This window comes from Aptenodytes patagonicus, chromosome W (assembly GCF_965638725.1).
Source record: "Aptenodytes patagonicus chromosome W, bAptPat1.pri.cur, whole genome shotgun sequence".
Lineage (NCBI taxonomy): Eukaryota > Metazoa > Chordata > Aves > Sphenisciformes > Spheniscidae > Aptenodytes > Aptenodytes patagonicus.
Window position 1 is genome coordinate 37606939 of NC_134981.1, and position 72089 is coordinate 37679027.

A 72089-nucleotide genomic window follows, 5' to 3' on the forward strand; every position below is an offset into this window, starting at 1 on the left:
AGGATCTCCTGCAGCAGGTGGCTGAGCTGCAGGAGGCAGTGAGAAGGCTGCGTAACATCAGGGAGGCAAAGAAGGAGCTAGATAGCTGGTTCCAAGCGCAGTCTGCAGCAGACCCGCAGCCCACAGCCAAACAGCCAAAAACTCCCCCACCGGCACATGCAGAAGGGAGCAGGGGGGCCAATAATGCAGAAGAATGGGCGGTTGCAAAGGCAAGGACCAGCAGGAGGAAGAGACTTCCCCCAAAGCCTGAGGTGCCCTTGCAGAACTGCTTCACTGCTCTGCAGGCCAAAGAGGAAAGTCCTGTCACACCAGGAGAAGCACTGGAGCTGAGTAATGCAGCCCGATCTGCCCCCCGCATAACAACCAGCGCAACTAAGGAAAGGCAACGGGTGACAGTAGTAGGTGACTCTCTTCTGAGAGGTACGGGGGGCACCCATTTGCCGACCGGACGCACTCTCTAGAGAGGTGTGCTGCTTACCGGGGGCTTGCATCAGGGATGGCACCGAGAGGCTACCAAGCCTCGTACAGTCCACTGACTATTATCCGCTGCTGCTGTTTCACGTGGGCACCAGTGACACAGCCAGGAGCAGTCTGAGGACTATCAAGAAGGACTACAGAGCCCTGGGAGCGGTGGTAAGGGACTCGGGAGCGCAGGTAGTTTTCTCATCAATCCTGCCGCTCAAAGGGAAGGGGTTTGAAAGGGCCAGTCGAATCTGGCGAGTCAACAAATGGTTACGGGACTGGTGCCACAGCCAGGGGTTCGGCTACTTAGACCATGGGACTCGCTTTGAGAAACCTGGTCTACTGGGGGCTGACGGGGTCCATCTGTCAGAGGAGGGGAAGAGCATCTTCGGTCATAGGCTTGCCAAGCTGGTGAAGAGGGCTTTAAACTAGAGATGCTGGGGGAGGGGAACCTCAATCCATCCCACTCCTACCAGTTTGATGCCAGGGCCAGCAATAGATGCCCAGAGCCTGGAGAAGGAACACAGGCCAGCAGGAGAGCACCTGAAGAGCAGCACAAAGGAACTCCTGCCAGTAAGACAGCTTCATCGGGGGTTTCTCACTTTTACTCTTCCGATTCTCTCCCCCATCCCACCGGGGGAGAGTGAGCAAGCGGCTGTGTGGTGCTTAGTTGCTGGCTAGGGTTAAACCACGACAGTCAGGTAGCATATTTGCAGGCAAAGCCTAGTCTGGTATTCAGGACGGACCAGGATCCATTCCCAATATGCAGTTTGGATGAGCTACCCTACAAAGAGGGGATTTGGGGAGTTTAACTGCATGAAAGTGATATTTTCCTGTTGCAGTTGGGACTCAAGGAATGAAAACAGTCTCTGGACTTCTTTGTTTAGAAGTAAGCAATTTGTCTATTAGTTTTACTCCCCAGCAGGAGAGGGAGAGGAACAGAGGTTCCCCTTGTGTCTTGAATGGCAGTGTCTCCAGAGGGAAATCCTCCAAACTCCACCCTGACTCTCTCTCCATAACAGTTCAAGCCACGCTTTTCCTAGGCAAATGGAGGTTTTCTACCTTTGAATGGCAAATCATCTTCTTTGAGCCATGGTGCATGTTCTGGTGCTCTATGGGAAATGGGCAAGGGTGCCATCTGGGTGTGTAGCCAGGATCCTATTGATACAAGGGCGTGACGAGTCCCAGCCAAGGGCCAAGGACCCCTGTGAGCCAGCTAACTCCGACCCATCTCTCCAGTCTGAGTGATGGAAGAGTTCCTGTTCCTGGTGTCTGCATTCACCCAGAGCTAACCCAGCGCTCATGCTGTTCCTCTCCCCATCGCGCACGGGGGGCCCGCTGCCAGGGAAGGTGTTTTGGGAGCCCTCACCAGTGCTGCGGTGCGACGGGGACCATCGGCCTCAGGCCCAGCACTCTGCTGTAGGAATACATGGTGCTTTCTTCTTCTCTCCCTTCTCTTTCTCCAGACTGTATTTGTAGCAGACATTTTTTGGAACATGTAAAGTTTGTATTTCATGCCTGTTGGATTTCCTCCAACTTGTGACTTGTTGGTCACAAATTGAAATTAACGAACTGGTGCATTCCAAATAGGGGATGAACACATACCTACCCCAAGATAAACATCTCAGGAACAGCAGCATTGCAACACTGGGTGCAGCAGCAATCCCACTTTTACCAGTCATGCTGTTACACTCAAAATCTTGTTTATGGGCAAAGAGGAAGCACACCCTATATATATATATGCATATACAGTCAAGAATTTATTGTTAGTATAACTGAAATCTTAAGAGTCTAATCATTACTAGTCCATGCCTATTTGTTACAGAAAAAGAAAGAATAATAATAAAGTTACAATACTTCTATATAGAAAAAGTCTAAATAATATAGTTGAGATTGTTATACACACACTTCTTTCTTTCTACTCCTTCTTCTGGTGGTGTATTCACCCTTTCACTGCTCTTCTGATCCTAAGGTAGGTAGTTTCATCCCGGTAGTGGTGGTGGTGGTGGGTTGTTACAGTGAGTTATCAGCATCTGGAATCCTTTGCCAAATGGATTATGATGTTCATGTTGCTGGTTTCTTCTCCTCACTCCAGGATCCACTTGGGGTCATTTTTATGTGTTTTCTAACACACTTTTACACCTTATCTTTCTTCATTGGTCTGCAGCTCTGTATTACATCCAAGTATACTGTATATTGTGGCTTTTATGTATGTTAGATATTATTTCTTTGTTTTCTTTGTTACCCTTAAAACTAGTTTTGTCCAGCTCCAGGTCTGCATTTCTTTGACCATGGGTGAGTTGTTTGTAGCTGAGGGGTCTCCAATGCCAAGCCTGTGCCCCATCTTTTATCATCCCATGCCTGTACTCCTTTACGCTGCATCCTGTGTGTCTGCTTCTCAAGGCCTCTGCTATTGTATCGGGCTTGTATTTCTTTACGCTACATCATTTTGTTAGTCATAAACATCTCATTCTCCACAGAATAACTGTTTGTTACAGCTAGCTATATAAAACTGTGGTTGCACCACATAAAGATAGCAAGAGGAAAACAAATTAGCCATAGACACCTGGTCAATTAGAGAAATTACTGTCACAGCCAAACAAAGTAAAACAAAGCTGCAGGCAGATCAAGAAAAGTTCAGACTGAGCAAGCCTGACAAGCTTCAGTCCTGAGGCTTTACAAATTCAGTAGAAAGTTTATGGCCTGTTACTTGCAGTGGCAATACTGTATTACAGGGGTAGATGGGTATGATCCCGTGTTTGCTTTGTATGCAAGACTGTTGATAGCCTATATATCAAAGCACTTAAGGTGTACTAATCTTTTCTCTGACATATTCGGATGCCTGTATACATCAGTACAAATTGGGAATGTTATCTGAAGAATGGTATTTGCAATTGAAGTGTGATGACCTGCAAGATGGGCAGGAGTGGAAGCACATTTTGCTACCATGCCGGTGGAATGACACAGGTGATATCAGATTATAATGTAACTACTTTTTTTGGGGGGAAAGGGTAGAGGTGGCATTACTTGAACAGTTAAAATTAGGTTTCTTAATATTTTCTGAAATAGTTGTTGTTACTGATCTAATAGTCAAATAAATACTAGGAAAATATAACAAAATCTTAATCTGTCAAAAAAAAAAGTCTCCCTTGGAAGTCATGGCAAAAAGTGGTGTCTGGACAGTGCTTTCTCTTTGGTTTCTGTCTATCCATCTCTTTACAACTATGGATATCAACTGGAAGCTAAATAAGGGTCTCACACCCACGATTGCCTGACAGATTGTACATGATACAAGACAGAGAGATAGGAGCAGCCAGTATTTCTCAGCCTCAGGGGTTCTAGGGCCTTTAGGAAGGAAGAATATAGTAAAATATTCTTGTAATGCAATAGGAAACATTTTCTGAGCACTAAGACTGAGAAGGGATTTCTGTTCTATACAGTTCTATCCTTCCTCAACTGGAGGATGTATAGAAGAGCAAAGCTCTTCCTATGTGCATCAGACAGGAGGATCAGAACTATTTTTAGTTGGTTGTGATTTTTCCAACAGACAAAACAATTGGATTCATCTGAGTCAGTCTTGGTTTAAGTGAAAGTTGAATTCTGTATGTTTATCTGTCCATACTCTGAATATAAAGTGTTAGCCCTCCCATGTGGATGTCTCCACCCTCCAGGACTTTTCCACTGGTTGTAGTCCAGTATTGTAGGTCAGGACAAGAAGACTGATGGTGGTACCTAAGTAAGTTGAATTTAGAAATCCTGGTCTAAGAGAGAATGGTTGTGAATCCCATTATACAGCTAAAGCATTCATCCTGACAGGAAGGTCTAAAAAGCCTAAAGAGGCTACTGCCTTTCTTGCTTCATTTTCTGACCAGTGAAACATCTACGATGAATGGCTGACTCCCAAAGATGGTGAGGGCATCCCTGGAGACTGAAAACCAAATAACACCTGGGACAAATGTCCAGAGTCTGATCTCATCTTTATCTGTTGGACATGCAATTTGATTGCAAAATACAGTGCAATTTGAAGCTTCTGTTCAAGAGACAATTGGGATTGGAATAACAAAGGTGTGGTAGAATAGTAATTAGCTGCATTGTTTGAGTAATGTTGAGTAATTTGCACAGTATTGCACAGAGTGTGTCACTCAGCCAAGTCCTTGGTACAGCGTTTCTCCCATGATCTGCAACTTCATTTACTAAGAAACAGAATGCACGTAAATAAGAAAATGTCGCACCAGAACTATAGCAGTTTGGTTGCATTGGTATGACCTCAAAAATCAAAAGCCATCTGAAAAAGTTTCTAAACTGTTTTTTTGTGAATCTGAAAGTTACTAATTGCAAAAATAGCTGCATGAGAACAATTAGGTAGAAAATACAAAGCATGTCTCTTAGATGAATTCATTGTTCTATTTGTAAATATCCGTTGGGGTATCATATCCTGGAATAGCCACTCAGTTTCGCTTTATATGGAGGTTAAGGTTTGCTAGTTCCCATGCACTGGTAGGCCATAGTTGCTTTGCGCGCACATACAAGAAAAACACCTTCCTCTGTATTCAGGTATGTAAATAATAAACATACAGCCAGAGTCAGGAAATTATTTTTCTCATGTTATTAATTAGAGCCATTAACCATGAATTTTCTGCAACGTAATCAGAAATGAAAACAATTAGTAAGCAGATGACCATAATTTGCATTCAGGTAGGTATTCCAGAACTACTGAATTAAAAGTCTTGCTCCTCACACAATTATTTTCCTTTAAAATATTTGCACAAAAACAGCTTTAAGGGGAGAAAACATTTATATTATGTAGGTTTGTCCTTTCTTCTCCTGTTGTCTTCTCTACTCCTCAGCACCTCTCTTTCCCCAAGTCACCAATAGAGCAGTAAACATTCATTTAGAAAAATACAGACCTGTAAGTCTCCTATCTCCTACTTCTGTCCTATTATTCTGAAGAGGCTGACTCTGCCAAGAAGATAATAACATTCTCTATGCCCACCACAGGTGTTGGGATATTTAGATTCTTTAAAATAAATGCTCAGACCTAATACAGTTAAACCTTAATTCAGTCCATCCAGACAATTAGGCAGTTTTACAATTTCAGAGTCAAGAGAACCATGCTGGCAGGGCCTGGCAGATGACAAAGGAAAGAGAGAGAAAGGCTGTTATAAAAAAAAAAAAAAGTTTTTTAATTCTATACATATAGTCATATGTATGTATCTATATTATTTTTTTTATATATATAAATGTTTTATTACATATATATGCTGTGAAAGGCTGCTCTTAGAAAAGGAAGGTAATTGTGACATGCAATTCACAAACTAACAACAGTTGGAAATTCAGATGGAGAAACTTTCCTTGTCTCAGATATCCTGATGTTTACAGACAACAGATGTTTACAGACTTTGATTTTCCTGGCTTTGGTCAGCTTTTATTGTGTCAGAAGACTCATTCCTTTGTTTAAACATCCTCACAAACAATGATGTGAAATCTATAATGGGCATATATACCTCAGTTAAATATTTAATATTATCTGCATGTGTATTTGACTGACAGATGCAGTGGCTTGTACTCAGCACAGGGCCAAATTTTACCCAGAGCATTTCCACACACACTAAAACATACACTTTCAGTGCTTTAATTAATATTACTTTTGCAGATCAGAATAATTTTAATTCCTTAGGTAAGGATGCTTGAAAAACAATTTAAAAAATCCTTTCTCTGTTTTCTTAACAAGTAGTGCAAATTCAGAGAGAATCTGCACAGAATTAAGATAAAAATCCCTAAAAGCTGAGGAATGATCAGACTGTCTAAAATATCTCACTTAAGCCTTCATTTGATGCTTTAATCTAGAAAAACCCTATTGTTCTTTCTGTAGGGCCTTTTCTTAAATAATTACTGGTTAGCTTAAAAAACTCCAAGCCCTCCTTTTGAGCTACGACAACCAAGAAACACTTTCTCTCATTTGTTTGTCCTTTACATTCCTCCCATCTCTTACATACTTGCTACAATATCTTCAGACTACAACTTTGGATGACATTTTAATTGTAATTGCCAACTAAATTAAAGCACTCAAAAAGAAAATTCAAGGGGAATTTCATGCAAATAAGGTTAACAGTTTCATGGATCATCATCAGAACTGCTATAATAAACTATGCTGATCGACAGGAAAAAAAAATGTATTTTTTCATAAGCAGCATCTCCATTGTAGTGAGTTTTATACCCACTGATGCATATATAGAACCAAAAGCTGTTGAACGATGAACACCAAAAATTATCATTTGGCTTCTGAATTTGCAGCATACATAAGTCATTCACTGCGTCATGGTGCTAAGGCAATGGAGGTGTCTTTAAGGTCTCACAGCCTTGCAGCCTCCACTCCCTGACGAATATCAAGTTTACCTTGATGTTCCATTTGGACACCTTTACAGAATTTATCAGATCCTATAAGAAATAGTATTTTTAAAATTTGTCCTGGAATCCAGCAGTTTGTTTATAGCCCCAGTCTCACTGCAGTATTTCCTGATGGGATTGTCCACTGTGTGCTTTTAATGTTTGTTCATCATTTCTTAACCCTTTATACTCTGTTATGGAATAGACCATTTATAACAAATCTTAGTAGACTGATTTCAAAGTTACAATGACTTCAGTTGACATTAAAAAAGTCTGTGCCAGTTTAAGATCAATCAGTGACTCAGAAGAAAGTCCCTCTCTTTCCTTTTAATTGAAGACTAGGATGTGTTGGAGCCCTGTCACAGAAGCAAACTGAGGGATTTACCTAACAAATCACTGTCCCAATACACATTTCAGCATTTTCAAAATGGCTTAAGGTTTTGTTCACAGATTGCAGACAGAGCACACATTCATGCAGAAACCAAGCGAGAGCTATCTCACCAAGACATACCTTAATTTGGTCCCAGGCTCCTTTAAAATCATACACATGCCATTAATAAGAAGTAAAAGAAAATTGTGAGGCTTGTAATGCAAGTCTTAGTATTGAAAAGCCATTTTTGTATTTTTATTATTATTATTATTATTATTATTATTATTATTATTATTATAAAATAGAAGTACTCTGGTATTTGATACAGAGGTGTGGGTCCAGAAGTTAGCACTGAAGTTTCTCCATAGGTATGGCTAAAGGCAGGGACATCATTAAGGAGATTTTGAAACAGCATTGCCCCACGCCTTTGAAAATACCTTTATGATTATTTCAGTAGCACCTTGCTACTGCAATGAAAATAGTTAGATCAGCGACATTAACATTCCTTTGGCTATGCTGTTTCTGTTGCATGACTAGGCAACCAAGCCCATTAGACTAATCCAGGGCTGGTGTTTTCCCCAGTTTTGCAGATCACATGGCACATCCTTATAAATCCATAAAGCACAACACAACAAAGCTTTTTTTTTGTTTTTTTTAGCTACAACTTCATTACCACATATAACATAAAACCTCATTTCTGAAAAGTGACTTAAATTTGCTCAACTTTGAGCACCTGAGTGGTGCCACTGGATTCGCGGGGATTACTCGTGTGCTGAAAGTGAGGCTTTGGGAGTTTGCTGAATTGAAACCTCACTTGGCATTTTGTGTGCTGGATTGAAGCTCAATATGTATTTGTTTCAGCCAAATTAGCACTTGATTAGCAGCAGGTCTAGAGAAAAGTGAGGTCGAAATCAAACTGCTTTTATGAGATCAATCCTAATCATTAGTGTTTTGGAAAAGTCATCTGCAGTCTTGACTACCTCTATTAAATCCAGTGTTACTGGCTGTCAGTAACTGATACTTACTTGGGACAATAATTATACACAGCTGTGATTATGCTTTAAGTGATTCAATGCAATATTATGGCCTGGTGCCTTTCTAGTCTTCCCTCACAGTAATAGAAAATTGTACATAAGCATATGAAATGCTTGCTATTGCTAGATCTGGCTGCACATTGGCAGACAGAGACATTACCCATAAATCATTCATATATTAGATGGATGTTCTGATACCTCCTTCCTGCTCATATTAATTCATTAGGTCAGCTCAGTAGATGTACTTTCCTGATACTACATGCTAGTTGATTGGTTGAATTATGTGTTTCTTGATTTTTCAGAGCTACTTGAGAACTAACAAGATTATGCTTTCAAATGGTCTCTTTACAAGAGTGTTGTCTAGATTTTAGAGCAGAGGATAGGCAATCAGTAATCTTAAATTTAAATCCAAACATTTATTTTTGGATTTTTGCATGACAGTCTCTCTTTCCCTTGATTTAATTTCTCTCGATACAGACTATATAATAACACCACATAAACATGTTTTGAGTCTTCATTGACTTATAAAAGCAATTGAATAGTCTCGGTGAGTATGCTGTGTGAATACTACCATTCATAATAATGAGAGATTATTGCATTGTGTCAGAGTCCTGGCTCATCTGAGGCCTACTGACCTGCTTTGACCACAATGAAAAAGAATGTGATGTGTTTCAGTAAAAGTTTGATGCTGTGGTAAGAATTAGTTGGTATGCTTTTTCCTTTGTTGCCCCTTCACCAGCAGCTCTGCTCCTACACTTCAATCATTCATCGCACAGGGAGCTTCCCCCGAGCCTTTCACAACTTTCTTTTTGTCACACCAGAAGTTTTTTTCTTCCATCCTAGTCTATCTGAAATCTGTCTCTGAATGAGTACAGCATTAGGTACCTGCTTTCTGGGCACAGCAATCTGTTTTCAGAAAACATACTTTGGCCCAGACTAAGAAAGCCCCATGCAAGTGCCTTTGTGGAGCTGTCCTTAACCTATTTCCACCTCCTCTGTCTTCTCAGCTGCACTCACACAGTACACTGACAGCAGCAGCATCCTCTAGCAAAGCATTGCATCCCCCAATGTGTTGCTAGTCCTGGCAGCTGGCAAATTACCAGATCTTAAAGCTGCAATATTTTGCTTATTAACCTCTTGCATTTTTTTCTAAATTTCAGTTGTGATCTTATTCAAACAGCTGAGGTCTTCCCAGCTGCTAAAATCAGAGGTTAATATACTATAGCATTAGAGGTGGGGATTGAAGTAGTCTTCAGATGTTACAACACTGGTTTCTATTTCGGGCTTTTCTGGAGAAAGCAGCTGCAAGACTCAAGTCTGAGCTGAAATAAAGAGACAAAAAGGCAAAGTGGGTAAATCAGAACCTAGTAGCTGCTGGGAGCTGAGATGTAGCATGCAACTAAATGATGTTTTTCTGTGTGCTTGCTAGGCAATAACTTTCTAATGCATCATCCAACTGACACCAGGTTTCCAAATCCATTTTTAGGCATCAGTATAAAGAATCCTGTGTCGATTGATACCTTCCTTCTCCAAGTGGTAGAGGAGCCAATGAGGAGAGGTGCTATGCTGGACCTTGTTCTCACCAACAAGGAGGGGCTGGTGGGGAATGTGAAGCTCAAGGGCAGCCTGGGCTGCAGTGACCACGAAATGGTGGAGATCAAGATCCTTAGGGCACCGAGGAGGGCGCACAGCAAGCTCACTACCCTGGACTTCAGGAGAGCAGACTTTGGCCTCTTCAGGGATCTGCTTGGTAGAGTGCCATGGGACAAAGCCCTGGAGGGAAGAGGGGCCCAAGAAAGCTGGGTAATATTCAAGGAACACCTCCTTCAAGCTCAGGAGCGATGCATCCCAACAAAGAAGAAGTCAGGCAAAAATGCCAGGAGGCCGGCATGGATGAACCAGGAGCTCCTGGACAAACTCAAACACAAAAAGGAAGCCTACAGAGGGTGGAAGCAAGGACAGGTAGCCTGGGAGGAATACAGAGAAATTGTCCGAGCAGCCAGGGATCCGGTTAGGAAAGCTAAAGCCCTGATAGAATTAAATCTGGCCAGGGACGTCAAGGGCAACAAGAAAAGATTCTATAGGTACGTCGGGGATAAAAGGAAGACGAGGGAAAATGTGGGCCCTCTCCGGAACGAAACGGGAGACCTGGTTACCCGGGACACGGAGAAGGTGGAGGTACTCAATGACTTTTTTGCCTCGGTCTTCACCGGCAAGTGCTCAAGCCTCACCGCCCAAGCCGCAGAAGGCAAAGGCGGGGACTGGGAGAATGAAGAGCCGCCCACTGTGGGAGAACATCAGGTTCGAGACCATCTAAGGCACCTGAAGGTGCACAAGTCCATGGGACCCGATGAGATCCATCTGCGGGTCCTGAAGGAACTGGCGGATGAAGTTGCTAAGCCACTATCCATCGTATTTGAGAAGTCGTGGCAGTCCGGAGAAGTTCCCACTGACTGGAAAAGGGGAAACATAACCCCCATTTTTAAAAAGGGAAAAAAGGAAGACCCGGGGAACTACAGGCCAGTCAGCCTCACCTCTGTGCCTGGGAAGATCATGGAACAGATCCTCCTGGAAGCTATGCGAAGGCACATGGAGGACAGGGAGGTGATTTGAGACAGCCAGCATGGCTTCACCAAGGGCAAGTCCTGCCTGACGAACCTAGTGGCCTTCTGTGATGGAGTGACTACATCAGTGGACACGGGAAGGGCTACAGATGTCGTCTATCTGGACCTCTGTAAGGCCTGTGACATGGTCCCCCACAACATCCTTCTCTCTAAACTGGGGAGGTATGGATTTGATGGGTGGACTGTTCGGTGGGTGAGGAATTGGTTAGATGGTCGCATCCAGGGGGTAGTGGTTAACGGCTCAATGTCCAGATGGAGTTTGGTGATGAGTGGCATCCCGCAGGGGTCCGTATTGGGACCGGTACTGTTTAATATCTTCATCAATGACATAGACAGTGGGATCGAGTGCACCCTCAGCAAGTTTGCAGATGACACCAAGCTGAGTGGTGCGGTCGACATGCCAGAGGGACGGGATGCCATCCAGAGGGACCTGGACAAGCTTGAGAAGTGGGCCTGTGTGAACCTCATGAGGTTTAACAAGGCCAAGTGCAAGGTCCTGCACCTGGGTCGGGGCAACCCCCAGTATCAATACAGGCTGGGGGATGAAGGGATTGAGAGCAGCCCTGCCGAGAAGGACTTGGGGGTACTGGTGGATGAAAAGCTGGACATGAGCCAGCAATGTGCGCTCGCAGCCCAGAAGGCCAACCATATCCTGGGCTGCATCAAAAGAAGCGTGGCCAGCAGGTTGAGGGAGGTCATTCTGCCCCTCTACTCTGCTCTGGTGAGACCCCACCTGGAGTACTGCGTCCAGCTCTGGAGCCCTCAGCATAAGAAAGACACGGACCTGTTGGAGCGGGTCCAGAAGAGGGCCATGAAAATGATCAGGGGGATGGAACACCTCTCCTATGAAGAAAGGCTGAGAGAGTTGGGGTTGTTCAGCCTAGAAAAGAGAAGGCTTTGGGGAGACCTTATTGCAGCCTATCAGTACTTAAAGGGGGCTTATAAAAAAGATGGCGGCAGACTTTTTAGCAGGGCCTGTTGAGATAGAACAAGGGGTAATGGTTTTAAACTAAAGGGGGGTAGATTTAGACTAGATATAAGGAAGAAATTTTTTACGCTGAGGGTGGTGAAACACTGGAACAGGTTGCCGAGAGAGGTTGTAGATGCCCCATCCCTGGAAACATTCAAGGTCAGGTTGGACGGGGCTCTGAGCAACCTGATCTAGTTGCAGATGTCCCTGCCCATGGCAGGGGGGTTGGACTAGATGACCTTTAGAGGTCCCTTCCAACCCAAACTATTCTATGATTCTATGATTGAAAATGGTTCAGCAATGTACTTTGGGTCTTCTTGTTACATCTGAATTCCTTATCCAACCAAAGTGTCCCATATTTTACGCTAGGGACACCTTGTTGCTCCCTACAATCTTTACTTCTCACAACCATTCTATTTCTTGTCCATAATAATCTTCTCAAAACAGAGCCTATACAAAAACCAGATGTCCCTGCCTACGGCAGGGGGTTGGACTAGATGACCTTTAGAGGTCCCTTCCAACCCAAACTATTCTATGGTTCTATGAATCCTAGTTCAGCTTGGTGAAAAACAGCAAAAATAACAAGGGGGAAGTGGACATAGAAACCCAGCCTTTCAATTACAGAGATATCCACTTCAACCTTTGCTACAAATCAAGGAATGTGTTAATGGCCTGACTGAATAACAAAACAACAATATGTAGAAAAAAATTACACGAATTTACCTTTCTCAGCTGCATTGTTCTAAAAGGAACTTCCAGCTTCTCTGTGCCACGTGAGTGATTGGATACTATGTTAGGTAGGCCATTATGCTCATCCATCACACTGATTTCTGTGTCCCTATCACATTTTAATCTCGGATCTGTATTCAATCTGTATGAGTATGGAAATTTTGGAGAAAATTCTTGTCCTGTTCATACAAGGAGCATTTCTTCCTTTAGCCACCTACTTATGGTACTGAATAACAGGCAGAGGCCTCACATGTACGTACAAGAAGCAGGACATCAGTATAGTGCATGTAAATTTTGTGTGCTTTTTTGCACTCTGACTCATACCTCTCTCTGTCAAGCTATGTCTTTGAGGTCCAGCTGCAGAGTACAGCATTGGGTAAGAGAGAAGAAACATGAGCCAAATAATACTTGGAGGTTATCCTGAGAGAGCAGCAAGGTAGAAATCAGTAGTCAGAGTGCTGCTAGCACAGAATCCGAAGAAGAAATGTCTGCTGAGTCCTTTTCCAATGTTTCAGGCTAGTGGTTAGGCAGGATCTTGGAGTCACTCAACTCTTGCTTAGCAAGTATGAATAGCACATGCCTCCTGCTACCTGGAGCTCTGGTGGATTCAGATTATTTATAATCCCAGCTCAGTTTCATATTTGTCTTTTTCCCTTGGTAAACTCACTTTTGCATGGCTATGCTAGTCTGACAGTGACTGCCCTTAATATCTTCACAGACAGGCAGATCATGGCTCATATCCTGTAAATGAAGGGACTGAAAATAACAAAATACATTAAAAAATATAGGGAAGAGTTTCTCCAAAGCAACATTGGCTGTTATGTGACTAACTCTTACTTGAAATAATTGAGAGCTGGGGACATAACCTTGATTTGTGTCCTTGAAAGTCTCTCCTCACCTGCATTAAAATATGGTAAAAATTGCTTTGCACATAAACATCCTGCCATAACCAGTAATTGAAAAACATGAGGTTAATACACATACCATTCAACAGTATTGAATTATGGAAATATCAGAGTTTCAGACCTAGAGGTACAATACTGCCTTTCATTTACTAGAAAGGCCTTTCAAGAGATTTTAAAATGTTTTCACAAGGCTTTTCCTTTCCTCTTTCATCCCCTTGTGCAAAATTCCTTGTTTTCTTTGACAAATGCTCATAAGAAATCTGTTTTTTAAAAAACTAGTTTTGCATTATCTTAGATCATCAAGTATGTTGTGAAAAAACATCATATTTGGCCCAAAATAGCTTGGTTCTCAAAGTAATAAAACTCAAAGGTTTGTGTCATCTCACTGTTTTTAATACCTCACATATATGCCCTCCCTTTCTTTTACTCTATAGACAGATTGTAGGTGCTTTGGGGCAACAACTTTTTTTCTGGAATCAGTTTTTACAGAGCTTAGCAGAGTGCTGTGACTATGGCTCTTGTGAGAACAATAATTTTAAAAATTGTGATTTCTTTTAAACTGCTTAATTTAAAATCAGCTCTCAGAATTCAAAACTCAAGGGAGAAGACTGATAGACTGTGCCTAGAATATTAATGCAAATACTAGGAGTGTGGTTGTAAAACAGGCACTTGTACATGTGTCATGACGTAAGTGTCTTACCATCCATGTGTGTGTGATGATGTCTGATTTGCATAGCTGGCTGGGAAGACATGGGAGTGCAGTTTTTGTAGGACCCAAATCTGAAGTTTCACCTTACGCTCTTTACATTGGTAGGTTAATGTGTCTGTCCCAGTAAAAAATTGCCCTACTCCATTTTGTTTTATAACAGTAATTGCAAATTGATTATTAAAAAGATAAACCTCCTCAACAGTCTGTAGAGGTACCATGCTAGTGTGGCCAAGTGTTTTTTTTTTTTAATGTGCTCTATAAGAACAGAGATAGTACTGTGAGCAAGCTGCTGGTATAGCACTGAGAATTACTCCAGGAGATTAACACTGTGTCCCTCTAGAAAGTGAGGTACAGAGGGCCTCCGTATTTCCTAAAGTTACTGTTATGTGCCAATTATTATCAGATACTTACTATAGATGGGGATAACTGATAGCATATTCACTAGCATGTACAAAAGGGACAAATCAGATATATTCCCTGTTGCTGAAACCCAGCCTTTAGGGCACAGCCTCTTTACTTTTGGGATTCCAGAGGTTTCTTTTACATAAGTGCAAGTCCTGCATATGCTGAAATGCACAGCCTTCCTGCATGCTCGCAGACAGCAGCTTACTTCTCACTGACAAAATATACTGCATGGGAATTAATCTTCAATCACAATAATAAGCAGCTCCATAACACAAACCCCAGATATCGGTTTTCACACCTGAGTTGGGTTGGATGTACCCCATGGAGTCAGCCAGGATGGAGCTGCCAGGGCTGGTGCTGCTGGGCCTCCCCACAAGGAGAGGCAGCAGCAGGGCTGGCCGCACAGCTTCATCTATCCTTCTGCAGCCGATGCCATAGCTGGAGCAAATCTGCTCAATGCTCTGATGTATTTGCAGCCTGGTGCAGTGTATAAACCTCTTGCCAATCAGATAAAAAAAACCCAAAACATTAACAGCAAGAGAAGGTCAGCTGTTCCTTGTTCTAGAGGATGAACTACAAACCCTAGGTTTGGTGACCAAACTCTTAAGAGCTGAAGAACTTGATTCAGGATTTAGTTACAGTAGTTTGCTTTAGACAGCTTATATCAGTATACCCACCTCTTATCAACAAACAGGAACTTCTGTAGGGTTAATTCCTATTTATCTTCAGTGTATACCTGTACTATGTAAGACACCGCTGCTCTGTTTTCTACTAGAATCCTTTTTTATGTTTGCTGGAAAAGAGAGAGAGAAGGTTCTGTTACAGAAAGTCACAAATGTAATGTAGAGCCCTGAAGTAGACTGAATAACCAAACAACATGGTTAACATAAAATAATAGGGTATGAAGAGAATCTCATGAAGTGAGAAGTGAAAGCAGGACAGTACTAGTAATGCAGCTTCAACAGAGACATATGCCAAGGGTAGCTAGTAAAACTACATGGGAACAGTGAATTGTGACTTCTGAAATATAAGAGCAAAGATCTGGTTAATGAAATTCATTGAACTTCTAAAATTCCATTCTTATGACATTCTTAGTCTTTTGTAGTGGATGTCAGAGGAGCTATTATTACTACACAAAAAACCGTGGTTATACTCACTTGGTACTTTTTATCTAAGGATATCAAAGTGCTTTTCAAATTGAACAAAGCCTCCCAAATAAATATTCCATGTCAAGATCATCATTCAAGTGTTGTATGGGGAAAGGGAAACATAATGGTATTGGATATCTTGCCTAAGGTGACACGAGGCTTGTAGCAAGACAAAATTGGAAGCGATATTTTCTGACTTGCTAACATAATTATTACCCTCAAATAATTCATCTCTCACTTTAGCTGAATGTTGATATTGTGCTTTTAAATGTTTGGTTAGCATCAGAATTAGGTGAGCTGTGAAAAACAGTTTTATGCAAAGACTATCAATTATAATAGTAGATATTCAGATAAAAATAGGTTTTATAAACAGAAATATCTTTAAATACATATTTTTATCATATTATTCCCTTTTTCCGTTCAGTGACCATCAACCCTGCACTATTACTGCCTTATACTAGACAGACCATGGGCACTGAAGAAGGATGACTCACTTTCATTCCAACTATGAAAAAATGAATCTTTGCCATAGAATTTTACAAACTACCTCTAATAATTAAAACCATAAATGTGTGCTTGTTGCTGCTTCAGCCAATAAGGTGTTTCTGCCTTTCAAAGAGATCTAGGAACTTTTATATGCTTGATTAATAAAGATTCAGGCACAGCAGCTGCAAAGTGTTTAATCCTTGAAAGGTTTTTGCTTCAGAAGGAAACAATAAGAGCAGGTTCATTTGTGTTTAAAGATATTGGCTAGAACAATTCAGATGTTTAACTGTAACTGCAACACTGTCTGGGTGGGGAAAGAAAACAGCAAGGAGAAAGTAAACCTCATAAAGAGTTCCTGGAAAATAGGTTCTGCTTATGGAACATGGTCTTAAAAGAACAGATACTCAGGACACTGGACTATGAGACTGTGGTGGGTCAACCTCGGTTGGCTGCCAGACGCCCACCCAGCTGCTCTCTCACTCCCCATCCTCAACAGGACAGGGGCAGAAAATAAGATGAAAAAGCTCATGGGTCAAGATAAAGACAGGGAGATCACATACCAATTACAGTCACAGGCAAAACAGACTTGACTTGGTGAAAAATAATTTATTGTCAACTAAAGTAGATTTGGATGGTGAGAAACAAAGACAAAATCAAAATCAAAGACCAAACCTCCCCCCCCCTTTTTCCCAGGCTCAACTTCACTCCTTCACTCCCAACTCCTCTACCTTGCCACTCCCGAGTAGCACAGGGGGATGGGGAATGGGGGCTGTGGTCAGTCCATAACAGCTCCTCTCTGCCGCTCCTTCCTCTTCACACTTCTCCCCTGCTCCAAAGGGTCCTCTCCACAGGCTGCAGTCCTTCAGGATAAACCTACTCCAACATGGGTCCCCCAGGGACTGCAGTTCCTTCAGGCATATCCACCTGCTCCAGCGTGGGGTCCTCCATGGCTGCAGTGTGGATATCTGCTCTGGCATGGGGTCCTCTCCACAGGCCACAGGGAAATATCTCCTCCAGCGCCCAGAGCACCTCCTCCCCCTCCTCCTCTGACATTGGTGTTTATACTGTAGTTTCTCACACTTTTTTTTTTTTCCTCACTCCTCTCTGCTCCCTGGCATTTTTGCTCTTTCTGAAATATGCTTTCTCCGAGGTGCCACCAGCTTGGCTGAGGGGCTCAGCTGTGCCCTGCGGTGGGTCCGTTGGAGCCAGCTGGAACCAGCTGGAACTGGCTGTGTCTGGCACAGGGCAGCCCCAGCCTCTCCTCACCCCTGCAGCCCACTGCTATCAAAACATTGCCACCTGCACCCAATGCGGAGATATTAAACAGGCACCAGCAATACTGACTTGGTAAATACCGAAGGAAGGCTTGAAAGTCAGTGAAACCCAAGGTAAGAATGGGGCGTGCAGGGGAAACCCTGGTCGCATGATCAAACAAAATGGAGGCTGCGTGAGGAGAACGTGAAGGCAGCGACTGGTGTTTCCAAGCTCAAGCAGAGGCCCAAGGCTGCCACTTGGCAGGGCCCTTGCCTTGCATTGGGGCTGCCCAGCTACTCTTTCTATTTGAAGGCCCAGGGAAGATTTAGCATGGCTGAGGCCGGGTTACTCAGTAGGCTGCCTGATCCAGCTGACAGATGGTCTGCTTCTGAAAGCACCCACACGGAAGGAGGCAAACACAGGTTCCTGTCCCTTCGCCCTCTGGGGTGGCGTGAACCAATATCTCTGCTGCGTTATCTGGATGGGAGGTATTCCAGGGCTGGACTTTATCATGCACTACTGCTTTAGCTGTTCCACATGTGAAATATTCATGAGGACAAAAAGAGGGCTTGAGAAGGACCCTATAGCCTCATTAGGGCACTAATGCAGGCAATGGGAGACAGAACTTATTAAATATTCCCAGAGCATGTACCGAAGCCTAGACTTCCCTCCTCCCAGCTAAGAGCCCTAACTGTGAGGTTGCAGAGGCATGGTGGTGCTGGCTCCTCTGCCTGTGGTTTCTGAGAGGCCCTGTTTAGTGTGTTTGGTCTCAGCGCACCTGCCCACAGACCTGGCCTTGCAGTGGCAAGTGGGGAGAAAGTTCACCCTGGGGGAGGGTATGGAGGCATGCTGCTCACAGCTGATCCCAGCCTTGCCAGGTACCCACGTACACAGAACTGCTCCATGAGCCCAGTGGAATTTAGCACCTGGAAACATTGGTGCATAGCACTTTGGACCTCCAGGGTCCAGTGTCAGTCTTGTAAAGGCTTTGATGATCTTCATCTTTGAAAACTTAGAGATCTGAACTGGCAAACGTGCTTAAATTTATTTCTGGATCTAGCCTTAGCTGACTTACACAGGAGACAAACTGAGCAAGTGCACTGGAAGATAAGATGGACTGGTGACTGCTGTATACAGGGACCCAGTCAGGGTTTCTGGAAGGAAGAGCATTTACAGAGTACCTACTTTGGCCAAAGACAGGTTTATTTATGATATAGAAAGATAGATAGATCATGTAGGCGTACTATTTTATATGGTCTCAGTGAAGGATTCTCATTAATGACATTTTTCTTTTTCCGCCTTAACACAGAAGTCTGCATATGTAATTCTCAAGATTAAAAGTACTTTTTTTTCCCTCACTTGTTAAAAAGCAGATTTTACGTGTTTTTGTGTCCACATTCTGGACATTTTACATGCTTTACATGCACTAATATCATTGGAATATAGCACACGCAAACAGAAAGGCTGATGTCCCGCTAAAAATTTTATCTTTAAAGTAAAACAGAGAACTTTTAAGCTTTCATCTCCTATTAAAATGATAACATAAGACATTATGTTAAAATGTTTTATGTTTTGAGAAAAAACCATCAAAAATACTTTGAAAATATACACCATTTGTTTGCATCTAAGTGTTTTTTTTTTTCATTTGTAGAAGGCAGAAGCCCAAAGTCTCAGTTTTGGATATAGACAGTATAATTAATAGACTGGATAGAGCAGAGGGTGCATTGGTGGTCTTTGCTAATACAACTGAACATAAACATGCAGTATTAAACTGTATGTGCATTCATTTATATAATCCAATTAATGTTTTTGTCATCTATGTCTGCATCTTGAAATATGCTGCAGACCACTTAATAGAGGCACAAATAAAGCAGGAACTGAGTTTTTGAAGTAGTTTATTGTTGATCAATGCAACGACCTTACCTAAGCAGATAAATATTGTGCCAGTAATATGACTTTCAGCTGCTGCTACACCCATTTCATCTTTTATGACTTCAGGTAGATCTATGCTAGAGCAACTAGCCCTGAACTCTGCATTAGAATCAGAAGATTTTGTTGCAAGAGTCCCGAGATTAATGTATATAGAAATCCCAACTCGCTTTGGTAGAACAGATATATCTCAATGGAAATCATTCTGATCCACTTTTATTTCCTGTCTTTGGAACTGGAGAAGTTGGGAATATTTCCAAACTGATGGAATATGTCCAAAAAAGTGATCACCAGTCAGTCATGTTTTTAAGTTAATGACTACAGTCAGTCATGTTTTTAAGTTAATGACTACAAACTTAGAACAAAATTAATTTCCCTGAACTTTATAGGGAGACAAGAGGTATTATGACAGACAATGCGTTCCTAAATTCCCCATATGTAATAGGATGCAATTAAAAATGAGATGACTTTATATTAAAAAGCAGACATAAGACCTTGCTAACTGCAGAGGAAGAAGTTTCAATGTTCCACAGAGTAATGAAGCTGGAATTAGTAACTGATATATTAAAGATATCTAGAAAGGTCATTCAATATGGGATAAAATTGCTAGTGACCAGTCAGAATAGGTTTTTGGCAAAAAGTAAAATGAGTGAAGCCACATGAAAGGTTGAAGTGCAAATGTCTTGAGCAATATTTCATTAGGAAAAATCCAGAAGTCCTGTTCTTTTCAAACTATACCTACTAAACAAACATCAGTTGTTTACAGCTCATTGGAGTTAAAAGGCACTTATGATTACCAAGAACGGAAGCTTGTCTTCACCTCTTCAGCTCTTCAGTTGTCATCTGCTTCACCTGGCAAAAGGAAGGAGGTGGTTTGGCCTGTGAATTAAAAGAAGCCAATTTTCTGTTTCCTTCAGGCTATTCAGATACTACAAACAACATGAATTTCCTGGAATAGCAGTCAAGTTTTTCACAGAATGCTTTCTGAATATCCCAGTTCCCCTCAGGTAAGACAAAGTTTAACAATAGTTTGGTTGTAGCCAGCAACAGTAACGGAGCACAAGCCTGAGATGACTGATGGGTTGCCAACCAATGCCAGACTGAATCAGGATATCCTTCTGACATACAAGAGCACAGTATTAGTTAGCCTGACTTAGGTCCAAACTCAGCTCATCAGTGCTCCGGTACATTGCTGTGCTGATGCCTCACAGCTCTATACTGCACTGGATGCTACAGTGAAGGCATGCAGCACCTTTACACAGTATCACTGGACCAGGGTTTCCAAAGGATTTTCCTAAACCTTCTTGGTTAGGAAAGCTGGCTGAAAAGAAGGGTTCTTGCTGCTCTTGCTGCTACTCCCAAGCCTAGGCTGCATGTAAGGTACAGAAATTAATCTGGGACCAGAGACTAGAACCAGGAACTCTCCCTGCAGTCAGGTGCCCTAATCACACGTTTCCTCTTATGCCAATCCATTTTATGATCTATTAATATATTTGCATGATGAACACAAACTCAAGAAAATGACTGGTGGGAAACTCTCCTTGGACAAGAGAACTACATGTGGATGGAAAAATGGAAAAAATAGCAAAGATCAGCACTCACAATGCAATCTTTTATGAGAGTGACCCATTCTTGTCCATGCATTTATCAAATAATAACTACTGGATATCAGCAACTGCAATCTCTCATTAGCAAGCAAAGCATTGCTGCATAGCAGTGAGGCAGATCCAGGTCTCTGGGACTCTTTTTCAGAGTATTTTATTCTGTCCAATCACTTATTTCCATATAATTTTCCTGTTTGCTCCCAAATGTTCTTTCTTCACATCTGCTGTAGTCTGGATTCTTTACATGGAGATTTTCTTTTTCTGATGTCAAACAGAAAATTGTTCCACATCCTTGATAAGTCAGTATTGCAATGGAAGGCTCTGAGGTTGGCCTAGCAAATTAAAATATTTTTTCTGAGCAATTAACCAGCTTTTTTTTTTTTTTTAGTTTCTTATGGAGACATCCCTCTTTTTCCTTGAAGCTGAAATTCTCCATCTCACCAAGTGTGACCACTTGTGTCTTTTGTTCCTATTCTTGCTTTGTATTATTAACCTACCAAGTGTAAGTTTTCTTTCATGCATATCAAAAAGCATTGTAAATATTGAAAGTGCAAAAGCACTTCTCAAAAAAGCCCTTCATGTCCCATATGTAGGATTTCTTTAAAGTTTTTGACAATCTATAAAGCAATCCATTCAGTGTGTAGTATAGTTAGATGCCTTTACAGACCTCAGCATGCTGCTGCCTAAACATTTTATCCCCTGCTGCAGGATAATTTGAGCCCAGGCACTTCCCCATTTATTTTTCATGCAGTAGCTTTTCTTGGGGGTATGTGACCTTGATGTGTTGCTAACACCCTGAGATTTATTCAGCAACTTCCTTTGATGAGGCAGACTGCTTCATTAAGTCAATCCCCATGCATTTGCAGCTCAAGCCATAGCTGTGAGACACGTTGCAAGTTAACAGTTTAGCTATCTCCCAAAATGGGCCTTCATGTTACACATCTAAGTACTTCCACTCTCCTAGTGCAAGGTCTTGTCTGCTTCACATTAACTGCAGGTTGAAGAGCATTACCTTCTTAAGGCAGAGTGCATGCACACACCATGTGGCAAACCAGACACCCCATAGGAGTCCCAGGAAAGCCAAGAGGTAGCTTTCATCTTCTGTTATCCTTCTCACAACTGCCTGAGACACCGTTTATAAGTACAGATGTCCTATCTGTTCTTGATGAGAATTTCACATCCCACTTCTCAACATCCTTGGTCTTACTCTGCTTTTAGTGTGCTTCATGTATTTTCAGTGTTTTATATGGAGTAGTGGCCCCATGGATGCCTGTGCTTCAAAGTGCAGCTGTTTGGTGGTACAAACACCTCAGACCCTTGGTGTGACTTTGAACCAAAGGGAAACAAATTCAGAACTTGAACTCTAGAAGGAGAATGTATGCACTGGATCTGGGAGCTCTAAGCAGCTGTGGGAAGAATGCAGTATCAAGAAAACTATACAAAACTGCAGAGAGAAGCAAAGGTGAAGTCAGGGACAGAATTTCCCTTTCTCTCCAGCTGCTGTTTTTCTGATTGATGCATCTTTAAAAGACCATGAGCTCCCTTAAAGTCAGAACTCGTCTGTGGATCAAGTATGAGCCTAGGTTTAGAACTGAGTGCCAGCTACAAATAGTCTTCTCTTGCAGCCAAGTAGTTAAGGGAAAAGCAGAAAGAAGCAGGACATAAGTCTGCAATCGCTGCTGTTATTACAAAGGGTATTGCAAAATATTTGCATAGGTTCCTTCTGGCAATTGTAAGTATGGCCATGCATACAATACCATTACACTCATTTCTTTCTAACTCCTTACTCTCCTTTTCACAATGTTCAAAGTGTCAGACAAATATGAAGGAACATACATCAGCTGTGGCAGCATCCAGAATCCAGCAACAGAAACAAATTCCAAGATATCTTTCAGGGGTAAGCTTCCTTTTGCTGCCCCTGTAGCCACCCCGTATTGTCCATCTGAAAAATCACACAGTGCATGTGATACTAAGAGGGGGTTTCTCTCCCACTGCTTGGAGCCACTGATCTTTCCTCCTGCTCTGGAATATGCAGCACTGCAACATCATTTAAAACTGCAGCAGTCTGACTCATAACACCATTCTTACCTTTACAACAAATAACTGATCTCCTATCTATCCCTGCCCCTACAAAATCTTTTTACATATTTAGCTGAACATTTCTTCCTGTAAACAGGCAGAAGTTTTAGTGCCAGAATGAAAAAGCAAAGGGAATAATGTTTATTAAGATAAGAATAGTTTATCTTCTCATACAGCTACGTCAACCAGGAAGAAAGTGCATGAAAACAAAGATACTTACCATATATGGTATAGGTGAGACAGCATTTGGTTCACCAGCACCTAGAGTGGGGAACAGAGAAGACCTGGCTGATGACATGGACATAAATGTAGATATTCAAAAAGGACCATTATAGCATCAGCATCATCCTAATTCTGAGTAAATATATCAGAAAAAGATATGCTAGGGATAGTTATGGTCACTAAGGCTGATAAGAAGCTATCTAATGTTTGAACTTCTTTTCGCTTTAACTCAGCAGCTGACATGCTTTTTTAGCATCAGCAAACTTTAATAAAGCTGAGGGGAAAATACTATTTGATGCATGTGCAAATATTACATATAAATATAAGTATAAATATAAGGCAACTGCCTTAGTGCTCCAGGAGTTGCCCCTTTATTAACTTTGTTTCTACTGGCCAAATATCCTAATTCATATAGTGCCTTTTACAACTTTGTGATAGTGATCACAATCATGAATCTGGCAGTATCCTGAATTAGTAGTCCATGAATTCTCCAAAGCAATCCAAAAGCCTTGTATAGCTGGTAAGGTCATCTATGCAAATTCCATTATTTTCCATGGAAGAGAACATAGCTTTCATTGCCTCCAAATAGTTATGACCCCACCACCAGCATGAGGCTTGCCAACCCCAAAATAGTTGCCACAAGCTGTGGGGTTGCTCACTTCCACCAACAGTGGAATAACATCTTGGTAATGGGTGTCACATCCATGTGCTCTCATCTGCTCTGCTGTCCAGACAGTGGGGTAAGATCCTCATATAGTGCCATTAATATTTGACAAAAATATAATATTCACAAAATACTCATAATAATATTTCACATTAATATTTTACATATCCCATCCATTATTAAAGCATACTAGGTGAGTTGGTGCTCACTGTGTGGTTCAATACAGTGGGTTTCCGGAAGTGTGTGCTAGTGTGTCTCACCTAGCAACCATAGTCCGTGAAAGGCCTCTTCCATCCCCATTCATTTGTTGAGGCTGCATTGCTCCTGACTTGGAAATGTTGTCTCCATTTTCCCTGGCCTCAGAGCACCATTTAAAGCAAAATTCTTCCAACAAGTCCTGGCAGCAGCTTATGCAGAGTCATGAAAAAGAAATTCTGCTTTCATAAAGAACAGTAGCTCTTGGCCACAGTCAGGGCAAGTAAATGCACATGAGCTTACCTACTGCCAGGAAATTAATTTTGCAAGTCCAGTAATCTACAACAGAACTTTCCCCACAAGCCTGGCAGAAGGAAAGCATGGAGTGACATGGTGAGTTGTGGCATTGTGGAGAGCAGATACCCAGCCAGCCACAGTGTGCCAGTGAAGACCCAGAGCATGGCAGCTGAGGACTGTCACAGGCAATGTACAGCGGCAGAGCAGAGCACCACCCAATGGTTAGTATAGCCTCTAAGCAAAGCCTAAGACTAAAGAATAAAACAACACATTTAAAAGGAGCTTGTCTTGGAGCTTTAGCTTGGAGGCTAATCCTAAACTCACTATGTCTGTAAAAGGGCTTTTGGAAATGGCATCCTAAGCTCATCTTTGCTACATTTCTGCATTGCACCTGCACAAGGTCCCTGATCCATCCCTATGGGTAACGCTATTACTATCTACAATCCTGGCCAATCTTGGATGTTGCTGAGAGTGGAAACCCATGTGGAGAAAAAAAGTGTAATCTCTGGCACTGGCAAATATCAGTGATCTCTGTGCATTGCCCATGTAGTCTAATCTGTTGAGGAAACTGTTCGTTGTGTGGATTACCATTGCTAGGGTTAAAGCCTGGGCAAAGCTAGTAATTTCAGCTCTATTGGATTGGGGCTACAGATATCAGATTTCATGGTTTGTCTCAAGTTAAAAAATAAAAGGCTGTTTGCTGCGTACACAATCATTAAAACCAGTCTTTAGTAGAGAATAAACAGGAAGGGATACATCCTGCCCTGAGCTATGGTTTTATGAGCTTGGCTTCCATACAGGAAAACTGAGTGAAATTACATGGCCAGTGATAAGCAGAAGGCCTTGGTAGCCTTTAAATCAGTTGACCTGTGGGTAAGGCCTCAGTTTATGTAAGCCTCAGGTTGAGGAAAACAAGGTACAGTGATAAAAAAATGGTGTCTCATTAGTACAGTGGGCTCCAGAACCACCACTAGCATCTTGACCAGCTTTGTTACTCAAGGTTTGCACCTGATTTATTCAGCATAAGACTGTAGTGCTAACCTCTCTTAAGATACGTGAAAAATATCAACAGGGCCAGTGATTCCATGATTGAGCCAAGGAGAATCTCCATCCTTTATTGGATGCGGGGGGGAACATTGTCACTGAGGATGAGGAAAAGGCTGAGGTACTCAATGCCGCCTTTGCCTCAGTCTTTAACAGGCAAACCAGTTATCCTCAGGGTACTCGGCTCCCTGAGCTGGAAGACAGGGACGGCGAGCAGGATGAACCCCCCCATAATCCAAGAGGAAGCAGTCAACGACCTGCTATGCCACGTGGACGCTCACAGGTCTATGGGGCCGGATGGGATCCACCCGAGAGTGCTGAGGGAGCTGGCGGAGGTGCTCGCCAAGCCACTCTCCATCATTTATCAGCAGTCCTGGTTAATGGGGGAGGTCCCAGATGACTGGAGGCTTGCCAATGTGACGCCCATCTACAAGAAGGGCCGGAAGGAGGATCCGGGGAACTACAGGCCTGTCAGCCTGACCTCAGTGCCAGGGAAGATTATGGAGCGGTTCATCTTGAGGGTGCTCGCAAGGCATGAGTGGGACAACGAGGGGATCAGGCCCAGCCAGCACGGGTTCATGAGAGGCAGGTCCTGCTTGACCAACCTGATCTCCCTCTATGACCAGGTGACCCGCCTAGTGGATGAGGGAAAGGCTGTGGATGTGGTCTACCTGGACTTCAGTAAGGCCTTTGACACTGTCTCCTACAGCATTCTCCTAGAGAAGCTGGCGGCTCACGGCTTAGACAGGTGTACTCTTCGCTGGGTCAAAAACTGGCTGGACGGCCGGGCCCAGAGAGTTGTGGTGAATGGAGTTACATCCAGTTGGCGGCCGGTCACGAGCGGTGTTCCCCAGGGCTCAGTTTTGGGGCCGGTCTTGTTCAATATCTTTATCAATGATCTGGATGAGGGGATCGAGTGCACCCTCAGGAAGTTTGCAGACGACACCAAGTTGGGTGGGAGTGTTGATCTGCTCGAGGGTAGGAAGGCTCTGCAGAGGGACCTGGACAGGCTGGATCGATGGGCCCAAACCAATTGTATGAGGTTCAACAAGGCCAAGTGCTGGGTCCTGCACTTGGGTCACAACAACCCCATGCAGCGCTACAGGCTTGGGGAAGAGTGGCTGGAAAGCTGCCTGTCGGAAAAGGACCTGGGGGTGCTGGTTGACAGCTGGCTGAACATGAGCCGGCAGTGTGCCCAGGCGGCCAAGAAGGCCAATGGCATCCTGGCCTGTATCAGGAATAGTGTGGCCAGCAGGAGTAGGGAAGTGATCGTGCCCCTGTACTCGGCACTGGTGAGGCCGCACCTCGACTACTGTGTTCAGTTTTGGGCCCCTCACTACAAGAAGGACGTTGAGGTGTTAGAGCGTGTCCAGAGAAGGGCAACGAGGCTGGTGAGGGGTCTGGAGAACAAGTCTTATGAGGAGTGGCTGAGGGAACTGGGGTTGTTTAGCCTGGAGAAAAGGAGGCTGAGGGGAGACCTCATCGCTCTCTACAACTACCTGAAAGGAGGTTGTAGCGAGGTGGGGGTCGGTCTCTTCTCCGAAGTAACTAGTGATAGGACGAGAGGAAATGGCCTCAAGTTGCGCCAGGGGAGGTTTAGATTGGATGTAAGGAAAAATTTCTTTACTGAAAGAGTGGTGAAACATTGGAACAGGCTGCCCGGGGAGGTGGTTGAGTCACCATCCCTGGAGGTATTTAAAAGACGTGTAGATGAGGCGCTTAGGGACATGGTTTAGTGGGCATGGTGGTGTTGGGTTGACGGTTGGACTCGATGATCTTAGAGGTCTTTTCCAACCTCAATGATTCTATGATTCTATGATTCTATGATATCTTAATTGTTAATAAGTATTATCATTACTGACCTGTAAAATTTAGGTCACCTTGACAGTTCTAGCACTCTCAGGATATTGGTGCTACCTTTCCCTTACTCATCTTCTATAGCTAAGGTTAGACTCTTAAACACCTGAAGATCTGATATTCAAATTCTGGAGTCTATAAATTAAGTTGTCTAAAATCTTTTCTTCCTCAGGGAACACTTCCTGAACAATATTTATTCTATGAATTTTATATGTTTTATATGGAGTAGTGGCCCCATGGATGCCTGTGCTTCAAAGTGCAGCTGTTTGGTGGTACAAACACCTCAGACCCTTGGTGTGACTTTGAACCAAAGGGAAACAAATTCAGAACTTGAACTCTAGAAGGAGAATGTATGCACTGGATCTGGGAGCTCTAAGCAGCTGTGGGAAGAATGCAGTATCAAGAAAACTATACAAAACTGCAGAGAGAAGCAAAGGTGAAGTCAGGGACAGAATTTCCCTTTCTCTCCAGCTGCTGTTTTTCTGATTGATGCATCTTTAAAAGACCATGAGCTCCCTTAAAGTCAGAACTCGTCTGTGGATCAAGTATGAGCCTAGGTTTAGAACTGAGTGCCAGCTACAAATAGTCTTCTCTTGCAGCCAAGTAGTTAAGGGAAAAGCAGAAAGAAGCAGGACATAAGTCTGCAATCGCTGCTGTTATTACAAAGGGTATTGCAAAATATTTGCATAGGTTCCTTCTGGCAATTGTAAGTATGGCCATGCATACAATACCATTACACTCATTTCTTTCTAACTCCTTACTCTCCTTTTCACAATGTTCAAAGTGTCAGACAAATATGAAGGAACATACATCAGCTGTGGCAGCATCCAGAATCCAGCAACAGAAACAAATTCCAAGATATCTTTCAGGGGTAAGCTTCCTTTTGCTGCCCCTGTAGCCACCCCGTATTGTCCATCTGAAAAATCACACAGTGCATGTGATACTAAGAGGGGGTTTCTCTCCCACTGCTTGGAGCCACTGATCTTTCCTCCTGCTCTGGAATATGCAGCACTGCAACATCATTTAAAACTGCAGCAGTCTGACTCATAACACCATTCTTACCTTTACAACAAATAACTGATCTCCTATCTATCCCTGCCCCTACAAAATCTTTTTACATATTTAGCTGAACATTTCTTCCTGTAAACAGGCAGAAGTTTTAGTGCCAGAATGAAAAAGCAAAGGGAATAATGTTTATTAAGATAAGAATAGTTTATCTTCTCATACAGCTACGTCAACCAGGAAGAAAGTGCATGAAAACAAAGATACTTACCATATATGGTATAGGTGAGACAGCATTTGGTTCACCAGCACCTAGAGTGGGGAACAGAGAAGACCTGGCTGATGACATGGACATAAATGTAGATATTCAAAAAGGACCATTATAGCATCAGCATCATCCTAATTCTGAGTAAATATATCAGAAAAAGATATGCTAGGGATAGTTATGGTCACTAAGGCTGATAAGAAGCTATCTAATGTTTGAACTTCTTTTCGCTTTAACTCAGCAGCTGACATGCTTTTTTAGCATCAGCAAACTTTAATAAAGCTGAGGGGAAAATACTATTTGATGCATGTGCAAATATTACATATAAATATAAGTATAAATATAAGGCAACTGCCTTAGTGCTCCAGGAGTTGCCCCTTTATTAACTTTGTTTCTACTGGCCAAATATCCTAATTCATATAGTGCCTTTTACAACTTTGTGATAGTGATCACAATCATGAATCTGGCAGTATCCTGAATTAGTAGTCCATGAATTCTCCAAAGCAATCCAAAAGCCTTGTATAGCTGGTAAGGTCATCTATGCAAATTCCATTATTTTCCATGGAAGAGAACATAGCTTTCATTGCCTCCAAATAGTTATGACCCCACCACCAGCATGAGGCTTGCCAACCCCAAAATAGTTGCCACAAGCTGTGGGGTTGCTCACTTCCACCAACAGTGGAATAACATCTTGGTAATGGGTGTCACATCCATGTGCTCTCATCTGCTCTGCTGTCCAGACAGTGGGGTAAGATCCTCATATAGTGCCATTAATATTTGACAAAAATATAATATTCACAAAATACTCATAATAATATTTCACATTAATATTTTACATATCCCATCCATTATTAAAGCATACTAGGTGAGTTGGTGCTCACTGTGTGGTTCAATACAGTGGGTTTCCGGAAGTGTGTGCTAGTGTGTCTCACCTAGCAACCATAGTCCGTGAAAGGCCTCTTCCATCCCCATTCATTTGTTGAGGCTGCATTGCTCCTGACTTGGAAATGTTGTCTCCATTTTCCCTGGCCTCAGAGCACCATTTAAAGCAAAATTCTTCCAACAAGTCCTGGCAGCAGCTTATGCAGAGTCATGAAAAAGAAATTCTGCTTTCATAAAGAACAGTAGCTCTTGGCCACAGTCAGGGCAAGTAAATGCACATGAGCTTACCTACTGCCAGGAAATTAATTTTGCAAGTCCAGTAATCTACAACAGAACTTTCCCCACAAGCCTGGCAGAAGGAAAGCATGGAGTGACATGGTGAGTTGTGGCATTGTGGAGAGCAGATACCCAGCCAGCCACAGTGTGCCAGTGAAGACCCAGAGCATGGCAGCTGAGGACTGTCACAGGCAATGTACAGCGGCAGAGCAGAGCACCACCCAATGGTTAGTATAGCCTCTAAGCAAAGCCTAAGACTAAAGAATAAAACAACACATTTAAAAGGAGCTTGTCTTGGAGCTTTAGCTTGGAGGCTAATCCTAAACTCACTATGTCTGTAAAAGGGCTTTTGGAAATGGCATCCTAAGCTCATCTTTGCTACATTTCTGCATTGCACCTGCACAAGGTCCCTGATCCATCCCTATGGGTAACGCTATTACTATCTACAATCCTGGCCAATCTTGGATGTTGCTGAGAGTGGAAACCCATGTGGAGAAAAAAAGTGTAATCTCTGGCACTGGCAAATATCAGTGATCTCTGTGCATTGCCCATGTAGTCTAATCTGTTGAGGAAACTGTTCGTTGTGTGGATTACCATTGCTAGGGTTAAAGCCTGGGCAAAGCTAGTAATTTCAGCTCTATTGGATTGGGGCTACAGATATCAGATTTCATGGTTTGTCTCAAGTTAAAAAATAAAAGGCTGTTTGCTGCGTACACAATCATTAAAACCAGTCTTTAGTAGAGAATAAACAGGAAGGGATACATCCTGCCCTGAGCTATGGTTTTATGAGCTTGGCTTCCATACAGGAAAACTGAGTGAAATTACATGGCCAGTGATAAGCAGAAGGCCTTGGTAGCCTTTAAATCAGTTGACCTGTGGGTAAGGCCTCAGTTTATGTAAGCCTCAGGTTGAGGAAAACAAGGTACAGTGATAAAAAAATGGTGTCTCATTAGTACAGTGGGCTCCAGAACCACCACTAGCATCTTGACCAGCTTTGTTACTCAAGGTTTGCACCTGATTTATTCAGCATAAGACTGTAGTGCTAACCTCTCTTAAGATACGTGAAAAATATCAACAGGGCCAGTGATTCCATGATTGAGCCAAGGAGAATCTCCATCCTTTATTGGATGCGGGGGGGAACATTGTCACTGAGGATGAGGAAAAGGCTGAGGTACTCAATGCCGCCTTTGCCTCAGTCTTTAACAGGCAAACCAGTTATCCTCAGGGTACTCGGCTCCCTGAGCTGGAAGACAGGGACGGCGAGCAGGATGAACCCCCCCATAATCCAAGAGGAAGCAGTCAACGACCTGCTATGCCACGTGGACGCTCACAGGTCTATGGGGCCGGATGGGATCCACCCGAGAGTGCTGAGGGAGCTGGCAGAGGTGCTCGCCAAGCCACTCTCCATCATTTATCAGCAGTCCTGGTTAATGGGGGAGGTCCCAGATGACTGGAGGCTTGCCAATGTGACGCCCATCTACAAGAAGGGCCGGAAGGAGGATCCGGGGAACTACAGGCCTGTCAGCCTGACCTCAGTGCCAGGGAAGATTATGGAGCGGTTCATCTTGAGGGTGCTCGCAAGGCATGAGTGGGACAACGAGGGGATCAGGCCCAGCCAGCACGGGTTCATGAGAGGCAGGTCCTGCTTGACCAACCTGATCTCCCTCTATGACCAGGTGACCCGCCTAGTGGATGAGGGAAAGGCTGTGGATGTGGTCTACCTGGACTTCAGTAAGGCCTTTGACACTGTCTCCTACAGCATTCTCCTAGAGAAGCTGGCGGCTCACGGCTTAGACAGGTGTACTCTTCGCTGGGTCAAAAACTGGCTGGACGGCCGGGCCCAGAGAGTTGTGGTGAATGGAGTTCAATCCAGTTGGCGGCCGGTCACGAGCGGTGTTCCCCAGGGCTCAGTTTTGGGGCCGGTCTTGTTCAATATCTTTATCAATGATCTGGATGAGGGGATCGAGTGCACCCTCAGGAAGTTTGCAGACGACACCAAGTTGGGTGGGAGCGTTGATCTGCTCGAGGGTAGGAAGGCTCTGCAGAGGGACCTGGACAGGCTGGATCGATGGGCCCAAACCAATTGTATGAGGTTCAACAAGGCCAAGTGCTGGGTCCTGCACTTGGGTCACAACAACCCCATGCAGCGCTACAGGCTTGGGGAAGAGTGGCTGGAAAGCTGCCTGTCGGAAAAGGACCTGGGGGTGCTGGTTGACAGCTGGCTGAACATGAGCCGGCAGTGTGCCCAGGCGGCCAAGAAGGCCAATGGCATCCTGGCCTGTATCAGGAATAGTGTGGCCAGCAGGAGTAGGGAAGTGATCGTGCCCCTGTACTCGGCACTGGTGAGGCCGCACCTCGACTACTGTGTTCAGTTTTGGGCCCCTCACTACAAGAAGGACGTTGAGGTGTTAGAGCGTGTCCAGAGAAGGGCAACGAGGCTGGTGAGGGGTCTGGAGAACAAGTCTTATGAGGAGTGGCTGAGGGAACTGGGGTTGTTTAGTCTGGAGAAAAGGAGGCTGAGGGGAGACCTCATCACTCTCTACAACTACCTGAAAGGAGGTTGTAGCGAGGTGGGTGTCGGTCTCTTTTCCCAAGTAACAAGCGATAGGACGAGAGGAAATGGCCTCAAGTTGTGCCAGGGGAGGTTTAGATTGGACGTGAGGAAAAATTTCTTTACTGAAAGAGTGGTGAAACATTGGAACAGGCTGCCCAGGGAAGTGGTGGAGTCCCCATCCCTGGAGATATTTAAAAGACGTGTAGATGAGGCACTTAGGGACATGGTTTAGTGGGCATGGTGGTGTTGGGTCGACGGTTGGACTCGATGATCTTAGAGGTCTTTTCCAACCTCAATGATTCTATGATTCTATGATTCTATGATTCTAGGGAAATATCAGCCTTGACTTTATAAGGTGCCATTTTGACTTCTTTTCAAGGTCAGCTAGATGGAGGAGATTTAAGTTCAAAGAAACAGTGACCTGTATTGCTTTGCTCAACTGACCTTTAGTGATTCTGACTGCAGAAAATGTGCCTCCAGTTTGACTCATTCTTTTCCTCTCTGATACAGTCTCAGTTTCTCATTAAGGAATGTTACTAAAGCAGCTCTTGAGAAAGCATGCTGGTTTTTCCCCCAGTTATAGTGGGAAGTATAATTACAGGATAAGCTGCAATGAATTTATGCCGACATGTTCAGCTCAAGTCACATGTCAGAGAACAAATTAACTAAAAAGAAAGGCTAAACCTTCACCTGTTCTGCATTCTTGAACTATGTATTTGAATTAGATACTTCTGTTTCTGCACAGAGAGAAAGAGAGAAACACCTTTTATCCTCCCAAAATGTACAGATGTTTCTTCCTTTAGGCTTCCAGTCAGTTGAAAATAATTGTACTGCTAATCTCTCTTGCTATGAAGAATTTATGAAGAAAAGATTTGATTAATGTAATCAGATTTCTCATTCAAAATGATGGGAATTTTTGTATTGTCATGGGCAAGATCCCCTCATTCTTATCTACTCAAATTGGGCATGGATTAGGGTTTGTTAACAAAATATTTGTTGAAAAGATAACACTCAGAGTTTCTTAATCTGAAAGGGTAAAGTAAGTTATGAAAAAGGGTCCGGTTTCAAATTTTGAGCACTTTTATTTTCATTGGAAATATATCTGTGCTCCTTTCTCTTTATTAAAATCTAAAAATGAAAGGCTTCAAAATGGCTACACAACCCATGTGGGCTGAAGAAAATACGTTGTGACTGTGAACAACTCCTTTGTTTGGCATGAATGTAACCCACTCAAGAAGTGGCTAGAGATCAGTCATACCTGTGACTGCCAAAACCTCAGGCAGAGTTTTGCATGCCTTCTGTGTACACACTGAAGTGTGTTTTTAGTGGAGAATAAACCCAAAGGGATACATCCTGCCCTATGCTGGAGTTTTATGAGTTGTGCCCACTTTCCTTGAGGTGACTTATATCCGCTGTAGCTGTCTTATATGCTCAGCTGGTATGACTGAGCTGAGGATTATTAAACAGTGAAACGACAAAGGTGCAGGGAGTGCCATGCATGGGAAAATATAATGACACAGGGCCCATGAATTTGCATTGCTACCATACATTTGATTCAGCTACTAAAACCTCTCAGTGCCTCAGTACCTACAGGACACCCTGCACCCAAACCTGCCCTGTTTTCCTAGATACTTAGACCAAGCAAAGCTTTAGATATCTAAGATGAGATATAGACAGAGTGAAGGTCTGTGTATTCAAAATTTCCATTCTGAAACCTGTTCTCTGATTACTGAATAACTCTGGAGGCACCTAAACTTCATAATGGCTTCGGCTCTCATCTTTAAAGTTTCCCAGGTACCTGAAGCTCTTCCTTTTTTGTGAATCTAAGCAGGGTCCTCCTGGAACAGATCCTACAGGTGTTGTAATAGCTAAGTAGTGTAGATGAGTGGCTCTTTTGGCCTCATTGTTACCCCCCAATGCTGTTTTACCCAGTAAGGTGAATGCAACCTGCTGATGTATTTTTAGGAGAGTGAGGAGGAGTCACATTTTGCACACACACCTTTTTTACTTCTATGGTTGCAGCTAGTGTTCTGAAGATTTCGCAGCCATTTCCAGCATGTGCCTGTGTGACACCAACCACTCAAAAGAAGCCTGCCTCTTCTTTCATGGGTTCAGTGCAGAAGGCAAGCATTGCTACTACAAAACTTCCAATTTTTCTGCCAGCACAACTCCATTGTGCTCCTATATCCAGTGTGCAGTGCCAGCCTGAGCCACTTGCTCATAGAAGGAGGAAGAGGAAGGAAACTGGTAATTTGAGGTGCTTGTCCTAAGGTATTTGTTGTGAGAAACTAAAGAGGGCCCGGTGCATTAATACACATCTCTGAAATCATCAAAGAATCACAATCTCAACTTCTGTGGGCTACCTGGGAGCTCCTGGCAACATAACTCCATACTGAACCAAAACCAGCCACGGCAAAGGTTTCAGATCTGGCTTGTGTTGCCCCCTTTATTTCTCCAACAGAAAGGGGAGAGGGACTGAAATAATCTCCTTAAATGCAATTGTATCTACAATGTGGATTTATTAAATTAGAATAGAGCTTTCTTAAAAAAAAGAAAAAGCTATGTCTTAGGAATATGTGTTTGTGTGTACATGCAGCATGCATCTGCTCCTGATACTTCTGACACACAGCAAGCAGCCAGGAAAAAAACAAGCCAGAGGTTTCCCCTAACCTAAAAGGCCATGTTGCCTTGTGGCCTCTCAACAGGTCTAAGGACTGAGGAGAACTATTTCCAAAACTAATGCTTACCTGTAGCCTGACCTTCGTGCCTCCATGGCATAATACGTAATAAGGTGGTAATGATTCCAAGCACTCAAGTAAAGTCATGTATACCCACTGAAAAAACCCCACAGTGTGTACACTCAAGGTCATTGGGTTTTTGTTTGTGCTGCTTTTTGGCTGTTGCTATTAATATCTGTCCCATATAGTCCTATCCCTTTTCTGATCTTTTCTTAATGACCTTCTGAGAAGGCATCTCTCTTACCAGTGCACTAGCCACTTATGATGTATCTGTAAGGGCATGGAGCCCTGGAAGACAAGGTAAATTAGCCCATACTGTATATCTTGCATCCTAGGCAGAAATCTGCACCAGACTACACCTCTCTACAGTGCTTTCCTATATAGATGTACCTGAGCTTTACAAACATTAACTGAATGTTTATATCCTTGTTGTCATGGTGAAACAACTGCATTTTCCAGGCATCTGGCATGTTAACAAGATAACCCAAGAAGATCATTGAAAGTATCTAGAGAATCACAGCTATGGAGAGATATCGGTAGAGTCAGATACAGTAATCTGGAGGATTCACCTCCCTCTCCCCCTCCATCCTCTTCTGTGCCTGTTTCCCAAGAGGGCTGCTCAGGAGAAAAGAGGAATGTCTATTTGGTAACAGGACATAATTACCTTCTGCACTGTTTACAGAAAACAGGCTGGCTACTATAAGCAGACTGAACCAGCACAGCACAAAGCCTGCTCAAAACACTTAGCTGCAGCATTCAACTTGGTAATGATTCAGGCCTCCAGGGAAGATGGAGCACAAGGGTCAAACATTAAAACAACATTAGTTAAAAAGCATGTGTGTTTAAGGTCATGGCTGGAAGAACGTGACATTTTTTCATACATCTCAGGAAAGTATAGAAATACAATATGCCCTCTGTAGAATGCTCACTTTTTACATGCAAAGTAGACTGTGACCATGAATAGTTATGAATTATACTTAGTTAATGTTGATGCTGTGCTCTCCAAAGGCTTTTTCTTTTCCTGCCATGTGGGGATGCCCTAGAAATTCAACCAAAGAAAAGATGTGGGCAGGAACAAAAGAGTTCAGCCAGCTGCCAGATTTGTTTGGAACAGTACAATGAGTGTGGTCCTAGAAAGGAGGAAATTGCTGCTGCGCAGCTGGAGTCAGTTCTTTCATTCAATGTCAGAACAAGGCTTTCTATCGGGGTTCCTACATGCAGGGCAACTTAACAAACTGAGAATGGCTGTATTCAGCCAGACCACAGTCTATCTAGTTAAGCATCCTGCCAATAGTAAATCCTTTGGAAAGATTATAGGAATGGGACCAGAAGACATTGATGCTTCCCAAGATTATTCTCTCAAATGGCAACCTTACAGCACTAGGAGTGCCATTTTGAGTTGGACTGGGGAGCAAGCCTGAGCACTGGACTGTTAAGTATCTGCGTTGCTTAACTGTGAGCATGCCCTGAGGTATGGTTTTGGCTCAGACACTGTTCAGGGACTATTTTGTGCCAAGGATCGTTCTCACTGGCAGAATGAACAAGACTACATCAGGTCCAACTTCAGTTTTCTGCAGCTTTTCCTCTACCATTAGTCCAGCACACATAGCTGCCCTCATACTGCACTGCTGGGTATGCATTAAATCCCCTTAGTTTCATGCAGCAAAAACACCACCAGGTGCGCTGCAACTCTATTTGCACAGTATTCACTTACAGCTACCCACACCCCCCTTGCCCAACACAAAACTTATTACAATGTTTTGAGACCACAGAAAGCACCAAAGAAACCCGGGACCAAGTACTATGCAGCTTGGACAAAGTTGACTGGAGTTGACTGGCCTCAGTACTCTGGCCCTGTTATTATTTATCGGTATGGGAATAGCTTTTCATTTAAAAGTTGTCAGTATTTAATCTTCAGTGATTTTGTCCACTCACTTTCTGAATCCACGTAAGCCTTTACCATCTGTGACCATGGTTCAGAGTTCAGAGCTTTTTTCTGGGAAGAACCACTTCACCTCCCTTTTTGTTTAATACATGCACTTTTGGGCTGTATGACTGGTCAATTGCCTTTTGCTACCTTGGAAAGAAAAAAATCCAAACAAATCCATAGAGATGGGACACCTCCAGTGACTTACTACCAGAATTATAAGAAGGGCTGGAGGATCCAGAACATCCAGCTGCAGAGCTCTCTGGGCTCTGATTGACTACTGCCTCTTGAGCACTCGCACACTCATACTGGTAGGGACACAACTGGTCAAGACATTGTGGGTGGTGTCCTAATGACTAGCCAGTTCTGTCATGGTTCTGACATAAGGAGTCCTTTTGCAGACCATTTACAAAGGCTTTGCAAGTTGGCTTTAAGGGGCTAAAGATATATTGGCATTTGGTTAGTGGGAATCAGCATTTGCTTTATGGCTAAAAAGTTGCTGTGTAATGAGCTCCATCTTTGGAAGTATATGCTATTGCGTATATATATATATATAACCTTATGTTCTTGCTGGGAAACTTGATGGATTATTCCTCAGAGAAGAACGTAGAAACACTTTTTTACCGCGAGGGTGACTGAGCACTGGAACAGGTTGCCCAGAGAGGTTGTGGAATCTCCATCCTTGTGTTGAAGATTATCATAAGTTTTATTGAATCTTTCTATATTTTGTGTTTGTTAGTGGATAAGCAACTATAAGAGCATCTTGATTTAATAAGTTAGCCTCTATGTTAACGTTATGTATGGGTTGCTGTGCTGCTTGTTATCTGAGGCTGTGTTGCTTGAAGTCCCTATTCTCTGGACCATGTTACCCTTAGTCCTTATTTTCTGGACCATAACCAGAGCCCCTAGGTTCTATTGTATATAGGATGAGTTATTTGACAACCTGGCAAGGTAGATATCTAGCTGGCCAACTTGGCAACAAAACCTACTTTTAAGGTATCCTGAAGTGAACTGCCTTCATTATAATATTATAAGACACACCCACAGGTCAAGAAGACCCTTGCCCAGGTGAAGACCCTTCCCCCGCGCAAGCGTAGTAACAGAAGAGAATGACACAACAGATATTATAATTATATGTAAATCACTAACCAATCATTGTAACTGGGAGTGTACTACCTTGTAATTTTTGTGTATAAATGTAACGGTGATCTCAGCATAGGCCTGCTTGATTTGTGGAAATTCCACCTAGCACCCGGCGCCGTAATAAAGAATGCCTGCTTTCTAAAACTCCAAATTGAGTCTTAGAGAGTTCTTCATATGCCGACTTACGGTAACAGATTTTGGCGATCCAGATGGGACCCTGCTCTTGAGCCTTGACGGATCCTGGGATCGCAGAACCTCAGCCAGCACCGAGGGATTCTCGGAGAGGATTTTTCCCGATCCCCGGACCGAAGAGCCCCTGAGCGAAGAACATTGTTTTGTGAGTATTAAGGCATTCTTTTGGAAACTTGAATTTGGGACCCGGGAAGGGGTTAGAGTCCCCATTTGAAAGGGGTTAGAGTCCCCGTTTGGAAAGCCTGCCTGTAAGGCACAGCGAAAGCCACGCAGGGTTGGGGCTAAGGGTACCCGTTTTGCAGTCGGAAGCCTAGGCGTCTGCCCGTAAGTCATAAGCGAAAGCTATTGCTGGGTTGGACTTTGGAAAGGGGTTAGAGTCCCCATTTGGAAGGGGTTAGAGTCCCCATTTGGAAAGGGGTTAGAGTCCCCATTTGGAAAGCCTGCCTGTTACCTTTGAGTATTTTGTCGTGATGGCATCAGGATTTGTAAAACTGTTTAAGAGTAAGAGTGCTGGGAATTTAGCGACGGATGAAAAGATACCAAAAACCTCGCCGTTGGGGTGTTTGTTAGCACATTGGGGTGATTTACATGATGATTTGCGCAAAAGCCAGATGATTGAATATTGTAACCATTGGTGGCCTTTGTATGTTTTGGAGGATCAGGAAAAATGACCAAAGAACGGAACTTTGAGTTATAATACTGTTTTGCAGTTAATATTGTTCTGTAGGAGAGAAGGCAAATGGAATGAAGTACCATATGTAGATTTGTTCTTTTATTTGAGACAGCGAGTGGATTGGCAGAATGAATGTAAGTTAATCAGTCGAGATAATTTGGTAACGGCGTTAACTTCGGAAAATAAGAAAACAAAGAGTTGTTGTTCCTAGCATTTTTACTCTTACTCTTTTGCTTCCTTTAAAAAAAAAAAAAAAAAAAAGTTCAGCTTGTGATATTGGAAAGAGGTGCATTAGGTGTACAGTACCAAAAGAGGATGAAATGGAATTAGAACTAGAAGTAGCACCCCCACAGGAGGGACGGAATTTCCCTCCCTCACGTATAAGGGAAAGAAGTGTTGAAACAGAACCGGATAGTAGTGGAATGGGGAGGAGATAGAAGAAGTAGTGGTTATGCTGTATGGAGTAAAGCATGCAATGCCAAGAGCTCTGAGTTGGTCTAAATTATATGAGGTAAAACAAGACAAAAATTAATCTCCCTCTGTGTTCCTAGAGAAATTAAAGGAGACTGCTAGAAAATATACTGATTTAAAATTGGAAACAGAGGCAGAACAACAACAATTGGCTTTGATTTTTATGGGACAATCAGCACCCGATATAAAAAGGAAACTCCAAAAGTTAGAGGGAGAGGATTCCAGAAATTTAAATAAAATGCTCGAAGTAGCATGGAGAGTCTATAACAATCGAGAGAAAGAAGAAGAACAAAGAAAAAAGAAAGATAAAGGTAGGGAGAGCAAATTAATAGCTCTTTTAACAGGCAATGCAGTACAAGGAAGAGGACGGGCCAGAGGAAGAGGAGGTTTTAGAAACTTTGGTAATTGAGAACCTAATGCATCTCTAGGGATAGATCAATGTGCATATTGCAGGGAAGATGGACATTGGAAAAGGAATTGTCCTGAATTGAGGACAGGTTGGCGGGAAGCAGCAAGGATGATGACCTTAGACGACTGAAGAGGACCGGAGGGGAACCCAGCTGAACCTCTGGTTATAATTAAGCTGGGAGACGATAAAGTTGAATTTTTAGTAGATACAGGTGCAACATATTCTGTTTTGAACACTTGCAAAGGGAAATTAGGAAATAAAATGGCTAGTATAATTGGAGCGACCGGGAAGCAGGAAAACAGGGCATTCCTTCAACCCCTAGACCTGAAATTTGGAAATAAGGTAATTACACACGAATTTTTGTATGTGCCAGACTGTCTGATACCCTTGTTAGGGCGAGATCTATTGTCCAAATTAAATGCGCAAATAGTGTTTGAAGAAGTAGAAATTCTTTTAAAGATACCAGAATCAAAAACGGGAAATATTGATGATACAGGAGAAGGTTAAGGAACAAATACCACAGGAAGTAGATCAGGCTGTTATAACTATAGTCTGGAATACAGACGTACCCGGTAACTCAAAAACAGCACAACCTGTAAAAATAGAATTAAAAGAACAGGCAAAACCAGTGAGAATCAAGCAATATCCAATTAAGCCAGAGGTTAGACAAGGAATCAAGAAATTGATTGATAAATTTTTAAAGTTTGGAATTCTTGAAGAATGTGAGTCAGAATATAATACCCCAATTTTACCAGTAAGAAAACCTTCAGGGGAATACAGATTAGTACAGGATTTAAGGGCTATAAATCAAATAGTCAAAGACATACACCCTGTAGTTGCAAATCCATATACACTTTTAATAGCATTGAGAGAGGTTCATCAGTGGTTTACAGTGCTTGATTTAAAGGATGCTTTCTTTTGTGTACCTCTGGAGAAGGAAAGCCGAAAGTTATTTGCTTTCGAGTGGGAAAACCCACAAACAGGACAAAAGACACAATTAACATGGACAAGACTGCCGCAAGGATTCAAGAATAGTCCAACGATCTTCAGTAATCAGTTGGCAAAAGACCTGGAACGGTGGAAACAAAGTGATACAGAACCTAAACCTGCACATTTGCTTCTACAATATGTGGATGACATCTTGATTGCTACAGAAGAAAGAGTGACCTGCATCAAGGTAACAATAGACCTTTTAAACTTTCTTGGACTGAATGGGTACAAAGTTTCTAGGAATAAGGCGCAGACAGCAAGCCAAACTGTAATATATCTGGGCTTTGAGATTTCAAAAGGGCAACGACAGTTGGGAACAGACCGTAAGGAAGCAATTTGTAGTATTCCCGAACCTAGAAATGTTCATGAATTAAAAGCATTTCTGGGAATGGCTGGATGGTGTCGCCTTTGGATAATGAATTATGGTCTGATAGCAAAGCCGCTTTATGAAGCCCAAAAGGTTGTACTGTTTGTGTGGGGCCCAGAACAGCAAAGAGCCTTCTTGAACTTAAAACAGGCTTTAATGACTGCACCAGCATTGGGGCTTCCAGATCTAACCAAAGATTTTCAGTTATTTGTTCATGAAAGGCAACATCTTGCCCTCGGGGTGCTGACTCAGAAAATGGGAAGCTGGAAAAGACCGGTTGGGTATTTCTCCAAACAACTGGACACTGTAAGTAAAGGTTGGCCTACATGTCTCTGAGCAGTCGCCGCTACAGTGATGTTAATACAAGAAGCCCGGAAATTAACTTTGGGAAGGACAATAACAGTATATGTACCACACATGGTAATCACTGTTCTAGAACAAAAGGGGGATCACTGGTTATCCCCTAGCAGAATGATGAAATATCAAGTGATTTTGACAGAACAGGATGATGTCATTTTGAAAACGACTAACTTGATTAACCCCGCAGTCTTTTTGAACTCCGTGCAGGAAGAAGGACAAATAGAGCAGGACTGTTTGGTGACCATTGAACATGTCTATTCCAGTTGAGAAGACTTAAAGGATAGACCGCTGGAGGATCCTGATTGGGAATTATACACGGACGGTAGCAGTTTTGTGGAGGACGGGATCTGATATGCAGGCTATGCGGTGACTACTGAGAATTCCGTTGTAGAAGCAAATTCTTTACCCTGCACAACTTCAGCCCAAAAGGCAGAACTGATAGCCTGGACGAGGGCATTAGAGCTAAGTGATGGGAAGAAAGTGAACATTTGGACTGATTCAAAATATGCCTTTGGCGTGGTACATGTTCATGGAGTCCTGTGGAAGGAAAGGGGATTATTATCCTCTCAGGGGACGAGTATTAAATACAAAGAAGAAATCTTAAAATTAACACAAGCAGTCCCAAAACTGATTAAGGTGGCAATCATGCACTGTAAAGCACATCAATGAGGAAATACAAAAGAAATTATAGGAAACAAATTGGCAGACAGGACAGCTAGGAGAATTGCAAAAAGAGATGCCTTTCAAATGGCATTGATCCCTACTAAAACCATTGCTCTACCAAGGGAGAAACCTAAGTATTCAGAGGAAGATGAGAAATTAGGTAAGTTGTTAGATGCAAAAAGAACCTGGCAGGATGGTGGATTGTGGGGGTGAAAAGCGGCACGGACTCCGGCAGACACGGCAACCAAAGACCTTTATTGCTTTTTGTTAGCATCTTTTATAGCAAGCAGAAGTGTACACGCGCTACCTGCAGCTTGCAGATAGGTTATAGCCTTGTGTTCACGCGCATCTATGCTCTAGCAGATTGGCCCGTTCTTCCTGATCATGCGAAATGCCTTCATGGTCTTTATCTTGTTTTTCTCCTTCCAGCTGCACATTCCTTTCTCCGTTATTTTCTGCTTATGTGCCTTGTCATGCCAGGTGGTACAGTGTTTGCTCATTAAAATCAAACTCAGGAATGTCCGTTAGTGAGATTCCCATCCCCACATCTCCCCCTTTTTGTTTTACTAGAAACACTGCTGAAACCGATCTTTCAATCATTTTTCGCATACCTTGTAACAGACACGGCACACAAACCAGGATGCAAAGGAACATTACTAAGCATAGCCCTCCTAGCTTGGCTAGTCCTTTTAACCAGCCACTTAGACCCCATTTCCCGAATAATTTATCCAGCCAATCCCAGGGGTCTTCCACTCTTAGCTTCTGTACTCCTTCCTTCAACATCTGAATGCTGCAGTGAATTGATTCCGAATGATCAGATAGGTTCATACAACACATTCCCTCCAACTCTTCACACCCATGGCCTTGCGCTAAAAGCAAAAAATCTATCGCTGCTCTATTTTGCAAAGTAGCATGTCGTATAGAATCTACATCCATTAGTAATCCTGTTAGTGCTTCAGAGGTTGCATTTGATTGTTTCGCTAGCCAACATCCTAATTTATTTAATGTGACCAAACTCTTTGCTGCTGCGACACCTGGAGCCGAGATTGCAACCGCAGCTATAGTGTTCCGGTTCCATAGGTCGACAGCATCATCACATTGTGAAGTGTAGGCATGTGCTCTGCACTTACTGCGCGTCTGTCGTGGTTTAACTTCAGTCGGCAACTAAGCACCACGCAGCCGCTCGTTCACTCCCCCCCACCCGGTGGGATGGGGGAGAGAATTGGAAGAGCACAAGTGAGAAAAACTCGTGGGTTGAGATAAAAACAGTTTAATAATTGAAATAAAATGATAATAATAATAATATGATAATAATAATAATAATACACAAAGCAAGTGATGCACAGTACAATTGCTCACCACCCGCCGACCGATGCCCAGCCAGTCCCCGAGCAGCGGCCCCCCCGGCCAGCTTTCCCCAGTTTATGTACTGAGCATGACGTCACATGGTATGGAATGTCCCTTTGGCCAGTTTGGCTGTGCCCCCTCCCAGCTTCTTGTGCACCTTCAGCCTTCTCAGTCAGTAGAGCATGGGAAGCTGAAAAGTCCTTGGCTAGTGTGAGCATTACCTAGCAACAACTAAAACATGGGTGCGTTATCAACTTTGTTCTCATCCTAAATCCAAAACACTGTACCAGCTACTAGAAAAGAAATTAACTCTATCCCTGCCGAAACCAGGACAATATCCACCCCTTATTCTATACCATCTGCGTCATGCTCAAGTCTCATATTTTCCAGTACATTTTCATTAATCACCACCCCTTTATATATATATATATATATATATATATACACACACAGAGATATCATTCCCTTAGTCTGTGGGCCATCCCTCTAAAATGTTCGGTGAGTTCATTTAGTCCATGACTTCGGGCTCCATCTGTCATAATAATCTTCCAGGGCAGGAAAAATGGAGATGGTATGTGGTGTTGGATTGTTCCATGTTGAAGTCAGTTCTGGTACCATCATCACTGTGCTTTGCTTGGTTTCACTGAAGTTATTCTTCATTAGTCTGGGTGATTCTTATTGTAAGAACATTAGTATGGCATATAATATTATTAGTATTATTAGTATATCTGTGTATTATTAGTATAACTATTATAACTATAATTAGTACTTAACATCACATAATTCAAATCATTGGCTATTCTCACCCAAAATCAAATCCCCTTGAGGTACACATCGGACTTCCCCATCCTCCCGCATTATCCACCAAGTGCACCCAGGTCCTTGAGCAAAAGCAATCCCATGGATGGGTTTGCCTCTGCCCAAGGCAGGAATAACCCAGACTGTCTTCCCCAGCATATTTTTTATGTGCACTACAGGGACTTTATTCCCATCTACAGTATGTAAAAGTTCTGACTGGGCAGGGCCTACTCGATTGGCAGATCCCCTCGTGTTGACTAACCAGGTGGCCTTTCCTAAATGCGTATCCCAATGTTTGAACGTCCCGCCACCCATTGCTCTCAGTGTAGTCTTTAACAGTCCATTGTATCATTCAATTTTCCCAGAGGCTGGTGCATGATAGGGGATGTGATATACCCACTCAATGCTGTGCTCTTTGGCCCAGGTGTCTATGAGGTTGTTTCGGAAATGAGTCCCATTGTCTGACTCAATTCTTTCTGGGGTGCCATGTCGCCATAGGACTTGCTTTTCAAGGCCCAGGATAGTGTTCCGGGCGGTGGCATGGGGCACGGGATATGTTTCCAGCCATCCGGTGGTTGCCTCCACCATTGTAAGCACGTGGCGCTTGCCTTGGCGGGTTTGTGGGAGTGTGATATAATCGATCTGCCAGGCCTCCCCATATTTATATTTCAGCCATCGTCCTCCATACCAAAAAGGCTTTAACCGCTTGGCTTGTTTGATTGCAGCGCATGTTTCGCATTCATGGATAACCTGGGCTATAGTGTCCATGGTCAAGTCCACCCCTCGATCACGAGCCCATCTGTATGTTGCATCTCTTCCTTGGTGACCTGAGGTGTCATGGGCCCACCGAGCTAGAAATAATTCACCCTTCTGTTGCCAGTCCAGATCCACCTGAGCCACTTCAACCTTAGCAGCCTGATCCACCTGCTGGTTATTTTGATGTTCTTCAGTGGCCCGACTCTTGGGTACGTGAGCATCTACGTGACAGACTTTTACAACCAGGTTCTCCACCCGGGCAGCAATATCTTGCCACAAAGCGGCAGCCCAGATGGGTTTGCCTCTGCGCTGCCAGTTGCTCTGCTTCCATTGCTGCAACCACCCCCACAGGGCATTTGCCACCATCCATGAGTCAGTCTAGAAAGAGAGCACTGGCCACTTTTCTCGGTCAGCAATGTCTAAAGCCAGCTGGATGGCCTTTACTTCTGCAAATTGGCTCGATTCACCTTCTCCTTCAGCAGTTTCTACAACTTGTCGCATAGGACTCCATACAGCAGCTTTCCACCTCCGATGTTTTCCCACAAGACGACAGGACCCATCAGTGAACAGGGCATATTGCTTCTCATTTTCTGGTAGTTCATTATACATTGGGGCCTCTTCAGCACGCGTTACCTCCTCCTCTGGCAATATTCCAAAATCTTTGCCCTCTGGCCAATCCATGATCACTTCCAGGATTCCTGGGCGACTGGGGTTTCCTATTAGAGCCCGTTGTGTGATCAGTGCGACCCACTTACTCCATGTAGCATCAGATGCATGATGTGTACAGGGGACCCTCCCTCTGAACATCCAGCCTAGCACCGGCAGTCGGGGTGCCAGGAGGAGCTGTGCTTCAGTGCCGATCACTTCTGAAGCAGCTCGAACCCCTTCATAGGCTGCTAATATCTCTTTTTCAGTTGGAGTATAGCGGGCCTCAGATCCTCGGTATCCCCGACTCCAAAACCCTAGGGGTCGACCTCGAGTCTCCCCTGGTGCTTTCTGCCAGAGGCTCCAGGTAGGGCCATTCTCCCCGGCTGCGGTATAGAGCACATTTTTTACCTCTTGCCCTGCCCGGACTGGCCCCAGGGCTACTGCATGAACTATCTCCCGTTTAATTTGTTCAAAAGCTTGTCGTTGCTCAGGGCCCCATTTGAAATCGTTTTTCTTTCGGGTCACTTGATAGAGAGGGTTTACAATCAGACTGTAATTTCGAATGTGCATTCTCCAAAAACCCACGACGCCTAAGAAAGCTTGTGTTTCCTTTTTGCTAGTTGGTGGAGACATGGCTGTTATTTTGTTGATCACATCCATTGGGATCTGACGACGTCCATCTTGCCATTTTATTCCTAAAAACTGGATCTCCTGTGCAGGTCCCTTGACCTTACTTTGTTTTATGGCAAAACCGGCCTTCAGCAGGATTTGGACTATTTCCTTCCCTTTCTCAAAAACTTCTCCTGCTGTGTTGCCCCACATGATGATATCATCAATGTATTGCAGGTGTTCTGGAGCTCCACCCTGTTCTAGTGCAGTCTGGATTAGTCCATGGCAAATGGTAGGGCTGTGTTTCCACCCCTGGGGCAGTCGGTTCCAGCTGTACAGAACACCCCTCCAAGTGAAAGCAAACTGTGGCCTGCACTCCGCTGCCAAAGGGATTGAGAAAAACGCATTAGCAATATCAACTGTGGCATACCACTTGGCTGCCTTTGACTCCAGTTCGTATTGAAGTTCTAGCATGTCTGGCACGGCAGCACTCAGCGGTGGCGTGACTTCATTTAGGCCACGATAGTCTACTGTTAGTCTCCACTCTCCATTAGACTTCCGCACTGGCCATATGGGACTGTTAAAGGGTGAGCGGGTCTTGCTGATCACTCCGTGGCTCTCCAGTCGACGAATCAGCTCATGAATGGGAATCAGGGAGTCTCGGTTGGTGCGATATTGCTGCCGGTGCACCGTGGTGGTAGCAATTGGCACTTGTTGGTCTTCGACCTTCAGCAACCCCACAACAGAGGGGTCCTCCGAAAGACCAGGCAAGGTGGACAGCTGTTTAATTTCCTCCATCTCCAAGGCAGCTATACCAAAAGCCCACCGGTACCCTTTTGGGTCCTTGAAATACCCTCTCCTGAGGTAGTCTATGCCAAGGATGCACGGAGCCTCTGGGCCAGTCACAATGGGGTGCTTCTGCCACCCATTCCCAGTTAAACTCACTTCGGCTTCCAATACAGTTAGCTGTTGGGATCCCCCCGTCACCCCAGAAATACAGATGGGTTCTGCCCCTATATAGCTTGATGGCATTAGGGTACACTGTGCACCGGTGTCTACCAGAGCCTTATACTTCTGTGGGTCTGACGTGCCAGGCCACCGAATCCACACAGTCCAGTAAACCCGGTTGTCCCTTTCCTCCCCCTGGCTGGAGGCAGGGCCCCTCTAATCCTCATCACAGTACTCATTTCTCACTTCTTGTACGTACGGGTCAGAAGTTTCTTCATTAAGATCAAGAGTAAGATCAGCCCTTCTACTCTCTCTGGGGAACTGCCCACTGGAAACTGGAGCAGCAATTTTCCTGGAAGAACCTCTTTCTGTGATTGTTTTCCCTTGCAATTCGCGTACCCGTGCCCCTAGGGCTGCAGTAGGTTTCCCATCCCACTTCCTCATGTCCTCTCCGTGGTCACGCAGGTAAAACCATAGGGTGCCCCGTGGTGTGTACCCTTTATATTCTCTCTCTTGAGCAAAAGAACGCTTACTTCTAATAGCCGAGATACTGGTCCGTACAGGTGAGGAGTAGGACCTATCCTCTCTGAGTTGCTGGATCTCCCGGGACAGTTTTTCGGACAGTTTCTCCACAGCCGAGACGAGGGAGGAAGAAAGACTTTCCTCGTATTGCCGGAGTTGACTAGCCAATTCATCCACTGTTTGTTCCTCTCCATCTTTCCAGGTTATCACTGCCAATGAATTGGCGTATGACGATGGTGAGCTCCTTATAAACTTCCGCCACATGGGTCGTGTGCACTTGACTTCGTCTGGATCTTTGGATAGTTGTTCATTGCTCAGGTCATCATAAATCACCTCCAGCACAGCTAATTCTCTCAGAAACTGGATACCCTTCTCCATGGTGGCCCACTTGCTTGGGCGACATATGACATCTTCCTTAAAGGGATACCTTTCCTTCACGCTTGACAAGAGTCGCCTCCAAAGGCTGAGGATACGTGTCCCTTTTCCAATTGCTTTATCAATGCCCCCTTCCCTAGAAAGGGATCCCAGCTGCTTGGCTTCCCTACCCTCTAATTCCAGGCTACTGGCCCCATTATCCCAGCATCGGAGCAGCCAGGTGACAATATGCTCACCTGGACGACAGCTGAAATCTTTTCGTATATCTCGCAGCTCACTCAGGGATAGAGATCGGGTGGTCACTGCCTCGTTTATGAGTTCTTCCTCTTCCTCCTCCCCAATCAGCGGCCGGCTCTCCTCCTCCCGTTCTCGTGATGGCCCTTCTCCAGGGTAGTCGTACAGTTCTTCCTCCGGTTCCCTTTTAGAAGAAGCTTCTTCCTCCCTTACTAAACGAGCCGACTTCCGCTTCCAAAATTTCTTCTTGTGTACAGGGGCGACTGATACCGGCACAGGCTGGTTCTTTGGTTCAGCCACAGGGCCTGTTGCCGGGGTTGGAGTGGTCGCAGTGCATGTCGCCGGGGTTGGAGTGGCCGCAGTGCAAGTGCATGTCACCGGAGTCCGAGTAGCCGCAGGGCCTGTTGCCAGGGTTGGAGTGGCCACAGTGCAAGTGCATGTCACCGGAGTCTGAGTGGCCGCAGGGCCTGTCGCCGGGGTTGGAGTGGCCACAGTGCATGTCGCCGGGGTCTGAGTGGCTGCAGTGCACGTCGCCGGGGTCTGAGTGACCGCAGTGCATGTCGCTGGGGTCTGAGTGGCCGCAGTGCATGTCGCCGGGGTCTGAGTGGCTGCAGTGCATGTCGCCGGGATTGGAGTGGCCGCAGTGCATGTCGCTGGGGTCTGAGTGGCCGCAGTGCATGTCGCCGGGGTCTGAGTGGCTGCAGTGCATGTCGCCGGGATTGGAGTGGCCGCAGTGCGTGTCGTTTTACTGTCAGAGCCAGAGACCTTCCCTTCCCTTTGAGGGCACTGAATGGTGTTGAACAGGGCTCGGTAGGCATGGGCCAGGCCCCAGCACGTTGCAATGAGCTGCATCTCTCTGGAGTTGCCAGGGTGACAGCATACTTTTTCCAAATATTCTACTAACTTTTCAGGATTCTGCACTTGCTCAGGGGTGAAGTTCCAAAACACTGGGGGTGCCCATTGGCCTAGGTACCTGCCCATCTTGTCCCACACACCCTGCCACTCATAACTATCCAGCCTTGGGGCAGTTCTCTGGATGATATTCTTAAATTGCTTACCAACTTTAGACAAAACCGAAACAGTATTCCCAAGAAGTATTAATAGAAGTATCTTAACTGCCCAAGGATGCTCAAAATACTGAAAAATTACTGTAATGAAGGAGGAAACATTATAGAAGAAGGTAGTGACACTGCCATTCTGTATTTCCTCCGTAAAAAAACTCTCAGAAAAGTTACTGCAATTGCTAGTTGTCTCCACGAAATGATCTCCGTGGTACAGTAACGGCTTCATTGCGAAGTTTACATACCACAGAAACGTCAAGGTCAATGTTCTAAAAACAAACCTCACAAGCGAGACATTACTATTCACTGCAGACCACAGCAAACTGCAAAAACCAACACCAATCTTTAACATGTACAGCAGGAAAAAGAGCGCGATGCAGATTATACATATCAATATCGAGAACAGAGAAACCAACATTGTGACCCACAACTACTAACAGATATAAGTTCTTTAATACACTCCGGTTAACCTGTTATTATCTCAAACCCTTCGAGCCCCACGTTGGGCGCCAAAAAGGACTGTCGTGGTTTAACTTCAGTCGGCAACTAAGCACCACGCAGCCGCTCGCTCACTCCCCCCACCCGGTGGGATGGGGGAGAGAATTGGAAGAGCACAAGTGAGAAAAACTCGTGGGTTGAGATAAAAACAGTTTAATAATTGAAATAAAATGATAATAATAATAATAATATGATAATAATAATAATAATACACAAAGCAAGTGATGCACAGTACAATTGCTCACCACCCGCCGACCGATGCCCAGCCAGTCCCCGAGCAGCGGCCCCCCCGGCCAGCTTTCCCCAGTTTATGTACTGAGCATGACGTCACATGGTATGGAATGTCCCTTTGGCCAGTTTGGCTGTGCCCCCTCCCAGCTTCTTGTGCACCTTCAGCCTTCTTAGTCGGTAGAACATGGGAAGCTGAAAAGTCCTTGGCTAGTGTAAGCATTACCTAGCAACAACTAAAACATCGGTGCGTTATCAACTTTGTTCTCATCCTAAATCCAAAACACTGTACCAGCTACTAGAAAAGAAATTAACTCTATCCCTGCCGAAACCAGGACAGCGTCTTAGGGGTGCTCCTCCTGTGGTCTAGGATCATAGATGTGTTTGGCATTAGTAGAGTTAATCTTCCCAACGAACACGGCCCACCTTTAATATGAGAGGGAATGCCAGGCCAGGCCCAGTCTCCACATATTAAAAAGACCCCCCTGGGTAATCCTATAGGTGCATTGGATGATTTAGATATATTGCTGCTTGTGCGGTTACACCACAGTGATTCATTCTTATAGATTCCCAGGGTAGCGTTAACTGACCAGGCGCGGGAAACATTGGCCCCTGAATAATTGAAATACAAACACCAATCCATTTTTATGGACCCTAATAGCTCGAGTTCCTGAGGTTCTATTGGCAAGTGATTAAGATGTCCCAATTGTCAGTGGCGTGTCGTCCCCCCCCCACAGGCCTCCTTGAAAGGACTAGTCAGGCCCAAGTCCCAATTATCTAAAGGAAGCCCCACTAGGCAGGTAGAAAAGGGGTTGCCGGGGGAAGATATCGACAGGCAGATGGAATCCTGTCCTGTCTGATTGGCCAGAGTTACCCAAACATTTTCCTTCGGCTGTGAGGGTGCCCATAACGCAGCGACCGCACGCAGTGATACTAGCCACAAGACACCCCCCCATACTGGCGTCATGGTTTACGTTCTCTTTTTGTTCCGTTTCCACCCAAGTCGTTTGTCACACTGTCATTTGGTACTTTCCCAGTCCGTTTCCCACACAGTCCACAGCTGGGGGACACAATGTGATCTCCCACACACTAGCTGTAGAATCTGTGGTTCGGTACTCCCGGTGGTATGCCCTTTACACCTTGTGCACCTTCCCGCCTGGAACTGAGAGTGACAATACCAGTTTCTCTCACAACTATTACATTTGCACAAAGTCCATGCGTGATGTGTTGATCCGGGACACTGGAGGCAGGGAATTCCTGTCACCTCTCGATTATTCAGTTGACCGTTCTCTGCCGCCTGGTGTTCCCAGTCCACGGCTAATGGCAACCCACTTGGTCCCCTATATACCCCGGCACGGCCTGGCCCACTAGGTGGTTCCCTGAATATCGAATGAGATGCTTTGTGTAAGTCCCAGTAATCTACTTCAAACCATTGATGCATCTGTGGGCTCCTTGGGCTCCTTGTCCAGATACGGTCAAACGCAGTGGGCAGGTATCCACCGGGGTCCACGATCTGTAGAAACACAAGCATATCCTCTCCCCCATGTTATAAGATCATAAGGGCCTTCCCATTGGCTATTTTCCAATGACTTGACCCACACCCAAGCCCTTTCTCCTACCGGAGAAGCTGAGTTACAAGATGTAAAGTGTCTCGCTATTACCGTGTTAGGGCTGCCAACTGCTGTCCTGTCTTCCCTTATTGTAAGATGATTTAACACATATATTGCTTTATGGAGGCGGGCTTGCAGTGATTCCCCTAGCATTCCCCCTTTTTGTTTTTGTAGTAGCTGCTTGAGAGTGAGATGAGCCCGCTCAACGATACCCTGGCTCTGAGGAGAATAAGGGATACCAGTGATATGTCGAATGCCCCATTGTGCCAAAAAGGCCTGCATTTTTGCGCTTATGTACCCGGGCCCATTGTCCGTTTTGATCTGGTGTGGAACCCCTAGAGCAGCAAAGGCCCCTTTCCAGTGCCGTAAAATATCTTTGCTTTTTTCTCTGGTCTCTGCGGTCGCCCATAGAGCTCCGGAGAATGTATCGATGGAAACATGCACATATTTTTGTTTGCCAAATTCTCCGATATGAGTAACATCAGATTGCCAAATCTGTAGGGCCTTTTCTCCTCGGGGATTTACCCCTGTTTGGGGTATGGGAACTAATTGCTGACAGTCAGGACACATTTGTACAATACTTCGTGCCGTGTCCCAAGTCAACCCAAATTGTCAACGCAGCATTCGGGCAGATTGATGGAAAAACTCGTGCGACAATCGGGCTTGTGTAGAAACGTCTGGTACAGGGATTGTCCATACAGGGGCAGCGAGACGATCAGCTCGCGCATTCCCTTCTGATATAAACCCTGGGAGAGAGGTATGACTCCTCACGTGGAGCACGTAATATGGGTTTACGCGGCGATTCAACAAGTCCCATACCTGTTTGAACATTAAAAACACTGGTTCGTTATCAACTTCTTTGAGCCAAGCCTTTTCCAAGTGCCTGACAACGTTGGCGACGTACTGAGAATCAGTAACCAAATTTAATGGCATCTCCCATTGGCGAAAGACCTGAATTACTGCGTATATTTCCACCAGCTGAGGACTTCCTACAACATGGTGAACTTGATGTTTCCATTCCCCTTTTTCGCACCACACTATAACTGCCTTACCTGTTCGTCCTGATCCATCGGTGAATAAGGTGGGTCCTTCGACAGGTACCTCCTTACTCAACGATTCGGGAATTATACTAATTTCCTCATTAAGGGAGAATAATTTGTGAGATGGATAGTGAATTAGAATTTGTCCCTTAAAGTTTTCCAGCGCTATCTGTAGTTCTAGGCTATTAGCCTCACACCAATTAAGGTGGTCTTTAGTCAGTGGGAGATAAATTGTTTTAAGATCTGTGCCCGTTAATTCCAAACATCGCGCGCGTCCTTTTCGCATAAGCATCGAAAACATTTCCACCCTCATCACTATCGTTTTTGGTGCTTGATGCGGCAGGAATACCCACTCGATGATGACTAAGGGGTCCTGGGCACCCTTGGTATCCCATTGGCCTAAGAGGCCCACTGCTTGTCGGGACTGATTTAGGACATACAAGTTAACTCCCAATCCTTCAATTACGCGTTGTGCTTGCCTTTCGGTAAGCGCCTGTGATATTTTTTGTAGCGCTTGTTTGGCCTCTGTCGTTAATTCTCGTGGAGATGTCAACTCAGGATTACCCTTTAACAACTTGAACAGTGGGTTTAACATGTCATTATCTATTCCCAGCAATGGGCGTACCCAATTGATAGTCCCTACTAGTTTTTGCAATTCATTCAGTGTTTTAATGTTAGATTGCAAGGTTATGGGTTGGGGCTGTATTGTATGTTCTAAAATCTTCCACCCCAAGTACTTCCACGGGGCTTGCACTTGCACCTTTTCAGGAGCTATTTGCAAGCCGTATGTCTTAAACCCCTCCAACATATCTTTCATAACTGTGAACAGTTCCTTTGGGTCTCGTCCGGCAATTAAAATATCGTCCATGTAGTGATAACAAATTAAGTCAGGATATTTGTTTCTTATGGGCGACAACACACGTGCAACATACATTTGACATATTGTGGGACTGTTTTTCATGCCCTGGGGCAACACCGTCCAATGATATCGCAACCTAGGCCCTTGATGGTTTACAACTGGGAGAGAGAAGGCAAATCTGGGAGCATCTTCCGGCGCTAAGGGAATCGTGAAAAAGCAGTCTTTCAAATCGATAATCACAATGTCCCATTGACGAGGTATCAATGTCGGTGAAGGCATACCTGGTTGCAATGTCCCCATATCTTGAATCACGGCATTTACTTGCCGTAAATCATGTAGAAGTCTCCATTTGCCACTTTTCTTTTTTATAACAAACACTGGGGTGTTCCAGGCGCTGGTGGTGGGAACCAGATGTCCTTGACTCACTTGCTCGTCCACTAACGTTCGCAACGCGTCGGCCTTTTCCTGTGATAGGGGCCACTGATCCACCCACACTGGCTGATCAGTGAGCCATGTGAGTCGAACGGTGGGCCGAACGCCAGTGACCCCCTCTAAAAATGTTGATGCGAATCAGCAGTGCCAATCACTAGTCCCCAAGTGCTCAAGACATCTCGTCCCCACAGGTTTAATGGCGCAGGAACCACAAAAGGTCGAATAGTTGCAACCTGTCCTTCCGGGCTTACAATCTGTATTAAGTTGGCACTCTGCCTGGACGTCGACAGGCCTCCGATTCCCACTAGCCCCGTGTTGACCGGGATGGTTTCCCATGATCCAGGCCACTTTGCAGTACTGATGATAGTAACGTCTGCCCCTGTATCTATCATTCCCTTCACTACCAGTTGTTCCGGTTTGCTTCCTTTATTCTTTAGAGTGCAGGTCAAAGTGGGCTGAGTTCTTTGGACAAGCTGAGTCCAAAAAATATTTGGTTCACCTGTGGATCCAAATCCACCAAGTCCCCGGGAAATAGGATCCCGATTACGAACCATACTCTTAAAAGGAACTAGCTGTGCAATCCTGCTTCCAGCTGGAATAAATACTGGAGGAGACAGGGTCCATAGCAACGCTTGCAGCTGTCCCGTATAATCAGAGTCGATAACCCCAGGTAACACAAACAAACCCTGCATAGTAGCACTGGACCTCCCCACCAATAGGGCACTCAGCCCCTGGCCAAGGGGGCCTCTCACATTGAGGGGCACCCTGTGCACAGTCTGATCGTTTATAGAGAGGTTGGTGGCTGTGGAGACATCCACTCCGGCACTGCCGATGGTTCTGGCCTTGAGGTGATCCAGGCCTGCTGAGACAGCGGTCTCATGGGGTTTTGGGGTTGGGGATTTTGGGGTGGCATTTGTGTCGGTGCGCACCCCCACCTCGCGCTCGACTTCCCATTTCCCGACAAGGGTCGACCGCGGAGATCGTATTTCGACCGGCATTGATTAACATAGTGCCTCCCCTTGTGGCAGCGTGGGCAAATACCAGGGGGCTGCTGAATTCCTTCCGATCCTCCCTTCTGTACAGGATTCTCAGGACATTGCCGTTTAAAATGCCCCGAGTTTCCACAGCGGAAACACGCTTTGTTACCAGGACGCAAGGCAGCGGCTAAACAGGCTGCGAAAACCTCATTCTTATGTGTAAGTGAACCCACACGATTGCACGCGTCAAGCATGTCTATTATGGTCGGATTTCGCAATGTCTGCAAGACTCTTACAGTCCTCATTGGCATTCTCTATAGCCAATTTCATAAGCAATGCCTCTTTGGCTTCAGGATTTTGTATTTGTTTTTGAATAGCTTCTTGGAGCTTGTCGATAAAATCCATATAAGGTTCGTTGGTCCCTTGCTTAATGCTAGTAAAAGACTTTACCGGTCGTCCCGTATCAGGGACCTTTATCATTTCTTGAAACGCAAGGTCTGCTGATTGTCTTAAAATTTCAGGCGCCAGCCGTGCCTGCAGTTGTGGCGTATTGATAGGGTCCTCCCCCATTAACTGAGCGAGTCCCGCACCCCGTAGCGGGTCTCCCGCTCGCCGCTCCAAGTTCTGTAAAGCTGCACGATCACAGAGCTCTCGCCAGTGGGCTTGCCAGAGCACTCTTTGTGTAGGGGAAAATATTAAATCAGCTAACGCTTTGGTATCGAAAGGGGTTAACAAGTGTCCCTTCACAATATTTTGCAATAGGCTCTGTGTAAAAGGCGCTCCCAATCCACATTGCATGATGGTCCGCCTTAACTCCTTAACCAAATCCCATTGAAGGGGCTGCCAACTGTTAGGACCTTGTTCACTAATTATGACAGGGTATGCCACAGTAGAAAGGTCTCCTTCTGCCAAGGCTTCTTGTCAAACGGCCTGCCAGTGAGCAGCCGGATCATAGTTTAAGGGTTCATTGTCGTGGCTTGAGACCCCTCTGCTCTGTTGTTTAGGAGACTGTCCGAGATCACTTGATATCGTCAGGGCCGAAAGAGCCTCGGTCAGAGGTTTTTCCCCTCCCTCAGGCTGATCTGTCCCACTTGGACCGGGTAAAGGTTCCGAGGGAGCCTGGTCTGGAGTGGCCGGAGTTGGTGGATCAGGAGCAGTGGCTGCCACCACAGCTTGATGGGCAGTACGATCACACTTCAATTGTTTTAACGTATCTGAGACTAAGCGCCATGTAGTAAGGACCGTTTTTGCAGTCTCATCTCCCCCGGTAGCTGCATCCCACAACAAGTTCCCTGCTTTATCCCAAGTTTCCTTCTGAAAAGCAGTAGCCGAATCAGGGGGAATTCCCTTTCGTTTTAGCCATGAAAGCAATAGGCGGAGGGTATGGTCATCATACTTAACTCCACGCTTTTCTAACAGTTTCTTAATAATACATAGTATAGATTCCTCCTCCTTAGTTAGTTGCGATCCCATTTTAAGTTTCCCAGCTGCTCACCTCTGCTCCGACGAGGCGATGATTCAAAGTTCCGGCTCCAGCTCTTTCCTGAGACTGCTCCGTCTCCCGCTGGCTGTGACTCGTTCAGCTGGCTCCCCACCGGTGCTCAGTTCCAGCATTTTCGCCCCACGTTGGGCGCCATTTGTGGGGGTGAAAAGCGGCACGGACTCCGGCAGACACGGCAACCAAAGACCTTTATTGCTTTTTGTTAGCATCTTTTATAGCAAGCAGTAGTGTACACGCGCTACCTGCAGCTTGCAGATGATAGGTTATAGCCTTGTGTTCACACGCATCTATGCTCTAGCAGATTGGCCCGTTCTTTCTGATCATGCGAAATGCCTTCATGGTCTTTATCTTGTTTTTCTCCTTCCAGCTGCACATTCCTTTCTCCGTTGTTTTCTGCTTAAGTGCCTTGTCATGCCAGGTGGTACAGTGTTTGCTCATTAAAATAAAACTCAGGAATGTCCGTTAGTGAGGTTCCCATCCCCACAGTGGATAACATCACAAGGCCAAGTAGTAGTCCCACCACTAATAATGAGAGAAATAATACAGACAAAACATAAGGAATGTCATTGGGGAGCAGAAGCATTGGTGGCACTTTTAAGGAAACAAATAGTATCAGTAAAAATGCTAGAAATGGCTAAAATGATAACTGCAAAATGTGAGATATGTTTGAAAAACAACCCAGTTATAAAGAAAAAGGTTCAAATGGGAATATTGAAATCAGGAATGGAACCAGGAGATTATTGGCAAATTGATTTTTCAGAATTACACCTTGGAGGCCATAATCCAGTGATAAAGTAGAAAGAATGAATCAAACATTGAAAAGACAGATTAGTAAAATATGTCAGGAAACTAATTTGAAATGGCCTCAGGCACTCCCATTGGCTCTTTTGCAAATTTGGATTCAACCTAAGAGTGGAACCTTAATTAGTCCGTATGAGTTGTTATATGGAAAACCGTATGAATCTCCAGAACCAAATTTGAATGTACATATAAAAGGAAAACGAGATATATATAACTATCTATTTTCCCTAGGAAAAATTTTAACTGCGCTTCGGAGTATAGTTGTTTGGAACAGGCCTCTGTCTTTGGAGAATCCAGTACATGATTTCCAACCAGGAGACTATGTTTATGTGAAAACATGGACTTCTGAACCTCTTCAGGAACGTTGGAAAGGACCTTTTCAAGTACTGTTGACTACCTTCACCGCCATCAAGATAGCTGAATCAGAAGCATGGATACACTACACTAGGGTGAAGAAAGCCCCACCATCATGGAAAACTGTCAATAGGGATGATAAGACCTCAAAATTGACTCTGAAATATGTCTAATTTTTGTATTCTTTTCAGAAATGGGAATGGATATTGGTTTGGATGTTAGTGGGAGCCAATTTTCTAGCGAAATTTGAACCAGCTGGAGAATTAGTAAAACATGGAAATTTATTAAAATTGGGATGTAATTCTACTCAAATTCCAAACCTTAATCCTGAGGAGATGAAAATCTTCAAGGGACTAGGATGGAATTTGAGTTCATGGATAAAATCACTGATTAGCACTGCATTAGTCTTGTTGATAATCTTTTAACAATTATTTTGATTTACTATTGTTTAAAAAGGCAAATAAACAGTAAGACGGCATTTAATCGAATGATCATCCAAGCAGTGGCCAGACAACAAGATGAACAAGAAACAGTTCCGAAGATTCCCACTAAAATATAATGATTCTCACTAATTTAAAAATAAATGTTAGAATGAAAGTATTGAAATTATTTTCAAAACTTTCAAAGGGGGGAAATGTTGAAGATTATCATAAGTTTTATTGAATCTTTCTATATTTTGTGTTTGTTAGTGGATAAGCAACTATAAGAGCATCTTGATTTAATAAGTTAGCCTCTATGTTAACGTTATGTATGGGTTGCTGTGCTGCTTGTTATCTGAGGCTGTGTTGCTTGAAGTCCCTATTCTCTGGACCATGTTACCCTTAGTCCTTATTTTCTGGACCATAACCAGAGCCCCTAGGTTCTATTGTATATAGGATGAGTTATTTGACAACCTGGCAAGGTAGATATCTAGCTGGCCAACTTGGCAACAAAACCTACTTTTAAGGTATCCTGAAGTGAACTGCCTTCATTATAATATTATAAGACACACCCACAGGTCAAGAAGACCCTTGCCCAGGTGAAGACCCTTCCCCCGCGCAAGCGTAGTAACAGAAGAGAATGACACAACAGATATTATAATTATATGTAAATCACTAACCAATCATTGTAACTGGGAGTGTACTACCTTGTAATTTTTGTGTATAAATGTAACGGTGATCTCAGCATAGGCCTGCTTGATTTGTGGAAATTCCACCTAGCACCCGGCGCCGTAATAAAGAATGCCTGCTTTCTAAAACTCCAAATTGAGTCTTAGAGAGTTCTTCATATGCCGACTTACGGTAACACTTGGAGTTATTCAAAAGCTGTCTGGACATGGTCCTGGGCAACCTGCTCTAGGTGACCCTGCTTAAGCAGGGGGGGTTGGACAAGACGACTTCCAGAGGTCCCTTCCAGCCTCCACCATTCTGTGATTCTGTGAGTCTGTTAAAAGGCTAAAGAAACATCCATGAAGCTAAAGAAAACTGAACAAAGGAATCATTGTAAACCTGGGTGACCTACTGAATCCCTCAGATTCGGGAGAAAACAAGTGCCAATTTTGATGAACGAATAGTACCTTTGTCTCTTAAATTGGTCTAGGAAAGACTCATTCAGAGGAAGCTGGTGGAGTTTTGCAGAAGTTATTTAGGTTGTGAAGTAATCTGCCAGGGTCAAAAGTGGAACCTCAGCCTGCCTCTATTGGTTGCAGCTGCACACAACACAACACAAAGCAACAGTCCTGCTGCACGGGCGAGATGAGAAGGGTTTACTGGAGGTTTGACATTGCTATGTGTCCTGGTTTTGGCTGGGATAGAGTTAATTTCCTTCCTAGTAGCTGGTATAGTGCTGTGTTTTGTATTTAGTATGAGAATAATGCTGATAACACACTGATGTTTTAGTTGTTGCTAGGTAGTGCTTACACGAGTCAAGGACTTTTCAGCTTCTCATGCCCTGCCAGCGAGAAGCTGGGAGGGGGCACAGCCAGGACAGCTGACCCAAACTGGCCAAAGGGATATTCCATACCATATGATGTCACGCTAAGTATATAAACTGGTGGGAGTTGGCCAGGGGGCGGCGACTGCTACTCAGGAACTGGCTGGGCATCGGTCGGCAGGTGGTGAGCAATTGCATTGTGCATCACTTATTTTGTATATTCTTTTCTCATTATTATTATTAACAATATTATTATTATTTTCCCTTCCTTTTCTGTTCTATTAAACTGTCTTTATCTCAACCCATGAATTTTACTCTTTTTTTTTCCCGATTCTCTCCCCCATCCCACTGGGGGTGGGGGGGGAGTGAGCGAACGGCTGTGTGGTGTTTAGCTGCCTGCCGGTTTAAACCACAACACTATGAAATAGTCCTATTTATACAAGAGCATGGTTAACAGGAAAGAGCATATGTGCCAAAAAAAAAAAAAAGGAAAGGAAAACAATTGGATCCTTCAATTTCCTCTCCCCCAGAAAACCATATTAAGATACTTGTCTTCAGTCAAATGTGTGCTGTATGACAACTCTTTGTTCATGTAGCAAAGGATCTCATTTACACTGTGTCCTGGTTTTGGCAGGGATAGAGTTAATTTCCTTTCTAGTAGCTGGTACAGTGTTTTGGATTTAGGATGAGAACAAAGTTGATAATGCACCGATGTTTTAGTTGTTGCTAGGTAATGCTTACACTAGCCAAGGACTTTTTAGTTTCCCATGCTCTACCGACTGAGAAGGCTGGAGGTGCACAAGAAGCTGGGAGGGGGCACAGCCAAACTGGCCAAAGGGACATTCCATGCCATGTGACATCATGCTCAGTATATAAACTGGGGAAAGCTGGCCGGGGGGCCGCTGCTCGGGGACTGTCTGGGCATCGGTCGGCGGGTGGTGAGCAATTGCACTGTGCATCACTTGCTTTGTGTATTATTATTATTATCATATTATTATTATTATCATTTTATTTCAATTATTAACTGTTTTTTATCTCAACCCACGAGTTTTTTCTCACTTGTGCTCTTCCAATTCTCTCCCCCATCCCACCGGGGGTGGGGGGAGTGAGCGAGTGGCTGCGTGGTGCTTAGTTGCCGACTGAGATTAAACCACAACACACTGTTGTTTCTTTAGATAGCTGTACTTCCTAAAGATCTACATTCTGAGATAAAATCATAACTGAACATATGATCCCTCAGGTTTCCCTGTACATTATAACCTATTTACACATAATTGTGCAAATTCATTGAGATGCATAGCACCAGCTCTTCCTGCATATGATGCTCCTGAGGGAGCACAAAGGACTATTACTGCCCTGCGAGCAGCACCCACGTCATTCCAGAGTGCACCTCCTGCAGCCTGGTGTGTTTACTCTGGGTTTATGCCTGTGATGCTGGGGTCTGGATCTTGTACACAGGTTTGCCTTCTATACACTTACAAGCTCTCAATGAGCAAATATATAAAAATATGATGAGATTAATGGAATCAAAAGAACTACAACTCCTTTGATACCACCTGTAATTAATTTTGATAACCTGATACACTAGTATAAAAATGGTTGCTATAGCAACCTGTCGTGGTTTAACCTCAGCCGGCAACTGAGCACCACACAGCCGCTCGCTCACTCTCCCCCAGCCCCGGTGGGATGGGGGAGAGAATCGGAAGAGCACAAGTGAGAAAAAGTCGTGGGTTGAGATAAAAACAGTTTAATAATTGAAATAAAATAAAATAGTAATAATAATAACAATAATAATAAAAGAATATACAAAGCATGTGATGCACAATGCAATTGCTCACCACCCGCTGACCGATGCCCAGCCAGTCCCCGAGCAGCGGCCCCCCCGGCCAGCTTTTCCCAGTTTATGTACTGAGCATGACGTCACATGGTATGGAATATCCCTTTGGCCAGTTTGGGTCAGCTGTCCTGGCTGTGCCCCCTCCCAGCTTCTTGTGCACCTCCAGCCTTCTCAGTCGGTAGAGCATGGGAAGCTGAAAAGTCCTTGACTAGTGTAAGCATTACCTAGCAACAACTAAAACATCGGTGCGTTATCAACATTATTCTCATCCTAAATCCAAAACACAGCACTGTACCAGCTACTAGGAAGGAAATTAACTCTATCCCAGCCGAAACCAGGACACAAGCTAAAGTCATGTCAAAGAGTTGGATGTGTTAATTTGCATGCAGTGTGAGTAGCTCGTTCACTGGTTTCTATTGCTATGGAAACATAACTGTCATTTTACACTGATAACAAAGGGCTGAGTTATGTTTTTATTTTTTATTCTTCCTTCCAGCATCTAGGGTTTATTTAATTACATTTAATAAATGAATGCAAGTCCTAGTCTCAGGGAGATGAAGGATTTCTGACCTGAATTCAGTAGTTGCATTCCAGCAATGCTGGAAATTCTATGGGCTCTTTCTTTCCATGTTCTCTGTGCTTTGAAGTTTGAACACAGATTTGAACTCTATATGATAATGTACTGGTTATTACATACCCTCACAAATGCACAATGAGCTATATTAGAACAGCATGTGTTGCAGTCCAATCTCCAGGCCACTTGTCCTCATAACATTTTTCACATCCAGTCTCTTCCAGTCTCCTCTTCAGCAGCATGGAGCAAGTCCATATCACTTGGCTTGGGTAGTCTCAGTTTCATTTGACTTGTCTGCTTCCCTCGTAAGCCTTTTATTTCATTGGTTTATTAGAACCATGTTTCACATATGCTTCAGATCCAGGCCCACTCTCCTTTGCTCCCTGTCCAGTCTCAGTCTCTCCCTAGCTCTTCCCTGGATCTCTGTTACAGCTTCACGACAACAGGCACTTCCCTCTCCCTGTGCAGTCTGCATCCTTCTCCCACATCTGCTTCTTGGATTTTCTTCATATGAGTCCAGGGCCTTCCACCTCCTTCTCATTGCCTGCACCCGACAATGAGGTCAAAGGAAACAATATAGTGTCCCTATTTCTGATTCTGGTTCCTGGATCAGTATCATCTACCGCCTGTAGCACCCCACAGTTACAACTTGGGGGAGTGTCTCGGACAGTTCTGGGCTGGGCTGTATGCAGAAATAATGTCTAGGACATTTTCACCATAACAGCACAAAACATATCCTTGGTATAAATGCTACAAATTTGCCAGATTTTAAATAGAAGATATTAGCAATTTCCAAAATTTCCAGAATTTTCTAACATGCGGAAGACAATACCTTTTCTCTGTCTTTGTTCTCAGAGAGTAAACTGTTTTGAGTGAAATGTTCCTCATCCTGCTGGACTGATTCATATCTTTAGGAGTGAAAATTTCAGATCAAGTGGATAAAATTTAATAAAGCTATAAGTTTTAAAATATTCTGAAAACAAGTGCCAGGTAATCCTAAGCACTGCTGAAACATCAGGTACAGATCATACCTATAAAAATTGAAGTATCTAACTTGGAAGAAGTTAGACATGTAGTGCTTTGTGCTGCCCTAGAAATCTGTCAAGGTTTAGTCTCTGATGTTGGTTATACAGGGATAAGCTATACTAAAAACATGAGTCACATCAGTGTTCCAATGCTGCCCCTACATCTTTAACATGGGCTAGGATTACAAAAGACCAATACATTGAGAACCAGCTTCTGGTCAGAGTTTTTTGTAGAGAGCTGTCAGTGTGCTGACCACAGGGTGTTTCCATAAATGACTGCCTGCTTGCCTGAATTCTCACTGAACTCTTTAAATGGAGCTGAGATTCAGCTGTGTTATTAATAACAGCACCAATGTCTTTTGTTCAGTGCAATTTTTTATTTAAAACAGAAATATATAAATAAAGGCATAAAGAGAGAATTTCTCTTTGGTAGAGTCACAGATCTCACAAAGTACAATTTTCCTCTCTTCATTGTTGGGGGTTTTTGGGTTTTTTTTCTATCTCAAAGCATTATGGCATGTGAACTGTCAGTAAAGAAAGAACTGTCAGAGGAAGAGAGGACCAGAAAGCAATTGGAACCTGGCCCAACAAGACAAATTCCATCCTAGGTGTTCACAACACAAGTCAGCTCTATAAATCCAATCTATGCCTTGTTACAATTGGGAAAGGAGTGGATTTCCTTTTTAGAATCTATTTTCTCCCCAAGGATTTTAAATACTGCAGAAATACATGATTCTGACTGCTTGTTATTTGCCTTAGTGATAGCAAATAATAATGAGAAGAAACATTATCTTCTTTGGATCACTCGCAACAGCAGTATCATACGGTTCTTCTGTGTCTTGGTATTGTTAATTGGGTACTGCAAAGGAAATCTCTTCAGTAGCTCAGCTAACAACATCATTGATTAGCATTACAGCCATAAGGATTTCTAAAACCAATTCTATCTGGAGAATGCAAAAATGCAACCCTACTCACAATGGATGTGTGAAAAACTGACAGCACAGGGGCTGAACTAGTCAGAGGAATGACACACAAAGCTAAACCAAAAACATTCATTTACTAAGCTTTTCCCCAGTCTTTCAGTGAAATCAAGGCACAATTATTAAGTTATTAAAAGAAATGCATCCTAATTGAAGGAGTGGTGTTATTCCCATAGCCTTTTAAAAATATTTTAAGATCTTCCAGTATTAACTCTCCCTGTAAACAGTCCCACTTCTAATATTAATTCTTTCTGCAAATGAACTTACCTCATCACTTATTCATATTTACCTAATGTGACAATAGGCAATAAAGGAAACAAAGGAGGTTGTCCTGGTTTCGGCAGGGATAGAGTTAATTTCCTTTCTAGTAGCTGGTACAGTGTTTTGGATTTAGGAGGAGAACAAAGTTGATAACGCACCGATGTTTTAGTTGTTGCTAGGTAATGCTTACACTAGCCAAGGACTTTTCAGCTTCCCATGCTCTACCGACTGAGAAGGCTGCAGGTGCACAAGAAGCTGGGAGGGGGCACAGCCAAACTGGCCAAAGGGACATTCCATACCATGTGACGTCATGCTCAGTACATAAACTGGGGAAAGCTGGCCGGGGGGGCCGCTGCTCGGGGACTGGCTGGGCATCGGTCGGCGGGTGGTGAGCAATTGTACTGTGCATCACTTGTTTTGTGTATTATTATTATTATCATATTATTATTATCATTTTATTTCAATTATTAAACTGTTTTTATCTCAACCCACGAGTTTTTCTCACTTGTGCTCTTCCAATTCTCTCCCCCATCCCACCGGGGGTGGGGGGAGTGAGCGAGCGGCTGCGTGGTGCTTAGTTGCCGACTGAAATTAAACCACGACAGAGGTATTTCAAATGTAGTTCAATCATACAGTTTCCTCAAGCAAATAATTCACTTTAAAACTAGATCAAAACTCACACATTTCCAGTGAGAAGAACAAATTTTCTGTGTTCTGCATTGAGACATTATTCACAAGCAGATCCAGAGGCTGCTTTAATGATCCCTGTTCTTCAAACTGTTCCATATGAACAATGCACGCATCTGAGAGATCACTCCATGGACGTTTCCTCCAGACATACAGCTTGGTTAAGACTCCCACCCCTCCCTTTCCTGAATTACTTGTTCCCACTATCAAGCTGCTATTGACTCCATTCTTCAGAATGACAAGACTAATCATGGAACCAATTCAATCAATAAAATTATTAATTTCAAAAAAAGAAATTAAAAAGAAAAAATGCTCTTTGAAGGGCTTAATTTGATCCATATCCTTTCACAGAGGAAGTTGGATGAAGGTGAAAGGAGGAGGACAGAAACTTCTTAAAATAGTTTTGCCACAGGAGAAACTGTAAGGTTGAATCACAGCCACAGTGAGACTCTGCCAACCCCCAGGAGATGCTCCTTTCTTGTGTCCATCCTGCACATTGCAGTGGTGTGCAGACATGCTCAAGCTAGCTCCGTGTAATATTCTCAGCAGGATAAATTGTTTTCAAGCTACTTTGGGTAGGCTGCTTCCACCATCCCACCTAGCTCTGCTAGAGCCTTCTGATGTAAGTGTAATCTGTGCACTGGAGTACTACGTGGCAACCTATAGTCCAGTTAAACTTAAAGTGCAATCAGGCTAGTTAAGATATGATCCTCATGATTGTGTCATTGTGAGTAATGCTTGCAGTTGACTTAGGATGCAAAAAACTCTCTCAGTGAAATTCTGATCTCAGTGATGTCACTGTCAAAGTTTTCTTTATCTTCAGTGTAGCCAATATTTCATCTTTTGCAGCTACTAATTGCTGAAGAGCATGTTTTACTACTATTATTTGTATTATATCTTTTTTAATGTATTAAGTTTCCAAGGGAAATGACCTATCAGCACTGCACAAACAAATAGTCCAATTACAATACAAACACTTTCAGTATACATACCATACCCTCATAAAATCTCTTTACCTAGGTAGTTCTTTTGAAAGCAGCATTTATCAGTCTAAGGATACCTCAGCTTTTTTTCTGTGTGTCAAATTCACAGCTGGAAATCATTGCATTAGAGAAAGTAACCACTGCTTTCATTCAGCTGAAAACAAACATTGCTGAAACATGCATCTGGGGTCATTCAGAATTTCACTTCTCCAAAGGCAGTTTTATCACTGCATGTTCATATCTGATTCACTGAAAAAGGTTCCTAATGACCATTTAAAAAGCTTCAAAGTCACATTAACTTTTGAGTGCTTCAGCAAGATAAAAGTGAGTGAAATGAAAATGATAGTAAATCCAATATAAGTAAAAAATGGATTTGAGAGCCATTCAGCATGTGGAGTTAGAAAATGAGATTTTATTACAGAATGACACTTGTAGAGCAAAAGTTCCGACGTCAGAGACATCATCTGTTATGAAGAATCTTGACAGGTGGGCTTGGTGATATCCACAGGCTGCTCCTCCATATTGCAGAGAAGCCTAGGTACAATTAAAACTTTACTATAAATGGAGCCTGTTACAATTTAAGCAAGTGGGAACTTTACTGGTCGTTTTGATGAGATTAGGTCTGTACTCTACATGGATGCTTTCAGCTGAGGTCAAGAACCTCAGGTAGAGTTGGACACAGCCCTCACGTGACCTGGGATGGGGAAATGACCTTCCTTTCCACATGGGTCCTGTGGCAGTGCTGAGGCATGCCCAGCATGACTACACTGTCCCCAGCAGAGAGGTATCAGGCAGCTGCATAGGCACAATGCCACAGACAGTGGGGTCCCACAGGAAGCATGCCACAGCCATAGAAACAAGTCTTAGACCTTATTTGCTCCCATTTCCTGCTCCCCTGCTGCAGCCCTGGAATCATTCAGAGTCTTTGTTATCATACTTGATAGGTGTGCACAGGCCAGTGTCACGACTGACAAGAGGAGACAGGAACTAATGGGGGAAGCGTTGCTAATAACCTTCCTTCCTTCTCCCTCCTGCTTCCCCATATTTTGATAGATCTCCCCCCTCTCACTGGGGCAAAGCAGAGCAGCAATTGTATTAGTCCCTTCATTTTCACAGAGCTATGTGGTGTTTTACCAAGTGGCTGTACGAAAATCCTTTATTAGCTTTTTATATCAAATGCACTAGGAAGGGTCTAGTCCTAAGCTGTGGGTACCACAGATATGACACTGAGAAACCTTCCTCAAAAAGAATATGTCAATATAGTCGCAGGAAGAAGCTTACTATAAGCAATTATGTGGAACAAGGCAAACCAAAAGCTGAAACACCCTTTCATTGCTGGGAATTCTTGAGTAGTACAGTACTCACTCTGTCCAAATGCTTTTTAAAATGGCATACGTTTTAAGAATCCAAGGACTCAATGTCATTTGGCTAAATATTCTCATAAAGTTATGAAATTGGCTTCTAGAGATCTGGCTAGTTTGTTGAAAAAGAAAACTGCTGCCCAGAAATTCAGAGAAGCTGAATTTAATCTAAAGCATTTGGACTCTAGGGAAAGCAACGGGAATTTCATATGCAATAGAAGTTGGCCACAGACCGTATTTTACCTGCAGCTATGTCCTGGTTTCGGTAGGGATAGAGTTAATTTCCTTTCTAGTAGCTGGTACAGTGTTTTGGATTTAGGAGGAGAACAAAGTTGATAACGCACCGATGTTTTAGTTGTTGCTAGGTAATGCTTACACTAGCCAAGGACTTTTCAGCTTCCCATGCTCTACCGACTGAGAAGGCTGGAGGTGCACAAGAAGCTGGGAGGGGGCACAGCCAAACTGGCCAAAGGGACATTCCATGCCATGTGACATCATGCTCAGTATATAAACTGGGGAAAGCTGGCCGGGGGGGCCGCTGCTCGGGGACTGGCTGGGCATCGGTCGGCGGGTGGTGAGCAATTGTACTGTGCATCACTTGCTTTGTGTATTATTATTATTATCATATTATTATTATAATCATTTTATTTCAATTATTAAACTGTTTTTATCTCAACCCACGAGTTTTTCTCACTTGTGCTCTTCCAATTCTCTCCCCCATCCCACCGGGGGTGGGGGGAGTGAGCGAGCGGCTGCGTGGTGCTTAGTTGCTGACTGAGATTAAACCACGACAAGCTATTAGGTCAACATCAAAATGATTTTGTCAATGTATCAGTACATTGTATAACCCCAACACTTAGGGTTGCCCCGATGAGCACTAGAACTAAAGATCTAGCAACAAACTCAGTTGCCTTGTATTCCCAGATTGTCTGGGAGAAATATCAGGCTTAGCCAAGAGGGATCTCAGAGTCAGCTATGTGATGCTGCTGCAAGGTGCTATACTAGCAAACTTAGCCAAGGAAGCAAACTGCAGAGGAATATCTTCTACCTAGTATAACCTAAGGGTGGGTTTGCATCCAAAAAAGGATGAGCATGATGCAAGTTTAGACTCATTTAGGTGAGTTTATGCAGGTATGGACCCAGTACCATTGTCCAGAAGAATACAGATGTTGCTACTGTGACTCTAAATAGATGCTGTCAATTACTTCATTCACTTAATAATACTTTAATGGTGAAACTTCACCATTAAAATGCAAGACGGTGACTGTAGTCTTTAGTCCCCTCTCCTGTACTTTGTGCATGATTTTTATCAGGCTGTAAACTTTGCAGGCCAAGAACTGTCTTTCTGTAAGTGAAAATATTTTGATAGCTACCAGAATTCAAGGAATAAACAATAATAATGTTCAACTCTTCAGGAAAGGTTGTTTTCACACTGTTTCCTATGGGTTCTGGCTTCTGTTAAACATAGCTGCACTGATAGCTGCTGCTTGTGGAAAAAATACACCCTACTCAGACAATCACACTTAGTGTCACAAAAATTTTGTTCTCACTGTGCACAAAAATGGATCTAAGCTGTTATAGGGAAATGTGCTATGTTATTTTTACCTCTTCATAAATGTAACAGCATTCCGAAGTTTGAAAGTTTCACTTTCCACAGAGAACTTCACACTCCTTCAGACAGCAAGAGTTCAGTCTTTGCAGGCTATGGTTGCCAGCTGTTTTCTTGAACTTCCCTAGGATTAAATGACCTTTGCAAAATTCTACAAAAGTGAGTTTTGATTACAACTTTACTTGCTATAGTTGTCACTGTACAGTTGGGTTCCTTTCAGTTTCAGAGATACGTTGGACCCATTAAAAAGCTCTCTCACTCTGATGATTGTACTGAAGCAGCAGGGAAGTACTGAGGTCACAGCGAGTATCATGTGAAGAGTACCTTACGTTTAAAAAAAGTACTGCACAGCAGGAACCATATTTACACACTTCAATTGGCAAATGCCGCATTACAAATCAGAATCACAGCAAAATCTAGCTTGGAGGGAACATGTGGGTGGCACTTAGCGCAGCCCACTGCTCAGAGCCAGGCTAACTTCAAAGTCAGCTTGGGTTCCCCAGGGCCTTAGCTTGTAAAATCTCTAAGGATGCAGATCCACAGCCTCTCTGAGCAACTTGTTCCAGTGCTTAACCCTGCTCATTGTGAAGAAATTGTTTTGCTTTGCTTTGCTTTGTAGCAGCATGAAGATGAAGGGTAAAATCCTCTGTTGAGTTAGAGCAGTTTTACATCATGTAAATGAATTGGCAACAGCAGGATCAACACAGCTTAAGGCATTCTCGGGGGCACCAAAGCTGCCAGAGAAATACCTCATCCCTTTCATTCTACATTTGGGGGGCATGGGAAAAAGATGCAGTGGGGAGGTGAGGCCATCCGTGATGTTTTCATGATCAGCCAACACACAGTGCTGTTCAGGGTATTTCTAAGATAGGGAAACTGAGCCAAAGGGCATCTTAAAGACATCTGTAAAACACATTTACCCATACTCACTTCTCCACTGTGTCCAGAACTGAAGTTGAGAGAAGTCCCTAAAAATATGTGTTTACTGTATCAGCTGAAGAAGTTTCTGTGGTTGAGGCCATGTGGTGATGGGTGCAATGACCACATGCACAGAGAAACATTTCATGTACAGGCAAATAATTAAGCCTCCAGTCACCTGGCTGGCAGAGGCGAGAGTTTTGGCAGGCAAAGCAGAGGAGACTGTATTACCGCAGGAACACAAGCTGCACCTTCCTTTGATTTCAATGCACTTCTTCATATTCATCAGGAATGTGATGGTGAGTAATGGCTCTTGTAACTCATCTTTGATGTTGGATCAAGCTGCTATGCATATACTCTTCTAGTGAAGCACAGAAGTCAAGGTGCTGACATTATTTTCTTTCAGTTGTCAGATGTGTGTTCCCCTGAGGGAATCTTAAAACAGGAAATGAAGGGAGCCTTTCATCCCTATGATTGTATATCATCCCAAAGGCCTGTGCTCAGTGCTGCCCAGGAGCTATAAGAACAGTCAAATGATTCAAATTTGCTGTACACACAAAAATGTGCATCTTTTTGAAGGGTTTGTTTCTGAAGTGCAATCAAGTTTCTACATATGAGGTAAAAAGGGTTTAGGGGATTAAGTCTCCACAAAATCCCACTGACTGAAAGCCTTTCAAAGTGATGACATGCATGTAAGTACAGACTTGGTGTTTACAGAGTGAGGGAAGGTCCCTCCAGCACCCTTAAATAGAGGTTATGATAGGATATGGTTACAAACATTCAGCTTTATCCAGACACTTCCCAAATCCCAAGCCCCTATTGCTAAAATGCCCTGGGTTTTATAATTGTGGTGTTGTGCTTGCATGTGATGATGTGACAGGATCACTGCTGAGGTTGTGATTTTTTTGGAGATCACAGAAGCTGCACAGCAATTCCAAAATGGGTAAACATGTTCAGTGTCACTTCTCAGCTTGATATTCAGCTTCATTTGTAAGAGAAGCAGAGCTGTTATTCTTGCCCACTAAATGCTGTCTTTTGTACTCGTGCAGATATCAATTTACCACATCCTGAGTGGAGTAGCACAAAAATAATACAAGAAATATTTGTGGTCCTAGTACATTGAGCCAACGTAGCAGTAGAGTGAATGAATGTACCAAGTAGGCCTTTATAAGGCTAACATGGAACATGAATGGGCTGTCCCCATACGCCGTAAGAACGGGCGGGGAAGACGACCGGCCTGGCTGAACAGGGAGCTCTTGCTGGGACTCAGGAAAAAAAGGAGAGTTTACCGCTTGTGGAAGAAGGGGCAGGCGACTCAAGAAGAGTACAGGGATCTCGTTAGGTCGTGCAGAGAGGAAATGAGAAAGGCAAAAGCCCAGCTAGAACGCAATCTGGCCGCTGTCGTTAAAGACAACAAAAAATGTTTTTACAGATATATTAATGACAAGAAGAGAGCCAAGGAGAATCTCCATCCTTTATTGGATGCGGGGGGGAACATTGTCACTGAGGATGAGGAAAAGGCTGAGGTACTCAATGCCTTCTTTGCCTCAGTCTTTAACAGGCAGACCAGTTATCCTCAGGGTACTCGGCCCCCCGAGCTGGAAGACAGGGACGGCGAGCATAATCCAAGAGGAAGCAGTCAACGACCTGCTATGCCACCTGGACACTCACAAGTCTATGGGGCCGGATGGGATCCACCCAAGAGTACTGAGGGAGCTGGCGGAGGAGCTTGCCAAGCCACTCCCCATCATTTATCAGCAGTCCTGGTTAACAGGGGAGGTCCCGGACGACTGGAGGCTTGCCAATGTGACGCCCATCCACAAGAAGGGCCGGAAGGAGGATCCGGGGAACTACAGGCCTGTCAGCCTGACCTCGGTGCCGGGGAAGATTATGGAGCAGTTCATCTTGAGGGCGCTCCTGTGCGGGACAACCAGGGGATCAGGCCCGGCCAGCACGGGTTCATGAGAGGCAGGTCCTGCTTGACCAACCTGATCTCCTTCTATGACCAGGTGACCCGCCTAGTGGATGAGGGAAAGGCTGTGGATGTGGTCTACCTGGA